This window comes from Populus nigra, chromosome 18 (genome assembly GCF_951802175.1).
Source record: "Populus nigra chromosome 18, ddPopNigr1.1, whole genome shotgun sequence".
In the NCBI taxonomy this organism is placed as follows: Eukaryota; Viridiplantae; Streptophyta; class Magnoliopsida; order Malpighiales; family Salicaceae; genus Populus; species Populus nigra.
In genome coordinates, this window is record NC_084869.1 from 4,879,708 (window position 1) to 4,951,796 (window position 72,089).

At 33.4% G+C, this 72,089-nt stretch overlaps 4 protein-coding genes across 5 annotated transcripts in view; 2 read left to right on the forward strand and 2 right to left on the reverse strand.

Moving 5' to 3' along the window:
- LOC133678938 (uncharacterized) overlaps nt 1-3,037 on the forward strand; it is a 4,020-nt gene extending 983 nt beyond the window's left edge. Inside the window, exons 3-6 of the mRNA XM_062101458.1 lie at nt 656-799; nt 1,226-1,411; nt 1,792-1,916; nt 2,433-3,037. Of these exons, the coding sequence (XP_061957442.1) occupies nt 656-799; nt 1,226-1,411; nt 1,792-1,916; nt 2,433-2,658 (681 nt within the window). The 3' untranslated portion in view covers nt 2,659-3,037. The remainder of the gene's footprint in view (nt 1-655; nt 800-1,225; nt 1,412-1,791; nt 1,917-2,432) is intronic.
- A 6,580-nt stretch (nt 3,038-9,617) lies between these two features.
- On the forward strand, nt 9,618-13,543 carry LOC133677830 (plant cysteine oxidase 3-like). The gene is made up of 5 exons (XM_062099962.1): nt 9,618-9,889; nt 10,335-10,486; nt 10,827-10,989; nt 12,910-13,110; nt 13,285-13,543. Exons 1-5 carry the CDS (start codon nt 9,766-9,768, stop codon nt 13,407-13,409), a joined length of 765 nt encoding a protein of 254 aa, XP_061955946.1. The 5' UTR covers nt 9,618-9,765; the 3' UTR covers nt 13,410-13,543.
- A 2,260-nt stretch (nt 13,544-15,803) lies between these two features.
- LOC133678700 (enolase 1, chloroplastic) lies at nt 15,804-19,224 on the reverse strand. Its single transcript, XM_062101151.1, has 7 exons — nt 18,638-19,224; nt 18,134-18,441; nt 17,632-17,786; nt 17,238-17,546; nt 16,915-17,067; nt 16,777-16,827; nt 15,804-16,182 (listed from the first exon to the last, which is right to left on the reverse strand). Exons 1-7 carry the CDS (start codon nt 19,042-19,044, stop codon nt 16,117-16,119), a joined length of 1,449 nt encoding a protein of 482 aa, XP_061957135.1. The 5' UTR covers nt 19,045-19,224; the 3' UTR covers nt 15,804-16,116.
- A 10,761-nt stretch (nt 19,225-29,985) lies between these two features.
- LOC133677773 (protein CHAPERONE-LIKE PROTEIN OF POR1, chloroplastic) lies at nt 29,986-34,061 on the reverse strand. Of its 2 annotated transcripts, none has more exons than XM_062099892.1 (5): nt 33,837-34,061; nt 33,603-33,718; nt 32,529-32,911; nt 30,829-30,905; nt 29,986-30,252 (listed from the first exon to the last, which is right to left on the reverse strand). In XM_062099892.1, exons 1-5 carry the CDS (start codon nt 33,911-33,913, stop codon nt 30,102-30,104), a joined length of 804 nt encoding a protein of 267 aa, XP_061955876.1. In that variant the 5' UTR covers nt 33,914-34,061; the 3' UTR covers nt 29,986-30,101. The 2 variants fall into 2 exon arrangements, with proteins under 2 accessions (XP_061955876.1, XP_061955875.1); XM_062099891.1 differs by having other exon boundaries at nt 33,603-33,721; nt 33,837-34,060.
- Nucleotides 34,062-72,089: the final 38,028 nt, after the last annotated feature.

The window sequence follows — 72,089 nt, forward strand, 5'->3', positions numbered from 1 at the left end:
TTTTCAGATTATTGTAGGTGGATTTCTCATAAAGTTGATGTTGCCTTTGTTATTAAGGCATCTGATTCTCATGGATGGACATGCTCTGACCTTGTGCTTCATGGTTGGGAAACTCTAGAGCTTTTGAGGGTAGAGCTTTCATTTGGTGTTAAGTCAGATTTTAAAGAAAATTGTACCCATGTTCCCGTCTTCCCTTCTGGATCTTGTTTGGAACTTCTTAATGTGTATGAGTTTTTATCTGTGTGTGCATCTCCTGCATGGCATATCCAATCAGGGCATATCCAATCAGGGCATAGAACTCTCTAGTCATGAAACTATCACTGCAGAATCACCTTCATCTTCATAGCTAGTAACCTATGCATAGAAGCAATTAACTCATTGTATAACAGAAAAATAGGAGCTTCTATGTAGTATGTAGTTTTGAAAATAATTTCTGTGCAAATGTTACATGGGTTGCACACATATTGCTTTGATGAATAGGAACTTCCAGCCACGAACCATTTTCCTAACACGAGGCCAAGATCCTTTAGTGTCATTTGATCAGATTGGGGTTGACTTTTATTTGTACTTCAGAATTAGTGACAAGGAAACTTATTTCAATTCTCTTCTTTTGTACCTTTTACTCAAACATTTTTATGTCCTTTTTTTTTTAAAGGCCACTCAAGAAGGATCTTGGAACCATGAAGCATATTTGTTATTTCCGGTTCACTTGGATGGAACCTTACTGGACAACTCTGCTGCTATGAAATCTAAAAAGGAATTTTTTTCTACCACAGATGTTCTTCAAATATTTCGGCAGGTGAATGGAAATAATATAATTTTTTCTTTTATATTCACTTTTTTTGTTACGCAATACATTCCTAGCACAAAGCAGGATTGGCTTCATAACATAATACCCCAGTGTAAGATATCTTTTTTATATTTGGCAATCATTTAAACTTACTGTTACTTGTATGTGGAAATCACTATTTAGTTTTCTACTCGAGTTGGGTCGAGTGTTCCTGCATTTGCTCTTTAATGTCCTAGAATTAATTCAGAGAATGTTTTGTAACTTTTGTCCCTTTTTTATTTACATCCATAGTGTCTTTTTGTATGCGTAGATATCATACTTTGATATCCATCTACTGTATTGTGTCCTATGCACACTTAAGAAATATTACGCTATACTTTGATATCCATCAACTGTATTGTGTCCTATGCACGCTTAAGAAAGATTATGCTGCAGCTTTGTGCAGGATTGAAAAATATGCACAATCTTGATCCTCCATATGCACACAATGATGTCAAACCTGGTAATGTTCTCCTGACACATAGGAAAGGACAATCACCTCTTGCTATATTGATGGATTTTGGGAGTGCTCGACCTGCAAGGAAGCAAATTCGATCTCGCTCAGAGGCACTACAGTTGCAGGTAATCATTTTCTATTCTCTTCCTTTTCCTTTCACTTTTTTTTGGATTATAATTTCTTACTCTTTTATATTAATTTGTCACCAATATTATTTTCAGCAGCCTTCTTAGCACATCCATGTCACTAATATGTATTTTAAGGGTTTCAGTTATGTACTTGTACAATCTTTAAAGCTTCATTCTATTTAATGTTTTGTCCAATTTCTTTCTGCATTTATTTTCATAAAAAAATTTAAAATGTATTTAAAGTATATTTGAGTATGAATCTATTACCACACAAGGAAACTGCCTTTACCTGTTTAGTTTAGTTTGTTTAGCATGTGGATTTCTGTAAGATTAGCATCTGCCACTATATCATGACTAGACTTGGCTGGCTAATGTAGGAATGGGCGTCCGAGCATTGTTCAGCACCCTTCAGAGCTCCTGAGTTGTGGGATTGCCCGAGCCATGCAGACATTGATGAGAGAACTGATATCTGGTCACTTGGATGCACACTATATGCAATAATGTGAGGATCATCTTCTTCAGTCATCATTTTTATTTAATTCTCAGAAACCATTTGTAGCTACTTGTGTTCTGTACTTCTAACTTTTTGCAGTTAACTTTTCAATTATTTTTATACTTGTTTTAAACCACTATTGAGGAACCCAGTGTCCATCTTATCATTTTGTATCATTTTAGGTTTACAATTTTGCTTAGAATTTTTTTTCTTTCAATTTTTATTTCAAACGTATTGAAATTAGTTTATATGGCATATATGATTAGATATTATTTGTGTGAGTGCAAGTGGATGCATGCTTTGTGCATTTGTTGTTGTTTTCGATGCAAGCATGTAAGCATCATATGTTTTCAGAAACTAGAAAGGATAACTTCACTTCCTTGAACTGTTTGCTTTTCCTCTTAATTATTGTTTGTAATTTCAAAATCTGTTGCCTTGCCCTTTTAAGGTGAAGCCAGATCTCATGTATCTCTCAAATGCTGCTACATTTTTTCTACTTCTACTTCTAACGGCTGATTTCTGCAGGTATGGAGTATCTCCATTTGAATATGCACTTGGAGAGTCTGGAGGAAGCCTTCAATTGGCCATTGTAAATGCACAGATAAAGTGGCCAGCTGGACCCAAACCTCCATATCCAGAAGCTCTTCATCAGTTCGTGACATGGATGCTTCAGCCTCAGGCAGCGGTCCGCCCTCGCATTGATGATATTATAATTCATGTTGACAAGCTGATCTCAAAGTTTTCAAATTGAGATAATAATATAGAACATAAAGAATATTACATTGGGAATGCAGCGGATGCTTGTGCAGCTCAGCAACTTCCAATACTCCTGTGATTGTGGATGTTTAAAATATTCAAGTGAAATGGCAGTGAAAACAAGCAGTGGCAGTTCCTTGTTCGAAGGGTTACAGAGATGATTCCTTTTTGGCAGTAGCTGTCAGTTTGTGCAGGGGCTTAATTTCAGTGTATCGTTATCTGTTTAATTGTACAATCTGTAATTTATGGAACTGGATAGTCTTTTGCACACAAATATTCAATTTTTTTTGTTGAAAGATAATAATTGGTGACAGGTACTAGCTTGATATTTGTGGGACGTGGCATTTTGGATGAAAGGGCAGATGTTTCTCCTACATTTTTGTCCCAAGTTCGTTTAAGGAATGATAGAGCATGGAATGAAGAAAATCATCCAAGTTTATCTGGTTTACAAGATCATCATCAGGTATACAAGCAAAGAGAGTTCCTCCCAGGATACAATTATAAATCAACAAAAAGAAATTCATGGGGATATAGGCTTGATAGATTTTTCTCAGGCAAAACAAGTAAGCAGCAGCCAGCAGGGCAGCTCGTTAGCAAAAAGGAGGTTCTGATAATAAACTTCTCATTGTAATAAGTACCTGTGTGCACTATTATCATGTATTCAAGAGTTCCCTTGAAACTGTTACGGATCAGCCTGTTATAACTTAATATCCACTTAGAAGTGCGAACTGGAGTTCCCTTGAAACTGTTACGGATCAGCCCATTATAATTTAAGATCCATTAAGTGCTGATTGGATTAATCACAAGATTAAATTCCAAGAAGTTAAAAGGAGGTGTTGAATGAGCTTGTGCAAGTAAAGATAAGTTTAGAAAAGGTAAATTTAGAGAGTGAAAAGAAGGTAAAGATAATGAGACAATTCTATGAGAGAGTTTGATCACAAATTGAGAAAATGAATATGTTGTAAGCTTTTAAAGCAAATAAGGATTGCAAGCGGGTTGTTTTCCAACCAGGTAATTATATTTGAGTGCATATGTATAAGGAAAGATTTTCTACCTATAGAAAATTAAAATTACAGCCTCGTGATGATGGTTCATTCTAAGTTGTAGAGAGGATTAATGACAATGCATACAAAATTAATCTCTTAAGTGAGTATGGTGTTAATGATGCATTTAATGTTGTTGAGCTTACTTTATTTGACCTAAGTATTGATTTGAGATCAAATCATTTCGAGGAGAGAGATAATGATATTGATCAGTCCACGAACATCAATAAGAACATATTACATGTTCCATATGGGTCATAAGGTTCAAAATGAAGGCATTGAAAGAAGTACTAAACGAACTAGTCTTGCAAATATCCGCCAAGGCAGAAATTAAAGATACTTTGAAGCATCAAGAGAAGGTCCTAATGCATTTAATTTATGTGCAATAGGGGACCAATTCAACCTTATTTGGGCCATGAATTTTCAGCAACAAGGCTGCCAATTTTGCACTAGTTTTGATTAATCTTATTTTTGTATTGTTTCCATATGCTTTGTGGATTCTATATTAACTATGAATTTTCTATTATGGGTGGAAAAATTAATCATTTCTTTTATATTTGAGGTTGTCTTATTTAATTTATTTTCATGTCAGGTGAGGAAAATATATAAAAAAAAGAAAAAAATCCAAGCTTGAAAGGGAAACAAGATGGCAACAAAGCTTCCTAGATTTGCAAGAAGAATATTCCAGCAATTTTAATTGTTTTTCCTAGTGATGGAAGGATAATTAATTGGTGGCAATAAGGAATAATAAAAACACCAGCTTTTTCTTCTAAAATAAGGATAAATAAAAGGTTACAATTAAAATCCTTTTCTATCTTGGAAAGTATAGGGTGAAAACTTCTCCCTTGATTTTTTTTTTGTGTGCATTATATGCTATAAATAAACCTTATATCAGACTTGTATTGTTTTCTTTTCTTTTTCTCTTATCATGACAATATAGAAAATTAACTTATAGGTTTTATTTTTATTATTACAGTTATAACATAAGGCTTGTTTGAGCTTAATTAATATTTAGTTTTTAGTTAAGATCCAAGGCTTCTTTTGAATCAATGTTTTAAGCTTCTTAGTATATGTTTTGGGTCTACTTTGTAAGTGGATCAATTTAGTCCACAATGATAGATCTATTAGGGTTATTTTCTAAAAAGTATTTAAACTTTTTGTAAGCTTAAATTTTGGTAGTCATTGAATAATATCATTTTAAATTTTCAGATTAGATATAAGAGTGATTCTTGCATTCTTTGGTTCTTGAAAGAATTAAACTGACTTATCAAAGATTAACTAATTTTGTGACGTTATTTAATTTAATTCCAATAGTGTTAGTGTCTTGTGACATGTTTTCATTATATTACACTCTTATTAGACCTTTTTTGGCTTTTCATAATCATATTTCAATCTTGATTGTGGATTGTGTAACCACATGATCACGAGATTCTCATCAACAACTTTTTTGATGGTCAGTCACTTCTTCTCTCCTCCCTTGTTTCCCGGTGACCCTCTCTCTCCTTTCTCAAACTTTAGGACTGAAACGTGAACCAAATATAGCTTTGAATCAAAATGTAAAAACCTTAAGAAAAAGGAACCAAAAATGAAAAAAAAAAACTTTGAAGATTAAAATAATAAAAAAGTGCTCCATGCACAATGAAAAAAAAATGAGACTAAATATTTGTTTCGGTTTCAAGTTCGGACCTTAAAATTTTATTTGTTTTGAATCAATAAAACTAAAATTTATTTTTTCAAATTAAACATTAACTCGACGTTGGAACTTATTCTTGACATCACGAGAACCCTATATTAAGCCAACCAAAACAAATCATTAAGACCAATATCAAATTAACTCAATATGAAAATAATCAAATTGGGAAAAAAGAGTCAAGTGACAAAAAAGAATTAAAGGAAAAAAAAATATATTTTGGGTAATTATCGCAACCATCATTGGATTGTGTATTGATTCTATGTTGTATTTCCATAATTGTTTTAATATTTATTTCATCTTGCATTGTCTCCCCTTGTTCATGATTTCAAATATTATTACATGGTTTATTGAATGTTAATTTTATGAAACGAAACTTAATTGTAGCTACAAATAACAATAAAAAAAATAAGGACTAGGTTTGACATTAAAAAAAATAACAACCCAATTTGCTATCTTGGAAGAGAATCAAGCATATAAATCGAGGAGAGGAGAGAGAAAAGAATAGGAAAGGAAAAGATAGAAGGTCATCTCACAAGTCACCCAGCAAAGAAGTCCCCGTTAAGACAATTCCAACAGTACTAAGGAAGTTCATCTTTGGATCTCGTGTATCGCCGGAGATATGTTCATGCCTAATAAATTAATTGTTTTTTTTATATTTTTGGATCATTTTAATTTGTTCATGTCAAAGATAAAATTTTAAAAAAATAAAAAATATTATTTAATGTATTTCCAAGTAAAAAATATTTTAAAAAACAATTACTCTTGTAATATCAAACACTAGCTTACTATAAAATAAAACCAAGAATCTTTTTAATTTTTTTTAATAATTTCATAAAAAGGGAAAAACAAACACGAAGGAGTTCCACATCATTGTTTTTTTCTTTTTAAAAAAAGAAAGAAAATAATAATAATAACAATAATAATAATTTTTATTATTTTTAAAAAATTATTTATAATATTAGCGTATTAAAATAATTTAAAACTATAAAAGAAATTTTAATTTAAAATAAAAATAAAAATTTTAATTTTAATTTTTAAAACATAAAATCAAATAAAATTACAGTTTCTGCGATACAGTCTCAACATCTATGTTAAAGACAACTTCTACAATTTCCTTTCCAGTTAAAAGCTTCTGACGTGATGGGATATTACTACCGTGAAATCAATTAAATAGTAAAAAAATTATTAAATGTCATGGAAGGAGTATTTGATATTGTGATAGCTTTTATAGTTGTGATTTGAAAAAATTATTTTATAAAAAGTATTTTTAGTTGAGATTAGTTTGATATTTATATATGTTTGATTAAAACTATGGTTGAAATTGAGGTTAACAAAAAAAATAGTTTAATATGTTTGATTAAAAATATTTTTCAAATTGAGATTATAAAATAATTTCAAAAAATTTATATTTATATTGATGGTTTTTAATTTAAATATTGTAGATTTAACTACTGCTATTACATTATGAAATAAATAATATTTTATACAAAATATTTTTTATTGTTCCATTAAACTATCTACAACTCCATCACGTATCAAATACATCCGACAAGGATTACAGTTTTATTAGTTTTTTAAACGGACAACAACATCAGGTAAAATATCATCAGGAATAAAATTGAAATTGCGATCAAATTCTGCAAATACTATGTCATTAAGCGATCTTCGTCTAATTTATATAGTGTCATTGAATAATATTAAACACTAATTTTTTGAATAAAACACAATTAAAAGCATTTTTTTTACTGGGCTGGACCTGGTTTAATGTATTTAGCTTTAAATCGGACCTGATCCAGCCAGAACAGTGAAGAGTGACTGAACTGTTTACTTAAATGAATAATAGAGAGTGATTCACTCTCCATAAAAACAGCTCGTTGCTACTTTGTCTTGCCCTGCGTTACAAACACATATTTCTATGGGCCTTATGAACAATAAATTTTTTTTTTCATTACCAAATATATTGCTCCTGTAATTTGCTTCAAACAATGTAACTTTTTAAACTTAATGTGTGTGGTTAATTGATAAAAAAAAAGAGAGTAGGTACACAAAAAAGTACATGTGAGTTACCATCAATAAATGTTCCATGTACTTGAGAATTAACCATGCATCTAAAATATTGTATATGAGCATGTAGGGCATTAAGATATTCATCCGCACTTTCTAATGGTTTGAACTTATATATATATATATATGAAGAGTTTTTTTAATAGCATTATTAAATTTAATCAAGTGAATTAATTTTAAAAACTTTTGATTCAATTCTTTACCTAACTTAACTTTTTAATTAAACCGTATAAAAGTTAATTTGAGTTAAATCAATTGATTTTATATATTCAAATATAATTTTGATAATCAATAAAAACATGATTTAGTTTTTAAAAAACTTTCAAAATGATAATTTTTTTTAAAAATTATTGAGACAATGACAAATTGGATTGACTCCCCCCACGACCTGGGTCATGGACTTCATCAAGTTTAATAACTTTTTTATAATTTTTTTTATTTAATTATAAGATAAAAACATATGCTCATAAAATTGAGCACCTACCTAAAAATAGACACTTTATTATAGACAATTATCCCTAGAAAGCAAACAAAAATTAATAATGCAGTCCATTTTCCAACCATTCAATATTAAATGATGAAATTGAAAAAGAATAAATTAAAAACAATTAAAAAACCAAAAAAAAAAAAACATATCCTATCGGTAGGTAAATTCGTCAAGTATATGAATCAGGTAAGCTGGGCTAGTACACCAAATATTTGAACCGGGTTATGGACTTCATTGTGATTATAATTTGTTTTTTTATCTATATTTTATTTAACTATATAATAACAAAAATAGATGATTGTGAAATCAAATACCAACTCAATACTGAGATGTGTTTTTAGATAAAAAAAAAGTTTTATATTTAATCATAAAATTAAATTCCCAATTAATCCAGTATCCAAGGATTAAAAAAAATTAATTTAGAAGATTAAACTTGTTAGACCAGCAAACCAAGTCAATTAGCAAAACCTGTGAATAGGTCCATTGACTTTATAAAGTTTAGTATCATAATTTTTTTATGAAATTATCTTTTTTAATTATACGAGAAAAAAATAGACGATAAAAAAGTCAAGTTCAATTAGAAAAAACACTCCACTAAACTCATAAATCATGGCAACCTGGGTTACTCTGACAAATCTTTAAACCACACCAACCTTATAAAAAGGTAAAATAAAAGGAAACAAATTATGAAACTAAATTCTCAACCATCCCAATATTAAAAAGATAAAATCGATAAAAAAAATTGAAAAAAAAAATCATAACAAAAATTAAAAAACATAAAGAAAAAGGAAAGAAAACAAAGCATTGTGGATTACTATTGTCATTTACAATGTAATGTGAATAGTAGTTTCTTCACACCCTTTAATTTTTATTACTTTATAAAGTTTAATAACATGACTTTTCTCTAAAATTAATTTTTTTTAACTATACGAGAAAAAAATAGACTATAAAAAAATTAAGTTGAATTAAAAAAAATCCACAAAACTTGTAAATTATGGCAACATGAGTTACCTTGATGAACCCGTTAACCACAATAAAATCATATAAAAGCAAAATAAAAAGAAGTAAATTACAAAGATAAATTTTCAATAATATCAATTTTAAAAGATAAAATCGACAAAAATAGATTTGAAAAAAAATTATAAAAAAATTTAAAAGAAAAAAAAAAAAAAGCAAAACATTGTTGGATTACCATTATAATCCATAGTGCAATGAGTTTTGGGTAAACAATAGTTTTCCCATATTCTTCATTTTTTGTTACTTTTTAAAATTTAATAATATGATTTTTTTCTAAAACTATTTTATTAATAATATAAAAAAAAATAAACTATAGAAAAGCTAATTTCAATTAAAAAAATCAACCAAATTTATAAATGGGAGCAAACTAGCTTACTTTGAAAAATCCACAACCATTTTAATTTCATAAAAAAAAATTATAAAGTTGAATTCTGGTTATCTCTATATTAAAAAAATAAAATTGACAAATTTTGTTTTGAAAAAAATTATAAAAAAACAAAATGAAAAAGAAAAGAAAAACTATATATTGAGGAAATAAAAACAATATAAAGAAATACTAAGAAATACTGTAGTAATCTAGAAAAAATAGAAGGATTATACTGCTTTCCCCGCGTGTTTTAGTTTTTCTTATAATTTTCACGATCAAAATGTTCTCAAAATTCCAAAACGCGACTAAAAGAGCAGCAAAAAACGCAACGAATAATAACAAATAGTTACTATCTTGATAAGGCAAGAAAGGTTACTAATAAGAGCCCGCAAAAACTGCATACCGTTTTCACTGTTAGCAACCACATAAACATGGTAGAGCAGCAGAATTCATCTTCCAAAGTTCAAGCTTTATATGAACTCTGCAAAAAGACCTTTACACCCTCCGGGGTACCCCCTTCCTCTCGTTCCATCCAGAAACTCTGCTCTCTTTTGGGTATTTCATTTTTTCATTTGCTCTTATTATATTTATAATTTTCTTCTTATGTTGTTTACTTTAATTCTCAAGTGGGTTTTGTGAATTATGTAGAATTTGATTTGGGTTTTCCTTTGTTTTGAAGCTGAACTTGAAAAGGTGAAACCTTCTAAGAATAATTGGAATTTGTACAGTGTGTGTGTGTGTATTGGTTATCCCTTCAGTTTTCGTTGGAATTAGAAAACTTTAGCAGAGTTCTCATGATATAACTTAAGGATGAAAGTATGAAATGACATACAGTTGCAATAATATTGGAAGACCCAACGCATTATTGCTGCATCAATATATTGATTCTCAAATTTCTCTTATAGTTATGGAATGAGTGACAGTTCGTTATGTGCTTCATTATTTAGCTTGCTAGTACTCTAAGCTACAAATTTCCGTGCACTGCTCCGCTGTTGTACAGACACGGTTGGCCCTGCTGATGTAGGGCTTAGAGAGGAAAATCCAGATGATGATAGAGGGCATGGCTTTCTTGGACCTAATCGGTTGACCAGGGTTGTTCGATGGGCTCAATCCATAACATACGTAGATATTTTTGAATGTGATAGTTTTACGGTGAGCGTTACCATCTTCTTTCTGAAAAATGATTTTGTTCATGTTGGGGTAGCTATTGTGTTTCATTTCAGTTATATATATATATATATATATATATCTATCAATTTGTTGGTAGATTTTGGTAATGATAGTTAGAATTAATTTAGTACCATTTCACTTCTTAAATTTTCTTCTTTGCTGGTGTTTGTGCTTCTCGACTAACAAAATATTTGTGCTGAAGTTCTCCTTGATTTTGTTTGAGCAGTTTTTTATTTGAATAATATATTCTGATTTTGAGAAGTAGGCTGGAAGTGCAGATTGATGTTTAAAGTTGTTTGATATGACGATTCTCTTTATGCAGATGTGTATATTTTGCTTTCCAACTTCTTCCGTTATTCCACTTCATGACCATCCTAGTATGACAGTTTTCAGCAAAGTTCTATATGGCTCTTTGCATGTGAAAGCTTATGATTGGGTTGAGCCTTCCCGTTACCAAAAAAGCAAGGGGCCTGGTTATCCAGCAGGTTTGCCTTTTGAGAGCCTTTTCAACATCCACCCTGTCAGTTTTAGAACTTTCACTATCTTTTTTATTTTATTATTTTTTGTTACCATCAAGAATTGGAATAGTTTGTGTGCTCATTTGGGGTTTTAATTCTAAATCATCTACAGTTATTTGAGTATTTCTCTTCTATACACTCCTAATTTGGGTCCAGCTTTAATCAATGATTCACCTTTTTCGAAAGCAAGATCAAGTTGAAATGAAAATCCATGGATTCAAATGCTTTTTGTCAGTTGTCTCTGCAATCTAAGGAACGGATATCTTACTGCATTTTCTTCTTACTAGATAAAATCAAGGCTCCATGATGCACCACCCAAGCAAGCTCAGATATGTTGATGGTTGCTGGTTAACATTTTTCTTTTTAATCAAAAACTGAGCAGACTAGTAATGAAATTATTGGCCTAATATAGATAATTTTCACTTGTTCCATGCCCCATGATAGAGATGGTTTTTATTCAGAACCATTATATTGTTCAGACCCGACATCCCATATTATATTGGTATTTGTATGTGTTCAGATAAGTAAATATGTATAAATCTTTGTGTACATGAGTCAATGAGTGTATGTATCTATGTGCATGGGTATGTAATGAGAATTTCTTGGTATTAATTAGTTAAAGTAACTGACTGATGATGTCACTTTTCAAATAGTTGGCCCGTTGGCAAGAATACTTTAATTTTCCCTATAAAGTAGTGTTGTCAAAAGACATTGAGGCATTCCAGGCCAAGCCAGGCGAGGCCTCATCACCTATATTAGCCACAGGCGATGGATTTTAATGAAGCGTTGCTTACGCGAGCGCCTTGTGAGTGGGTGCAAGGAGTTAAAGCTAGCACCTGCTCGAAGTTTTTCTTTTTATGTTGGATTTTTTTTTAACTCATTTATATTTTGACTTATTTGTCCATTTTTTAATTTAACACAAGAAACAACTTAGGGGTATTTAAAAAAAAAAATCAATAAAGTGGAAGACAAACATACATTTAGAAGAGAAACACTAGCCACACTTTCTTTTTTCAACCATGGGAGTCGGGGAACAACACATCTCTACAGGTAATACTTTAATTTTTTTTCTTTATTACTCTATATTTTATTATTGTCATCTTTTTGTTTTTTTCTCAATTAATTTCTTTATTCTTCAAGCATCTGCTCTCTCTCCCCCATGTTATTTGTTCTCTCTCTTCACATGTCAATTTTAATGGTGTTATGCTACCAAAATTTTAACTTTTTGTTTTGATTTGTTTTTGCTTTTTAATCTATTTGGTTACTTACCACTTTAAATTATCTTATTTTGTTTTAGGGTGAAAAATATAACTTTATATGACTATGTTATGGTATTTTATATTTTCTTTTGAATTTTTAATGATCAAATCTTAATTGAGATGATATATATTTTAGATTTATATAATATAAAATAATATTACATATATATTTTTTAATTTATAGCATATTGCCTTGGTTCTTTTGGTCGAGCACCTTGGGCATTTTACAGGCTTCGCACCTTTTAGTGCCTTTTGCCTTTGACAACACTACTGTAAAGCTAAGTTGTCTGGCATCATTTAGCGGTGTTTGGAATTGAAGTTGGTCTGTTGAATTATAGTTTCAAATTCACAGCTATGAACTTCCACCAAATACAGGCGCCATTAAAAACTGCGTGATATGATATCAGAATATGAGACTGACTGAAACTAACATTGTGGACTTCTGTCCCCTGTAGGCATTCACTAAAATCTGTCAGTAAGTTTGCTGTATGTTTGGATCATGTTTTGCTTTAGTTTGGGTTACAAAGAGTAAAATAGGTGTCACTGGCTATAGTCACTATCTTATGTGTTTTAGTGTTCGAGTTTCGAGTATAAAGAGGTGCGGGCTAATGATGCCCATCTTTGGCAGTAAGTTTGGCGAAGTTGACAGTTGATAAAGTCTTGACAGCTCCCTGTGGGACGTCAGTATTGTTCCCAAAAAGTGGTGGGAATCTGCATTGTTTCACTGCAGTTACCCCTTGTGCTGTGCTTGACATTCTTACACCTCCTTATAGAGAAGATGCAGGCAGAAAATGTACTTATTACCATGACTATCCTTATTCTACCTCCTGTAAGTAACCTCTATTTTCATTCATTATTATAATTTCAATCACCGTTTCCCCCCCTTTCCTTGCTGTTCTGCTATTCTTGCTGCATATAGGAGTCGAAGCATGTGAAATTCATATTGGATTCTTGTTTAACCATGCAACAAAGCTGAATAGCTTTTTAACATATCACCCTGCAGCTATAGGAAATGGAGCTGAGTTAAGTGATGAAAAAATAGATGACCATGCATGGCTTGCTGAGGTAGAAACACCTGATCTCTATATGGGCCAAGGAGCATACACAGGACCAACTGTCAAGGTTTAACTCTCATCTGTTTGATCAATACATTACCTGTAATTCTCTTCCCAGTTTTGTTTACTCAGGATCATGTTATTGTTAACTCTAACTGCAACTGGAATGTTGAATTTTGAACTCAGTGGATGATTTCTCTTTGATTACATAGCTGAGGATATCTTTTTGCTCTCTTTTTTCTTCAGTAGGATAAAATGACTTGAAATGCAGAAAATCCTCATAAATCTGTAGTTCTAAGTAAGCTGTAAGAGTCATCTCTACCTTCAGCGAATTGTATGGTTATAGAAGCCTGTTATTTATTCTTTTGTCACCATGTAATGCTGGGGTCTCAGATTGTTGCAGTTTTGTTGATGCTCAGTGTATATGATAGGGTACTTTTGATCATTATGCTCGAGACTTTGCCCCAGACCTGCAACTTGCACCAAAATGTAGCTTATTATGCTCAGCAGCTGAAAGAGTTTTGCTTTGTTAATTATTTTGTTTGATAAATGATCCACTGGAGTCTTGTAGAACCTAGCTGGTATGTAAAGCAGTATCTTCCAAACATATGATTAAAGGAAGCCCTGAAATGGATATGATCAGCTGGTAGAAGGCATTTTCTAGCGCGACTCGCCGCAAAACTGCCGCTTTTGAGCTGATTATTGGTCAGCTTATCTGCATCCTACTGGTTGCATCTACAAACATTCTATCTATTGTCTGTTAATGGACGTACTGAGAAATATTATATAAACAACACAGAACGTATTACAAGCCATTTTCGCATTAAATTAAATTAAAAAAAAAACTCAGTCGTTATTGTGACCTCCTAGAGATTACTGTAGATTACAACAATAATCTATCGTGATTTTTTTTTCTTTAATCATATTTCTTTTTCCCAGTTGATGTTTAGTTTGGCAAGATAAATTTAATTATATTGATTAAAAAAAAATTAAGGCTTAAATAACTACATTTGAAACCAAGACAAATGAGGGACTACACTGAGCGTGCAAGGGAAGGGAAGATTCAAGATTGGTTGTACCAACAACACGTGTCAGTGTACTAGAGAAGTTGGAAGCGAGTTTTTCCATTTGGGGCAGCGTCCACGGTGCGACTTTGGGGGCATTTTCTTTCTTCTCCTCACCTTTTTTTTTCTTTTTTCTTCTTGGTTTTCTTGTTGAACTCTCCGAGATAGGAAGCTGTTTAATTTTTTATGTCAAATTTAATTTTTAATTTTTTTTGATTGTTTTCTTTTTTAAGAATAACTTTTTTTTTTAATTTATTATTTAATATTCAGTAAATTAAAAATTAAAAATTAGACTTTTATAATTTTTTATTTGCTACTAAAAAATAATCTTCATGTCAATAGTTGGATCACGAGTTTAAAAGAATAGGTTGGTTGACATTGTTTTTTTAGGTTTTTTTTAATTATTATTTTTTTAATTTTATTATTCAACATTAGAGTTGAGTGTATTTTAAGTTTTTTTTGGATTGTATATTTTTTAATTTCATCTTTAAATATTAAATTGATTTAAAAATTAAATTTCATAATTTTTTTTGATTTTTTCTATTGAGTTGTTCTATCTACATGATTAGGTTTGGAGGTTTGGTGAGCTACCCAACTTTACTTATATCTTTCCAGTTCAAATCTAATTAGAAATGTAGTTTTGATATTTTTTTATTAAATTTTTATTTTATTATCAATAAATTATATAGATATCTTTCCTTTATCTTTTAGAATATTGAAAAGTTTTTCTTTTTTTTTTTATAGGTGAACATGACACCTGCCAGTTGATTTCCTTACTTACTCTGGAGAACATAGCGCCATCTGTCTCCAGATGACACAGGAACGTACTTGGTCGTTGGGAATGGGCTTCCACCAAACAGTTTGAGATGAGACGGACAAGCACAGGAGTTTCAAGAGATGAGTTGTCATTACTGGGAACTTATGCATCATCATCATCGTTTTTTTCAAACTGTTGTTGCTTTTAATTAATTAATTTATTTTTATAGTATTGCTTTTTTATTTGTCATGCAGTTGAATAAAGTTTCAATCCTGTCCTTTAATGGCTGGCACCGGTAGCATCAGCTGCATACAGAACGACGAGAAAGAACTACATAGTCTGGACAGCTCCACATACAGCTATGGATCTTAGCTTCAGATGGATTTATAGCACCTGCTGTTTGATATTCCGATCTCAGTCAACCTCCACAGACTAGCACAGGTCATTTTTTGTGCTTAACAGCGCACTCGAGAGACCCAGAGATGCTGGACCTCCAAAGAGGCTACTGTCGTTATTTCAAGCATGAAAACTTAATGCGTAGATTAGTGATGGAGAGCTTCGAAAGTAGTGCAAAAGTTCAGCTACCTAGCATGTAGCAGCACAATGATATCAAAAGGAGAAAATCTAGTCATTTGAATTTAATGAGTTTAGATAGCAAAGAAACTTCTTATTATATAAGACAACATAGAAACAGCAATGGTACAGATCTGGAACCAACTCACAATGTCACATCTAACCGAGTTCAGCTTTCTAACACATACCAGCTAAACTTTCTTATTCCGAGGCACAATTGTTCCCATCAACATTTAGAAGTTAAAATGCCAAGCTGATCAGGAAATTGGCATACATGCTGACTGGTTAGGTCAAAAATCTCACTAGACTTTCCAGGTCCACTTAACTTGTAGCTCTGGAATTTCATGACGCTAAATTTGATCCAATTCCTTTTCCACAAAATATCCTTAAAGGGATCTGAAAGCTTCACCAGCATATCGCACATTTCCAAGTTCCTCTTCAATGCGCAGAAGCTGCAAGTGAATTGAAATTCACCAGTAAAGTGATGAACGTAGATTTGAACAAGTGAAATAAACAGAACCATTTTCTGCAGCTAAGAGAACATAGGCAAGATTATTGAACAAAGAAAGGCTTTAGATAAGCACAAGATTCTTGGGAGATGGATGATAAAATCTTTAGCTTATGAGATAAGCAGAAGGACACCAATTCCTCTTTGTTGTATCAAAATCTCAGTCTGTCGAGAATGTTTTAGAAAGGTTGTATCAGATCACCCAATTAAGCCAAATCTCCTAAAATGGGCTCTAATTGTTATCAACTTGATCTAACTAGACATACAGGAAGCTTCCACATTGTGAATATGCTACAATAATGCAATACTGCACTGATATCAGAATTGTTGCTAGCTGCATTTTCAGCCCTCTCCATGTCCGTTTGTGAGAGAGAGGTCTAGGAGTTGCCTAGAGGTGGAAAAAGCTTCATACTTGAAAATAAGAATGCTGAAAGTAAACGATTGGGGGGGGGGGGGGGTGAAAGGAATAAGAGAGACAGACAGCTGCATCTGCAGCAATATTTGAAAGGGCAAAGAGCAGGTAAACTACAAGTTTTACCTGATTATACTTGGCCAACCGCTCACTTCTGCAAGGAGCTCCAGTCTTGATCTATACAACACAGCAAGTACAGTCAAATCCATAACAAAAGAATTGTGCAGTTTATCTGGCATAGTATAACGAGTTTAGATAATAAACCTGTCCACTGGCCAAGCCAACAGAAAGATCAGCTATGAAGTTATCCTCAGTTTCACCACTACGATGGCTGACCATCACACCCCAACCTGCAGCTTTGGAGTCAAGTGCTGCTCTAATGGATTCAGTCACTGTACCTATCTGGTTAACCTGCAAGTCAATGGATCAAGATGAACCAATTTAATTGCACCATCAGTGTGGAAAAAAATTTACTTGCAAATTCCATTTTCTGAGAGCAGAAATGGATAAATAAATAAATAAAGGCTGTAACTTCTGTATAAGGAATAAGAAAAGGAGAACATGATAGATTTGATGCTCGCCTTTAGTAGCAAGCCATTGCAAGCCTTTTTCTGAATTGCCTCAGCGATTCTCTTTGGATTTGTGACCAACAAGTCATCTCCAACAATCTGGATATCAACTGAAGATTGTAGTGAAGCCCATGAATTCCAATCATCCTGATCAAAGGGATCTTCAATAGACACAATAGGGAATTCCTTGACAAAATCCTTGTAGAGGTCACCAAGGCTTTGGGCTGAGAGCACATGAGCTCCATCATTTGGTTGGTTTTTAAAGTTCAAATCATATTTTCCATCTTTGAGAAACTCTGAAGCAGCAACGTCCATTCCTATCTTGATCTGCGTCATTATTTTGTGTTCAAATTAAGTATAAGCAAAATTTTACCTGCAGCATAAACAGAAAAAGAAACTGACTGCTGTCTACCTTTCCTGTGTATCCAGCCTTTTCAATCGCATCCATGAGCAAAACTAGTCCTTCCCTGTTATCCTGAACATTGGGAGCAAATCCCCCCTCGTCTCCAACATTGCAAGCATCTTGTCCATATTTTTTCTCAATAATTTTCTTCAGTGTATGATACACTGTCACGTTAAGAAATAAAACAGTTATCAGTCGTTGTCATAACAGATGGGGACTTGAAGTAAAGGGCAACACTAAAGAACATCTCTATCCATGGTAATCATAAGAAAAGATCTTAACTTCAGAAACCACATAATTAAAAACTGCAGGTGGAACTACTGCATAAGGTTTACAACAATATTAAATCCACATCCATTTCAGCTTTGATTCATGATGCTAAACTAACTGTAGTTTAATTCTTTTTTTTCTCCCCGTTTTAGGTGGTGGAAAATATCAAATAACCAACGAACATTTATAATTAAAAGACAGTAAAATGTACGGCTAGAACAGATAGAAATAATTAGCTAACCTTCACTGCCCATTCGGAGTGCTTCGGCGAAATTGGTCGCACCTACAGGCAGAATCATAAATTCTTGCATGGCCAGATTATTTCCAGCATGACTGCCTCCATTAATGACATTAAAAGCTGGAACAGGCATAACAAGCTCCTTGGTTCCTGATATTTCCTGGATGTGTTTATACAGTGGAACTCCCTTGGCCCCTGCACCAGCCCGGCACACACTCAGGGATACTCCAAGAATAGCATTAGCACCCAATTTTGCCTTATTTGGAGTTCCATCAATATCCAGCATTATAGCATCCACATCAGCTTGATTTCTAGTCAAATGTCAAGAAAGATTATGCAGCTCAGAAATTCATTCCACTTTCTTAAAAATCATATCTATATACATCTCATAAACACAGCAATCATATTTACATTTTCCAAAAGAAAACGAGACCAAGAAACATATAGGAACAGTAAGTGAAATTAAAAAAAAAATCTACTTTTATACCAGTAACATATTTAATTTACCTGACATCAACACCAAGAAGCTTAGGACCCAAAAAGTTATTAACATTTTGAACAGCACTAAGCACACCCTTGCCACCATAAACACTTTTATCTCCATCTCTAAGTTCCAAAGCCTCATAGATCCCAGTAGAAGCCCCACTTGGTACAGCCGATCGGTAAAGCTGATCATCAGTGACGAGATCAACCTCAACGGTAGGATTCCCTCTGCTATCAATGATCTGCCTCGCCTTCACTGACTTCACTTTGCATTCTTTAGCAATCCTGACCGTTGATGGTGGTGCCACAGTCGCGGAGTTTCTGATAACTAAAGACCGTGTTGATATTTTGGGTTGTTTTGTAGAGAAGCTATTGAGTAAAGGGTTCTTTTTGTTGAAGAAGTTGGTGGCTGGTTGTGTTGCCAAGGCCATTTTGGTGGCGGTGTTTTTGGGGTTCTGAAGAAGTATTTTTTGGTAGGGGAAGGGGGTTGGTGGCTTTGCTTAAATAAATAATGCGGGGGAGAGGATGGGACGTGGAAATGTCCGCCAGAGACGATGAAAGCAAAGGGGTGACGGGTAGAGAAGTGTTGTTTCAAACTAGCTTGCACTCCTTTGGGAACGCCATTTCTCAAAATATATATATATATATATATATATATATATATATGTTAAAAAAATTTTAAAAAATTAATTTTAATGTAATTTTTTAAAAGAATTTTTTTAAAAAAAATATATTTTCGAGTAAATATTAACCTTAAAAAACAACCATAAAAATACCTCTCATAGCATATTTTATAATGTTGTGTAAAAGTAATTTTTATTTTAAAAATATATTAAAATAATAATATTTATTTATTTATATATCAATTAAAAAATATTAATTTAATTTTGTTTTCTAAAAATAATTCATTTTAAAAAAAATACAATGTATTATCATGGTTGTTGGCTATTATTCACTTGGAAGCTCAAGGGCAAAGAGCAAGACGTGGTTGTTTAAAATGTGTCAACCATCAAATTATTATTTTAATATTTTTAAATAATTTTAATATGTTAACATTAAAAATAAAAATAATTAAAATTTGAATAAAAATTATTTATTTTTAAAAAAATTAATCCCAAACAAAAGCATGAGACTAACCAGAAGTCAACCACAGTTAAAAAAAAAAAGAAGAGGTTAGGTGGGTGCCTGTGCTTTTTTTTATTAAGAAATACCGGGTCCCACCCAACCAGCATGCGTGAATTATTTGTCATTTTGGATATGGGCTGTCCTTCCAATGTACTATGTTTTGATTTGGGGGGCTCGTTTTTATATGGGCAGGTAATTACTTAAATGGGCCGGGCCGGGCCGGGCCGGGATGGGCCGGGTCGGGCCGAGTTTTTATTTTCCTCCTAAAAATCATTTGGGATTACTAGTTAATGTATGAGAGTAGGATTGAGGATAATCTTTAATAATTAATACAGAGAAGAAAATACCGGCTTGGTAGATGTGGTTTCTGGTATAAAAATATTTGTTAACTGAGGAATGAAAAAAATAATGTATGTGTTTATTATAATTAATTAAAAATATATTAATTGATAAATCAGAAGAGAAAAAAAAGTGTGAAAGTTAATTAAAAAACTAAAATGAAAAGTTGACTTTCAAAGCAAAAGCTAAGAATTATAAAAATACAAATATTTTATGAACCTTTTATTTTATATATTTTTCATGTATTTATCTTAAAGGTTTAGTTTGGTTGCTAAGTAGAAATGATTATATTTCATATAAATGCAGAATGCATATAAAACTAATTTATCTAAAATTTAAAAAGGAAAAAAAAATTAAAGATAAATTACTATAATCTCTTTGAGGTGTTATAAAATTATAAAAACCTTTTAAAAGACTAATTAACATGTAGATGGTATTCAAATTAAACAATTAAAAAAACATGAGAAAGAAGATATTAATATAAAATTAAATTAAAATAACAAATCAAAATTAAAGATAAATGCCAGGAGTTGCTAAGCTTAGAAGGCTAGGCTAGTATGCTTGGCTTAAAAGAAAAAAAAGCCCTAGCGTGCCCATGTTTGAAAGGGCATGTCCATGAGTTTAGTTCTTTCTCTCTCTCTCTTTTTTTTTTTTAAAAAACACAAAACGACAGACAATACCGAATATTTTTTCTTTAAATAGTATGCATGACACGTCGTCTATCTATGCAAATAACGTGTTGTCCGCTATTACAATTTTAACTTGGACAACAGAATCCTAGCTTTTAACTTGATTTTACTTAAAAACACCCCCAAAAGCATCCTTAGGATCTTAATAAACTAATTTTAAACCTTAAAATATCATTTGATTACTCTAAAAAATAAAAATCAAATCAAATAAAAAAAACTTTACAATCCCTCATTTACTTTTTCTGACATTATTAAAAGGCAACACCACCTCCATTGAAATTTGTGTTTTTGGGTTTTGTTTAAATGTTCATTGGTGTTCTTCGTATTCTTTATTTTTTATGGGTTTTGATTTGTTTTGACAAATAATTTTTGAGTTTCTGTATTTTTTTCAAGTTTGATTCGTTTTGGTTTCTTGTTTAAGTTTTGGTTTATTTTTCGAGTCAAACCAGTAGTCTTTGGTTTGGTTTATGGTCAAATCAAAGATTTCAGGTTAAACCATGATTTTCGATTTAGTTCAAGGTTGAACTAGTGTTTTCAAGTCAACTCGATTAATTTTGTTTTGAGTCAGGTACCTAGGCTTTGTTTGGTTAGTTACTTTTTTGTTGAGGGATTTTTGGCCTAAGGGGTTGTTTTACCAAAACTAAAAGGCATTCCAAAGGAAAAGAAATGATAGGAAAAAAAAAGTTCAAAGATATGAGAAACTATTTGCATATTATGGTTTCTAGTTATGTACATATAACTCTCTTAGTTTGGTCTCTAATAGTCCTCTTAATTTTTTTGAAAAATGACTGCATCAGCTTCACTTTGTACAAGGAAAGTAGAAATTGTGGTGATATATACTTTAATGCCAGAAGTGACTTTTCTCTTAATTTTTTCATTAGAGTGGAAGATCTTCTCAACTTCACCAGCTAAGTTAGGAATGTAATGGTTTGGTGAAAGATCTTATCTTGCCTATTATGTCATCAACATATTACCTAGTTACTCTTGAAGGCTCAAAAGTAGTAGTAGCTCTAGAAGTACACAAATTACTCTTTATATGGTTAAGGATTGGTGGAGGTAATGTTATAGATCAATGAATAAGTTGTTAATGTGGCAAACTTGATGAAGGATGAGAGTTTTTTATCCTAACAACTAAAATATTGTAGTGATTTGGGCTAGCAACATAAACAACACTCATTTCTGGTCCAATATCCATATCAAATTCATTCTCTAAGTCCTGTTGACCAAGCTGGAACAAAGAACAATAAAAAAAAGGGTTAATACAATAAGTAACATCAATTAAAGAACAAATAAAGTGTCTAACCAATTCATCAATATTATTTGGCATGATTGTTGCATTAATGACCCCGTCAAATTAAAGTTGTAAAACCAGCATTTTAAAACCCGGATCGGCCCGGCGGGTCAACCTAGGACCCGACCGACCCGGGCCTGGGACCGGTCCGGGTGGAGGTAAAAACCTACTCGGGAATTGGCCAGGAAAAACCCGGTCGACCCGGGACCTGGTCCACCGGGTCAAACCCGGGTGAGACCCGGTCAATTTTTTTTTATTTCGAGTGTCATTAAACGACGTCGTTTTTGGCTTTCTAAAATGCCAAAACGCTGAAGACTGAAGAGTGAAGAAGAATGAAGCAAAATTAGTAACCTAATTAACTCTTTGAAACCCAGCTGAGGAGCAGGGGACGTTTGACCATTGATCGATGTTGTTTTTCTGCGAAAAAGGTTTGAATCTCCTTCTTTCACTCTTTGTTTTCTTTATTCTTGGCCGTTTTCTCATTTCTGACATCAATTTCAATTTCAGAACTCTCAACTGATCTGCTGCCATCGAGCCCAATCGTTGCCATCAATTCCTTGCTTGTTGATTCATTGCAGCCCAGTTACCTCATGTATGTTTCTCTAGCTCGATTTCTATCTTTTCTTCTGCCAGTCAACTCAATTTCTCTAGCCCGATTTCAACTTCTGCAAAAAAAATAAAAACTCTGTTGTTTGCATGATGAACTCTAGAATGCTGTTATTGATTTTGTTGTTACTGAACTCTCTAGCCCGATTCATTGTTCATTGATTCTTTTGATGCTGTTGTTGTGTTACCATGATTCGGCAGTGAAAACACGTTGTGTGGAGGTGTCTAAAGATTGTAAAGTTTAGCTTATAATTTGAAAATATATCTAAAGATTATGATGTTTAATGTTTATGACTGTTTTATAAACAAGATTATAACAGTGTATTGTGTGGAATTGGATTGTTAGTTTGTAACAATTGTGTTGAATTACACGCCAAAAAAGGCTGCTGGTTTGTTACAAAGGAAGTTTAATGAATAACAGAGGTTAAGATTGATAGAAAAGAGTCTGAGGCCATCAATCGGCACTTGCGAAAACATATTCGACATTGTAGCTGTGATCATATAGGTATAGTGTGAGTGTTTGTAACTATATTTGTAGCATTTCAAGCACCTGCTTTGGTTTATGAACAAGCATCCCTAACATTTGCTTTTAAAGTTTAGTGATTATTGATGGTTTGAGCTCTGCAGTGCTTGATCTTTCTTTTCATGAGCCGTAAATAACCCTGTGTTCCATTGACAATCTTGCTTTCTGGTTAAGGTACCAGATATAATTGACATATGCATATGTTAGGGATGCTTGACCTTCACATGTTTGCTAAAGGTAGTAAAAACAAGCAAGAAATGTCTGTTTGTGGTGTAAGAAAGATAGTCCCCCATGTAAGTAAATGCCCAGCCTGCTTCGTCTTTGATTGCATTTGCCATCTCCCTCATATATAGGCAGTCCTCTCTTTTTCTGCTTTGTATTGTTCGGATGATTGAACATCCAATTGTACTGTCGTTTTGATTTTAACATCCAATAGTTCCATTTACTGATTTTCCCAGTATGCTGCTCCATTCTTGGGCATGTATGCATGTCCTTTCACTCAGACACTGAAAGCTGAGGATGGTCGAGTTAAGTGAGTTGTTTTCAAGTATATCAGAGTTGGATTGTATATATTTGCGAATACAGTTAGGCTTCCTTTTAAGTGTGATTCTGCATGAACTTGTTTTCCAGATGCATCATTGATCTAGCTATTTGGAACACCTTAACTTTAAAAGCAAATATTTTTTTTAATATGTTTTTTTTGGGTTGACCCGGGTCAACCCATCTGACTCGTGACCCGATCACTTGACCGAATCGATGACCGGGTCGGGTTTCAAAACTATGTGTAAAACTTCTTGATGCGAACCACCACGACCATAAAGTTTACAAGAAGTCTCACATGATTAAGAAGTTAAATGCTTAATGCTTTTGGAAAACCATTTCTTAATGAATTGACCAATAATAGGTCCATATGCATGAAGGCTTGTTCAACAATACTTATAATTAATTGCTAAGAATGTTTTAGAGAAAGAAGAAGAATTCCTGAAAGTCACAATTTAAAAAAATGCATATTTAAAAGAAGGGATAGAGAACAAGATTACAAGTCCAATGATGTTTATAAATCCTAAAAAAAAATGAGAACTCACCTTGATCAAGAGCCAAAGAAAAGTGGTGCTCTAGCGTTGAAAAGAGATTAAAAATTGTCAAAATCGATGGTTCATAAAAAATAGTAACCATTGAGAAATAGTTCTTCAAGTTCTACAATTGTTAAGAAACAACTTATCAATTGTTGAGTAATGATTCACCAAAAGTCATAACAGTTGAGAAACGGTTCATACGCCAAACTCCAAAAGCCCCAACCATTGAGTAACGATTCGCCAAAACTCCAAACCATTGAGAAAGGGTTCAAGCACCAAGTCTCGTGAAATATTACAATTGGAGAATTCAAACCACTAAGCAACTCATGTAGAACCTTGAGTCAAGCGGTTAACCTATATTCAAGTTCAAAGAATGTAAAAAAAAAAATATATAGTTACAATCCAACACAACACAAGTATTTACTAGTATATTGGCTCACGCTCCGCAGCGGGTCATTATCAATTTTTTTTAAAAAAATATTAAGAGTATGAAGAATATTTTAATAGTGTTATTAAACCTAACCAAGTGAGTTAATTTTTAAACCTCCACTTAATTTTTTGCCAGACCCAAACACCTCAGGTCTGATAGCTATGCCAGACTTAAGCGCTCTGGCTCAGAACCAAGGTGTACCCAAGCGCCTAGGTCTAACGTCCATGCCAGACCCACACGCTTGGGTCTCATAACCATGCCAGGCCCATGCACCTTTTTGAAAATATAGGAATTCACTTATAATTGTTCTAAAAACATATTTATTTTGTATTTTCATCTTTGTCTTTTTAACTAAATATGTTTTTATCTTTTCTATATTTCTTTCTTCTATTTTGGGACATTAACCACACGCATCCCTAAAATTCACTCATTTTTTTTTATTAATCTCTAATTGTAGTGAAGAAATCATCTACAAAATTACACAAATTAAGATAGTCAAAAGAACAATAATTCTTTTACATATACCATATTTTATTTTTCTACAACATAATGTATCAATTCAAAAGTTCAGAAGTTTTCCCTTATGATTATATATTTCAAATTTGCTTATATACTAATAGTTATAATGTAGAATAAACTTTCAAATTAGATCATGCAACAATATCTCAAATTTAAAAAAGCATGAACCCTTTAAAAAACTATCCAACACTTGGATGAAAACATAAAATTAATATTTTCATCTACAATGCATACAAAAAAGAAAAGTTTTTTCTTAAAGACTTGAAATAAATCACTTAAAACTCAACATTTTTTTTTCATTATTTCCTCTTTGAATATAACAAATTTATAAAATAGTTGCACAGATAAAAAAGAGTTTGCAATTAAGTTTTACTACATATGAATGAAAAATCTTGCTTGTTAGGCAGTGTTTGTTTTTGCAGTCCAATCATGCTTTTGAAAAATTTTAATTTTTTTGACCCAAGCGCTTAGGTCTGACATGGTTGCTAGACCCAAGCGCGGGTCTACTTGGGTGTGGTAAACGTACTAATTTGACAAACAATAAACAAAGAGGATAATTTTGCACTTTAGTTGTCAAGAGAGAAAAAAGAAAGAGAAAACATAAACAATCGATCACCGGTAGCAATCCAACTATTATCTTTCTACATACGCCATACCATGTGAAATCCGAAGATTTATTGTGTTCTTGCAACCAAGAAAAGAGCTTAGTCTTGCATAACTATTGAACAACTACTTCTAAAGAATGAAAAGAGCATGATTTTTTGGGTTTGTAGATGAGAGAATTTGTGTTTATTCTCTGCTGGCTGCTGCCTCCTTCTACTCTCCCTCTTTTCTGCTGGCTGCTGCCCTTTCTCTTTTTCTTTTTATATGCTAAGAAACCCTAGTCTCTATTTTACAAAATAGTCCTTCCTTAAGTTGACAGTTTACATTTAAGTACTTCAATAACTATTTTTCCTAAAAAGGAGAAATAGCCTTGCATGAAATCTTCAAACTCTGACTTAGAGGAGTTAAATTGTTGATATAAAAACTTGGATGTCGGTTTAGATGCTTCGGAATGTAATTTGGACTCGTTTCTTCACGAAACCTGTTTGCTGGCAGAATTCAGTTGTCATCTTTGGAAAATCATATCTCCATCATATGACATCATTTTTGGCTGAAATTTGGAGCGTGGATAGGTATTTGAATTACAAATCCAAGACAATTGAGTTTGCATCAATTGGACTTCTATAGCTCCAGATATTAAATTTTGAATGGACAAAGGTCAACACTGGCAGAATGCGAGATTTGACTTTGCAGGATGTGATTTCCATGATCTTTCTCTTTTTATTTTTCTTGCATTACATTTCCAGAAAGGTATGGATGTTAGCTTTTTAGTGCCACTAGAATCACTTCATTTCGATCTCTAGAACTCACGCTCTGCACAAAACATCGACTGAACGTCAAATCTGCCAATTACCTCTAATTTACTCCTTTTTGCATCTTTCATTCAAAAATTCCTTCAAAACATAAAACAAAGAATATCAAGACATTTTATATATAAAACATGGACAAAACATTAGGTAGATGTGGGTGAAATTATTGAATAATATGGTTACATCACCACACCATGTGGAAGAGGGCATGGCTGCCCATCTAGTAAGACAACGGTTGGCCATATTTGGCCACTGGAAAACATCACACGCGCCTCCATGATGACGTGGACGCCACCCATTCTCCGGAAAAGAAAAAGAAAGACAAAGAAACATCTCGTGAAAAGATAAAAAAGTAAAAATAAAACTATTATTATAATTCATAGTAAAAGATTTCTTGATCTACCGTGATTTTTCTATACCATTTAACTTTTATTATAATATTTCCGTGGAAATAATCCAATAATATAAAATTGTTGTTACTGATAATTATAAAATTGTGGTGTTTGGAATTCATAGATGTATTGGCCTATTTGCTTTACATTACTAACATAAACAAGTCACGAAATTGCTCTACAAGGGTTTCAGGAAAAAAGAATATTTACAGAAGAGAATAAAATTTCAGAATACTCAACAAAGAAGAAAATCTCATTCTATCCCTAATTCCAGAATATATACTCGAGTTTAGTCGTGTTGCTACTGAAAATTTATAAAATCAGAACGCCGGCCTCATTGATGTGTGTTTATTAACGCAAACAAAGCCGAAAGCAATGAACAAGCACGGTCGTGTTGAAGTCACTGAACTTGCCAATTTCACCGCAAAAGAAGATGGCAACCCGTCACTAATTGGATATAAACTTATTGAGGAATGGCTTCTGCGTGGCAAGCGTTAATCAACTGGATGAGAAACTGAGGGGGGAAAAAACTCAAGAAAAAATAGTTACTGTTAAGAGGAACATTTTATGTCCAATTACTTGTGGAAGTTAATCCAAGAAAGAGGAAATGGTTGCATTGGGGAGTCAAATTTTCTTTCCTGTTCACAGTATAATGACAGTAAAGGCAAAAGGGAACAATTCCTATTTGATGAGGCTAAGGTCAGCTTACCTACACTAATATTCTTTCCTCTTTTAACGTCCCATGGAAGCATGGGAACTAGGAGAATAGAGGAGAACTGTGGTTGTTGATAATGAGGAGCCAGCCAAAGTAAGAAGCAAACGCCTGTGTTATGAAAGGGCAAAATAACAAGGAAAGATTGTTTCAACTTTCGAAATCATGGTGCCTAGAAGGAGTTCAAGCACCGTCCTTGCTTACAAAGAACTTGAAGCTTGATAAACATGCTGCCATAACTTGTCCTGCAGAATGTCTCAACTTGCCAGGAAGATATATCCACTTCGTTCCCAAGTGCAAGGCTGCTGTCTGCAATTATAACTCTGAATAGGGGTGCATTGGTGAGTTGTCCATGCAGTTACCTAGAGCACAAAATCTGTCGGGAACATCAATGATTCCTGGAGGACAGGAGAATCTTGGACGAATCCATTGAATGATTTTTGCAAAGAAATGAGAGGAACACTTCATAGAAATGCATCAATTGACGGATTAGTTTGGATTTTGTTATGAATCTAGGGATTCAAATTTTTCCTCTTGATGTAACTAGAAAAGCTGCCACGCTAATCTTGCCTCCCTAAATAAGCTTCAAAATTAGATTCCCTACTGGTTTGAGCCAGTAAAATGAGAAGAGGGAAGGGAGAGTGAGGATAGGATTGCTGCTGCTCTACTGCGGTAAAACTTCAGAACATGGTTCCTTTTTTTTCCTTTTCTTCTGAAGTACCCTCTTCGTGAATATCAGCATGTAGGCCTTGATTGGCTTGCTTCCGTGTATGAGAAAAGGTTCTAGGTGATGCAACGGGAACTGGAAAGACAATAATGGCTATGGCTTTGCTAGCACACCTGGCATGTGGAAAGGGAATATGGGGTCCTCGTCTCATTGTGGTTCCTACAATTGTCAAGCTTGACTGGGAGACAGAGTTTCTTAAATGGTGTCCTGCCTTCAAGATTGTAAATGCAAGAGGTAAGGTTGGCTGAAACCAAGCTCCTTCCATGTATGCATAACGACTTACAGGCTGGTTTTACAGGATTCAAAAGTCTTCAAGACGAAGAAATGAAGTTTTTGATATTGGATGAAACTCATCTGATAAAAAAAGTGGAAGTCTCAGAGATGGCGAAGTATCTCATTAACTGGTAAACCTCTGCAGAGTGATCTCGTGGAACTCTGGCCACTGATGTATCTCTTGATGCCCCACATCTTTCAAACTCACCAGGAATTCAAGGGCTGGTTTAGTAATTCAAGGTGAACGTTCTATGCTTTTTCACTTTCATGCCATTTTTTTATTAGGAAAGAGCTGAAGGATTATTCTTCGCATGAAAGCTGAACTACCAAGAGATGGCTTAATCATCAGGGAACCATGCCAGTTGTATGTATTCCTCAGTACTACTCATAAATGTTTGTCTGCCAATAATTAAAAAGAAAAAAAAATCAAAATAAAACACCTTCTTAACCATATTTTTCCGGATGCTTATTTTAATTCTAAGATAATATGTTTGGTATACTGAACAATATTGAATCAACATGACTGAATAAATAATTATTTTAATTTTTGTTTGGTGTGCTTTCGAATTAGACTAAACAATTTGGTATATTTTATGTTTACTAAATATTAAACAAAACTTAACCACTTCAAGATCTAAATTATTCTAAGTTTTTTTTTAAAAAAAAATAGTAAAATAATTAATCAGACCTAAACTAGTTAAAAACTCAGGTCAACTTATAACCCGATCAACCCGAGATAAAACAAAATCCATCTATTTTTTTTTGTCAAAGCAAGGTTGCTTTGATTTTTTTAATTTGGATTAACCCAAGTTAACCATCCCAAGTTATGACTCAACCCTTATCCCGGGTCGATCTTCAAGTTAAGTTTTAAAATTATAATAATAATCATTTTTATTTTACATAACTTTAGGTCAACCCAAGTTGACCATCTCTTCCCATAACCTAGACCTTGCTCAAGTCGATCTTTTAATTGAGTTTTAAAACTATGATAATAATTATTTTTATTTTTATATTAACTCGAGCTAATAATCAACCTGACCCATAACCTGAGTATAGCCTTGAGTCAACCTCAAGTAGGATTTTAAAACTATGAAAATAAACATTTTATCCTTATATTAATTTGGGTTAATTTTTAAATTAGATTTTAAAACTATGATAATAATTCACGTCCTTGCAAAACATATATCTTGACTTGTTTCACAAATAAATCAAGTTTACATATAAAGAATCAAATAATTATCTTTTTTTTTTAACAATATTTTAAATAAAAATTGTACCAAGTCTTATATTTAATAAAATTAAATAATTGTTCACATGCTTGTTTAATTTCAAGCGTGAAAATGATGTCTACAAGCACATTGTGCAACTGAGATCTCACTTGAGAAACGTACATCCAAGAAACAAGAAAAGATATGATACCAAAGATGTCATGAGTTCGAGCGTCCAGGTTGGGGGTATTATAACTGTTGGAATCATGGGGACACACACAGAACCACATACCCACCCAGCTGCAAGAGCTCCAAGCCTGCAATCATGATAAAAGAAACAAAAACAATAAATTAAATGAACAAAAATTAAAAATAGATGGGTTTTTTATTGAAAATTGGGAGATAAATAGGCGTGAGGGTAAGTGACAGGTTCTCGTTTTCCTCTCTCTCTCCCTTCTTTTTTCTCTTCGACGCATACACTTGATTGACATGTTTTCATCGTTGGAACTTGCTCTAACACCACCAATTTTTTTTTAGTTTAATATGGGTATCCAGACCAGCTTGCGATAGCATGCTAATTGAATCCATTATCTGATACAAATGTCACTTGTACTTAGGATTTGTGTAAAGCGGGTGTCAATATATCTAGCCTTAGATAGTTTCAAATACAGGCGAACTAGACCATTAACATGACAAAGCAAAAAACAGCATCAGGGGAAATGCCAATAAGGGAAGTAGATGTCCCAAGCGTGACCAAAAAGAACTCTTAGTAAGTGCAACAATCCAAACCACAAATCACCACCCTTTGAAGGGGCGTGCCCCCCATGACTAAGAAAAAGAATGAAAAGATTAAAAAGAAAAGTAATTTCCAATCTTTTCAGTATCTGACTCACCCAATAATGAAAGCTCTGCCCAAGCTCTTCGTCTTCTCATTGAGGAAATATATGCAAGCTGCCAAAGAGACTGCGACCTGCACAAGACTAAAGCACTTGATGCAGAGAAAAAAGGGGTGACTGCAATCTATTCTGCTTCCCAAAGGTCGCAGTCCAACACAAAATGCAAAAATCAGGTATGGTAAAAGCCAAGGCTCTACATCTAGAAATAGACACCTGGATATGAGAGTCTTATGCGTTAAGGGAAAATAAAGGAGATGGGCATCTCCTGAAAAGTAAGTTAAATAAAGTCTTGCAGTCTGCATGCATTGAAGCTTATTTCATAGAGAACTGAACCTTTGATCTCTCAACGAGACAGCAAAGAATAAATGTTATTGATATCCACGCATAATTAAAAACACATAAACTACTCCATTTATACCAGGGAAAAAAACCAAGGATCACATATGAAATGCTTCTGATGAAACGTTGATTTCCACCATGCTTCATGTCAGACATGAGAATCCAACCTCCTTTTCCACTCTTATTCACAATCTCACATGCCAATCATTGCAAATTTCTTTTTTTTTTTTTTAAATCATTATACAATATAACACTATGATGCATCTCATGAAGGAAACATAGACGGGATCATAATTCATTACTCAATTCTGGAACCTCCTTTTCCACTCATATCCGCATCTCACATGCCAGTTATTGCAGATTTCATTAAAAATAAATCATTAAAAAATATAACACTATGATGCATCTCGTGAAAGACATTGACAAGTAAATGAAAGAGCACAACTTGAAGACACGGGGTCAATGTGCACTAAAACTTCAGCATAAAAAACAAATTGACAAGGAAAGAAACTAAATAGCAATATTTATTAAAAAAAATATGACACCAAGTTCCTAAATAAGACTAGACATTTAGCCAAATTCAAAATGACCAAAATATCCTTGTTTCACAAGAAAATGCAGTTTCCTGCAGAAATTACAATTCTGCCCTGCTTACAGGATCAGCCAAGACTCAACACTTAGTCCCCAACCAAGAAACTTACTGTGGACATCAATTTCCGACCAAAAATGCTTTTTGATTGATAAAGAACCATTGCGATCTAGCCTGGGGTTTGTAAAGACAGTTCTCCCCAAGTATAACATTGCTAATTCAGAGCTATAGTCATTGAACAGGGGTTCAAAAAACAGGCCCAAAGAAAAAGTTGTTTTGCGACCCATATTAATGCTGTAATTAAATGACTACAAAGGCACTCTTAACAACAACTTATTCCTAATTACACAAACAATTCAAAAAAAATAAAATTGATAGGACAGCCTCCACCTCAAAGCCAAACACACATGGACATTTCCCTAAGGTTCAAGGACCAAAATCCTTGTCATCCACCCTCCTTGGGATTTCTAAAAGTGTAGCATTCAATACAATGAGAAAGGGGGACAGAGGAAGCAATCTTTTGAAAAACATTTTGTATTTAGGAGAAGCAGGTATCCTCCATCATTCCCCTAAATGCTGGAAACCCATCATTTTCAACACCACAACTAGCAACAGCACCTCAACATGATAGAATTGAAAAGGAGAAGCTTCAACACAATGCCAGCAACTCAAAGGCAATATGCCTAGGCTATTATCATAATTCTAAGCATCAACTTTCATCTAAGAGTTCAGGAGAAAATTATCAACTGAGAGAAAATTCCAAACCTACCTGGAAAGCAGGACCCCCTTCCGCAGAATTCATGATACTCCAGCCACCCATAAATGCAAAGAGGAACAATCTCCTAAAAATGACTTCCACTGGAGGAAGTTCCACAAAATCGAGTAAATTCTTAACCCAAGGAGGAGACTCCTCCACCTTCTTCTTTAGCCTGGTTTTCAAATTAATTTTTGTTTTTTTCCTCTCTCTAAAGCTAGTCATCAACAGTTTCTCAAAGGCAGCTTCTATTGATTCTTCACTTGTTTCATGTCCAGCATATTGTTGCAGGAGAAAATTGCGGGAACTCCAAATTTCCTCTTCAGATGCATAGGGACTGATACCAAGACGCTTATAAGGATCCCAAACATTCGTCCGAGGAAATTTTGGGATGTTACCTACAGAAAAAGTAAATGCACATGAGAAAATAATTTGAACAAACTAATAGTAAGACAGAATTAAGGGATCACAAACTGTATACATGAGCCACTAGGAACCCAGACTTCGTAAGCATAAACCATAAGCAGCAATCTGCTAACAATAGACAAAGTATGCGCTAAGCATCACTTGCAATCAATTTTATGGTCTTGGTCAAATCAAAGTTCAGTTCTTACTCATACAGAAAGTGAAAAGGGAGAAAACAAAAGGGTTTAAGAAGATCACCTATAGTACAAAAATCAAATAGGCAAACTCAAAATATCATTATTATTCTTTCAAAGTTCTCTGTGTGTTCATTAAATAGGCAGGGCATTTTACCTGAGCATTCATGGTCACTACAAGAATTTAAAGAAAAGATCCTATGCATCATCGACACGGATACTTGGAAAGTAGGACAAGTACCCACACTGCACATTGTTGAAAGAGATGCACACATTTTATCATAATAATATCAGAAACAAACTTGTTCACCTGACCCTCTACCCATTTTGTCTCTCTTTTTTGGATAAAATAGAAAAAAAAAATTTAATCCATAATTTGCATCCAAATATATATCAACAGAAGTATCAAAACAAAACAATTCAAGCGTCTAACAAATAACAACAACAACAACAACAACAATAATAATAACAATAATAATAAAGTTATTACCTTCATAAGGTGCATCCACAGCACATTTAATGCTGGCAAGGCCAATTCTAGGGCTTCTTGAAATTGGGGTGTGGGTGTAGAAATATATGCCTTTTTTTGTGTGTTCTTGTGTACATCTTCTGATAAGAAAATAAACAAAATCTTCGAAAATATAACCGAAATACCCAAATTAAAAAAAATATATATGTATATATAGAGAGGGAGAGGGAGAGACTGTGTGAATAAGAGACTTACAGTTTATGGGAAAGGACTAAAGGAGAGGAGATGGTTGTAGCAGTACTAGAACTTGAGAGAAACAGAGAACAAACCATTCTTTCTTTCTCTCTCTCCCTCTCTGTTTTTTAACGATTATCTCTCTCCCCCTCAGTCTGCGAAGCCTCCCAGGCTTGTTCTTTGGCTTTGGCTCTGGCTCTGGGGTAAGAGGCAAAGGGCAAAGGAAGGTCGGCTCTTTTCTATCATGATCTTGCTTTTTTCTATTTTTCTGTCTATTTTTTGTTTGTGACCTCAATTTGGTACAATACCTTCATTATCATTCTCAATTACATCCCAAACTTGTAAGTCTTACCAATTGGGTCTCCAATATTTCCTACACCTTTTTTCAATTTGGTACCTGCTAGTCCATTGTTCATGCTGTATGCCCTAACAATTTGATGGAAAAATTAATAAATATTTAACATTTTTTTTTGTCTAATATGCATGTTTATACACTATCAATTTGAAGGAAATTTGACAAAAATATTGATGCTAGTTAGCAAAAATACTTGATTAAGATTTTTTTTTAATTTGAAATATTTGAAATTGATAAAAATAAAAATAAAAATAAAATTATAGGTTTAATGAAAATATAGGTTGAGGACTGAAAAGTATCACAGATGTGTGCATCAATTTGCTAATTAAGAATATCTTGTTGGGATTTTGTTTAGAATCATGGTTAATAGAAAAATTTAAGGTAAAATTAAAAGTATGGTCTATTTATTTTTTTGGGTTAAAATTTTGTTGGAATATAATCTTTAATATAAGTCTTTTAACATGGAATATTAATATAATTTAAATAAATTATGGGTGAATGAAAAATTAATTTTAAAAAAATTTAGTTGGCATATTTTGTAAAAACCCAAAACTCTCTGAAAGCTTTTATCTCATATAAAAAATAAACAAACTTTCCTAATGGTTTATTTTATTGGAAATGAGAAAAGCAAAAATTGAATCCAAATAGCATACAAGCTTTTAGAAGAAAAATGACTTAAGTAAAATGAACTTAGAATTTAATCTGTGTGCACTTGACTCGAGTTGGACTTGAGCTTGGGTTTACTATAAAATAATTTTTTGAATTACAAAACATTTTTTCCCACTTAAATTTGGGATTTAGTTTGGTTTATAAAAAATCATTTTTTATAACCCAACTCACTGTTTTGTCTAGTACTTGAATGTAAAGAATTGATTACTTTTTTCACAACCTTAATTGTTTTTACAAAGTTATATGATTTAAATTAAAATAACATTCAAGTTTAATTCCTGTTTAGGATTCAGGGTAATAAAAGATGATGGTGGAGGAATTTTATCAGTTTTTTGGTTTCTAAAATCATCTATAAAAAAGTGCAAATGGATGAAAAATAACCTTTTTAAATGATAACATTGATGAAGAGGTTTACATGGACCAACTCAATGTGTTTGTTGTTAATGAACAATAAAAAAAAGTATGTAAACTTGTTAAATTATTATATGGTTTGAAATAAGCACCTAAACAAATGACATGAAAATTTTGACTAGGTTATGTTGTCAAATGAGTTCAAAATCAACGAAGTTGATAAATATATTTATATGAAAAACATAAATAAATGTATATTATTATTTGTCTCAATGTTGATGATATGCTTATTTTAGACAGTAATAATTACATGATCAAGTTTACTAAAAAAATGTTAACTAATAAACTTGATACGAAAATTTTAGATGATACAAATGTCATACTAAAAATAAAAATCTTTAGGACATTTCATGATTTAATATTGTCTCAATCTTATTATGTTGAGAGAATTCCTAACAAATTTTTTAAAAGTAGCAATAGCATTGTGAAAACACTAATGGATATGAGCGTCTACATGTCCAAAAATAAAGATAAATAAATAAATCAATTAAAATATTTCTAAATAATTGAGAGCTTAATTTATGTTATATATTGCACAAGACCCGATATTCCATACTCAATTAGAAAACCACGTAGATTTACCAATAATTCAAGTATGGATCATTGAAACACAATAAAGAGGGTATTCAAATATTTTGATGTATACCTTGGATTATGGGGTACTCTATATTAGTTACTCAGTGGTACTAGAATTGTATAATGATGCTAGTTTGATATCACACACTAAGAATTCAAAATTCATTAGGGACATGTCTTCACACTTGGTGGAATAGATGTCTCATAAAAATTCTCTAAGCAAACGTGTATCACAAAATCTATAATGGAATCAGAGTGTATTACTCTTAATAAAGCTAAAGAAGAAGCCAAGTGACTTTGTAATTTCTTAGAGGATGTCATAAATCATTTTTGGGTTTCCTCTCAAATTTACTCTTTTCTTTTTAAAAACAAAAAATTAAAATAATAATAATAATAATAACAAGAAGAGTGACAACTTGGCAAAAACAAATCGAGAAAGGTGTCAAATATATATGTAAGAATCAAGCTAGAGTTTTAGATAAATTTTGAAGCCTAATCATACCCCATTGTACCCAAAACTAAGAGACATTGCAGATTCAATGTCAAATTAAATGGTTATTGAACAATCTGCATGAAAATTAAGTCTAGGGATTTAATTAGACTTTTAACAGCCCAATTTGATTTAATCATGGACCAAATTAAAATTTTAATTATGTTTAAGAATTAATTTGGGTCAAATTAAAAGATTTAATTAGGTGCAAATACTTAATTGGTGAAAAATTAAGTTTGAAAGCCCAATTTAGGCTTAATTAAGAAAATTAGAATTTTAGAGGACCAAACTCTTTTACGAAGTCAATTGATTGAAATCAATGATAAAATTATAAGAAAATCAAAATTTAAAGTCAATAATGGATTAACTTGAAGAGATTCATAACCAATCACTTATTTTAAAAATGCGCTAAACTTCAAGGACTCAATTTAGTTGATAACATGGGTGAAATTGAAGCAAATTAAAAGTTAAATGGTTAATTGAGGATCAATTTGCATAAATTCAAAACCAATGAACAAAATAAAAATGTGTTAAACTTCAGGGTTGATATTTGAGTTTGACAAAGGTAAAATCATATAAAATTAAAAGTTTGAAGTCAATTAGGGATGCAATTAAAAGAAATCAAAAGATGAGTGACTAAATTGAATTTTAGTCAAATCCCTAATTAAATTTTTAAGGGTGTCAAAATAATACCATTTCATTTAAATGAAACGGTGTGTTTTGACTAAAACAGTTTGTTTTGGTACAAAACAACACCATTTTGACCAATACAAAAATAAAAAAGGGTGCTAGATAACTTATCGTTTGATCACTATTCATCATCTTTAACCTTTTGTACCTGAAAGGATGCTTGGGTAGCTACTTTTAAGGGCATTTAATGCCTTATCTTTTCACCTAACAGGACAAACAAGACACCACTCTAATGGCCCGACACTTTACTACACCTCATTGTAATTCAAGTCGACTGGTCACCTTTGACTCGATTAGCCTTCTGCAGCTAAATTTCACAGCTTATGATGATGAGTTTTGACCAACGGTTAGGATCTTTCCTGTTTAAATCAAAGGGCAAGATTTATTCCCAATAAAAACCATATGTCCCTCTTTCATTTCATATAAATAATGGTGAATTTTGTGCATTAAACAAGGAGAAAAAAAGTGGAAAGTGAGCCAAAAAACCAACTTTTACACATCATTTTTTAATTGCATTACCAGCCTTGTTTCATTTTCCAACTCCTCCTCACCTCATGACCTAGCCTCACTATGACAGCCTATCGAGCCATCACCATGGACAACAACCCCTCCCCTTCATAGTTTCCTTTTCTCGGGTCATCGTCAGCTCCCACAGTGTTAATGATAGTAGCCTCTTCTCCCTCTACATCATAGCCTCAACCAGCTCCAGCCACTGTCCATAATGTCTACCACACCAATAGCCTCCTTCCTTGACCAAACCACTCAAGATAGTCAGCTCATGTCCTTCACTTTATCCATGAACAGCAGCAACACTAGTTCCAATAACTTAAGCAGCACTTACTCTCAACAACGTGAGCAACAACTTTCCTATCGCCAACTCCTCCACCAATAACGATAGCAACCCATCATCACAACAACACATAACTCTTTTTAGCTAGGTAACCTTCTCTTCTTTTCTTTTCTTAGCTAAGTTTTGTTACATGTAGGACATGAATTAATTCACATCTTGTAACAACTAATTTTCTCTCTAAAAGGGAGAGGGGTTGGACACGGTTGGTTAGGGTTTAACCCATTTTTTTTTCAAAATAAGGAAATTATTGGGCCTTTAGTCGCCTTAACCCAACCAAACCAAATCAGGCTTTGACCTCAGACCCAACTAGCCTATTTTTTACACTAAGGGTGTGTTTGCCTTACATACCCTGATGTTTTTCTCTTAGTTTTTTAATCTATTTTTGTTATAATGTTTAGCCAAACAAGCCTAATAAAAAGCCAAAAAAATCTAAAAAATTTCAAAGACCATTTTGAAATTATTTTTCTAATATTAGGTCATAAACTTACACTGTAAGATATAAGCCCGATATTAAAAATATCTAATTTATCTCTGAAGTTTAAAAAAACTCCAAAAAAATCCCTCATTTTAAAAACAAAAAGAAGTTTTGTTTTCGTGCATACAACTAAATCCTAAAAGTTTTGCACATTTTTATCTAATGCATATTTTCTAAAAAGGATAAAATCACACTTTTATCATGTTTAAAAAATGAAAAATAAATATTATAACTAGTTTATGATTATCCATTAAAATTTGACCAAAATAACAAAAATCCCGCAACAACTAGTTTGTTATTCGGAGTGTTAGGATTTAGCTGTAAGGTTTAATATTTGGGAAGGGGGGGTACAAAATTACATTGTAAAGCTTAGCCTCAAGTATTGAAGATACAAAATATAAGAAATAAATGTGATTCTAAATTTAGGCCTTAGAACAGTTATGATTTATCTTGAACCTTAGATGAGACCAACATATAGAAACATAACCTAAAAAAATAATCAATCAATAATGTAGCTTATTATAGGTAGGGTATACTGGAAGGTGATGCATCTTTCCCTTGCATAACTAGTCCTCTTACCCAGACTCTCGTAGATCATTAGGTTTTCTAGTGACCATAATACTAGGTGATAACTCCTGAACCCTATAATCATAACTTTATGATTAAACCCAAAACCCTTTTTAATTTTAGGAGGCAACTCTGTTATTCGATAGGATAATAATGATTCCATTGGGAAATTGTTCGGTCGGACTAAACTTTGCTTGTTTAAGTGTTTGCCTATTTATTTTGTTAGTTTGTTTAATTTAATTTTAGCATTTTTTTTTACTGCTTTACCATGTATTTTTTATATACTGCTTGTGCAAAAGTTCATTAGGTATGGATTAATGCCTTTGTGCATTTTATTTTTTGAATAAATCTATTTATAGATTAGGTGTGGAGTAGGGGTCTGCCTCATGACTTTTAGTCGGGGTTCATATTCATGAAACATCCAACTATAAACAGAGCGTTTACTCGGTAATGGCAGTCATATTGTGCCCTAACCATTTCTTGCAAACACCTATACTGATTTCATGAAAGGTGGTCATTGGATAAATCATAGACCTTTTTGAGACCATGTAGTGAACCTAGTCCTCATATAATAACCTAAAACCTGCCTTTAGGGTATGAACTCCTTAATAATTTATTTTGCATTAGGGAAAACCTAATTAAAATCCTGAACTCTATTAGTTTTTTGAGCTAAGACCATGACTTTCATGATTTTTTTTAGTATGAGGAAAGATTCGAGATGATGCAATTAGCTGAAGGGAATTGCCGAAGGACTGGGGTAGGGGAACTACCGCATATAACCAAAGTACATTACTTCATGGATAATATAAAGAAGCTTGTGTCAATCTTAGGGTATATGGATGAGACTTTGTTTGAGACAAAGTATAAGAGAATTGTCCACCTAATAAGGATCCTAGTTCAGATTTCTATAGTCATGGCCTTAATGCATTTCTGGAATCCAGGTTATAGATATTTCACCTTTGAGGATATTGACATGACCCCATCATTGAAGACTATGCCCAGATTTTAAACTTCTCAAATGACCCTCACAAAGTATATTTCAGATAAAGAATTGAGAACATAGATGTCAAGGTCATAAAATTATTATATCTAAACCAAGTTGATCAGTACAGGATGTTTAATGAAAGATTTAAGTGGAAGTTGATTGAGAATAAATTGAAGACAGATATAGACAAAGGAAAGCTAGGAGAAGAGAAATACCAAGTGGCTATTTTTGTCATCTTTGGGTTAGTTTTGTTTCCTGCAGAAGTTGCTAGGATCATCAATATTAAAGTTGTCAATGTCTTCATTGAGGATGAACCGACAAATAATAACCTCGCCTCATCTATCTTGATCGAAACTCTCTTATCCCTAAACCATTGTAGACTGCATAGAAAAGATACGATGCGGTGTTGTGTTCCTCTACTATTTATTATTAAAAAACACTCAGAAGAAACTATAACAAACAATCTTGAATGAGTAGTCCCTTGTATATTCATCACATAACAACAAACTTATATAACCTTTTACAAAGAGATGCAAGAATCAAATAACAACCCATGATTTACATACCGTAAACATGGAACAAACTAAGAGGAATTGTTAAAAACATAAAAGAATTAGTCTCATAATAATAGGACTTATTAACAGAATGGTAAAATAAAAAACAAATCATCCGGGAAAGCAAAACTTGTTAAATAGATTGGAATAATAAACTGTTAACCTTTAAACAGTCTATCATTCCTTTCCTTAAACTGTATGTAGAATGTATTTAGTTTATATTAGAAACTTCACATACATTCAGCAAACTCCGAAGCTTCAAGAACACTTCTAACCTGAACGACTTTGTCATGATGTTAGCCACCTAATCTTGAGTATTACAATGACTTAAATTAACCACATTATCTCTTACCAATTCACGAAGAAAATGAAACCTGATATCAATGTGCTTGCTTCTACCGTGAAGAACAGGATTCTTGGAGAGTTTTATACTTGAATTGTTATCACACAAAATTGTAGTGCATTTCTCCTGCACACAACTAAGCTTTTCTAAAACTCTTTTTAACCAAACACATTGACAAGCATATGAGGTAACAACGATGTACTCAGCTTCAGTCGTGGATAAACTAACCACAGACTACTTTTTAGATGACCATGATACCGCTCCTAAACTAAGCATGAATACATAACCTGTAATACTCTTGTGATCATCTACATCTCCAGCAAATCACTATTTGAATAGGCTGTGAGTTGTTTACAACCTCTTTTCTTGTAGAAAATCCCCAAATCCGTCATTCCTTTAAGATATCTAAGTAATCTTTTCGCTGCCAACCAATGTTGCTCCATAGAACACGACATGAACCTGCTAATAAGACTTACACCATACATCAAATCAGGTTTGGTTGTAGTCAAATACATGAGACTTCCAACCACCTGCTTAAACATACTTGCATCAACCTTGGCTCCCTTCTCGTCCTTTGATAATTTACAACCTGAAACTATAAGGTTCTTCACCAAGTTGCTTCTGTCCATGCCAAATCTTTCTAAGATTTCATGAGTATACTTTCTTTGACACACATAAATCCCATCTGAATTTTGTAGCACTTCAATCCCCAAAAAGTATCTCATTTTTCCCAAGTTAGACATGTCAAAATCCAACATCATTAACTTCTTAAACTCTTCACACATGTTATTATCATTCCTAGTAAAAATTAAATTATCAACATAAAGACTGAAAATTAAAAGCTTACCTTCTTCTTTCAATTTTATAAATAGGGTGTGTTCACAATGACATTTTTTAAACCCTTATTTAGCAAAACAAGCCTCAATCTTGTTGTACTAAGCTCGTGGAGCTTGTTTGAGGCTATACAACGCCTTGTTCAGCTTATAAACCTTATGTTCTTCTCCTTTCTTCTCATATCCCTGAGGTTGTTGGACAAAAACTTCCTCATTAAGTTCACCATGTAAAAATATACTTTTTACATCAAGTTGAAAAATACTCCATCCTTTTTGAGCTGTTAAGGTAATTATTAAACGTATGGTATCTAATCTTGCTATTGGAGCATAGACCTCTGTGTAATCAATCCTATATTGTTATGCATATCTCTTTGCCACAAATCTAGCCTTGTATTTGTCTATCTTACCATTTTCATTGAGTTTTGTTTTAAAGACCCATTTGACTCTAATGCTCTTTACTCCTTCGGGTAGGATAGTTAGAACCCATGTTTTATTACGTTCAATAGCCTTAATCTCTGCATTCGCATCTCTCCATTTCTTACTCTTCACAGCTTCCTCAAAAGTAAGGGGATCAACTTATGTAAGAATAATCATGGCATTCAAGTCTTTCTTTTATGAAAAACTCTCTCATGTTTCGTAATCTTGCATCCAAAGTGGAACTCGTCTTGCCCTCCCTTCAATTAGACCCAAGAAATTCTCATCATGTGACATACTGGAATGTGAGCTAGTACCAGCTCCATCAGCTTCTTTATTCTCGTTAGCCTATATTACAAGTTCTTAACATTTGCTCTAGGTTTTCCTTCATTCTCTTCTTCATCATTTTCTTCTCCAGTAACACCCTATTCTAACACATTTGAAGTCATTTCTTCACTCAATCCTAGTAAAACACACTATATGCTTTTATCATCCAACTTGATTCTTTTATAGTCTAGTACATGCATATGAGCTAAGTACCTAAAAACTTTGAAATACTCTACTGTAGGTTTCATACCACTCCATGCTTCCTCTAGAGTTTTATTTTGGACAGCTAGAGTAGGGGTCATGTTAAGTACATGCACACACCATCTCATAACTTCTGGCCAGAAAGCATTTGGAACTTTTTGCTCCATGAGCATACAACACATTAAATTCATCACAGTCATAGTCCTTCTTTCAGTAACTCTATTTTGCTAAGGAGTATAGGCTGTGGTTAGTTGCCTGGTTATGTCATTAGCCTTATAGAACTCCTCAAACGTATTTGAGGTGAACTCACCACTTAGTCCTTAGATATTTAAGGTAAACATTCATTTCCTTTCAACGCAAGCCTTATATCTTCTAAACATGGTAAAAGCCTCTGATTTTTCATGCAAGTAAATCCAAGCCTTATGACTAAAATCATCAAAAAAGCTAAAAACATACCTCTTATTGTTGTTTGATGTCGACTTTATAGGGCCACATATATTGGCACATACCAACTCTAGTTTTTGTGATGCTTTTCATAAATTTTTTTTGGAATGATTCTCTATACTACTTTCCAACCAAGCATGTTGTACATAACTTTACAGAAGCTGTAACTGAAGGCAAACCACTGACCATCCTTTTGTATTGAAGGGTTCTCAACCCTTTAAAGCTTAAATGTCCAAATCTGTAGTGCCATAAATAACTCTCATCCTCTTTTACAAGTTGAAAAGAAGTAATAGCTTTAGGCATCATTGCTACGAGCACAACAAACATCCTATTCGTGCTAATCTTAAACTGAATAATTAGACCCTTAATAGGATGAAAAGCTTTGCACTCCCTATGTTCAATTAGAATTGACACACCCTTTTCTTGAAGTTGCCCTATACTTAATAGATTGCTTTTCAACTCATGAATGTAATAGACCTCAGAAATTACCTGAGTAATTCCATTCACTTGCATTCAAAGGTTTTTTTTTCCCTACAACTGTCATCTTTTAGTTGCTGCCTAGTTTCATAGTTTGCCTAAATTAAACATCCAAATTCAAGAACCATTCTTTATTCCCACTCATATGATTACTATATCCCGAATCAAAGAACCATACCTCTTTTCTCTTAGCATGGTTAAGCTCTACATAGGATATTAATAACAACTCTTCTCTTTCATTTATTTCTGCATAGTTGGCTCCATTCTCCCAACTAGGACACTCATATTGAAAGTGTCCTAATTTGTGACATTTAAAACATTTAATAGTAGCCTTGTTTAAAGGTTGTCTGTCACGACCTCTTTCTCTTTCTCTAAACACCTTTCGATCTCTTCCTCTACTAGTGTTATCTTTATGAGTGATCTTGAGAGCCTGCTCTTTTTCTTGATGGAGATTCATTCTATATTCATGGACCAGTAAACTGCTCTACAGCTCGTCAATGGTCAATGTGTTTAAATAACTGGATTCTTCAATCGAGCAAACCATATAATCAAATTTTAAAGTCATAGACCTCAAAACTTTTTCATTGATGATGGTTGGGCTCATTGTCTCACAATGAGTCTTCATTTTATTGGCTAGAGTAAGAGTGTGAGAAAATAAATTATCAATAGTTTCGTCCTTCTTCATGTGTTGAGTCTCAAAATCCCTCCAAAGTGCTTGTAACTGTGCTCTTTTCACCATGGTAGAGCCTTGGTATTTCTGTCTCATAGAGTCCCAAATACTATTTAATGTGTCTCTGTCGAGTATAGTCTCCATGATATTCCGATGTATAGCTTGAAAGAGATAATTCTTTACTTTTAAGTCCTTCAACTTTTGCCCCTCAATCAATTTACGTGCGTTGTGCTTTTACTTGGTCCTCGATTAATTTGTGATGTTCTTTTTTTACCACCACCAAAATCCCATTCTTTATAAGATCCTAATATTCTTTGGAGTAAAGAAATTTCTCCATCAACATCATCCAATGATTGTAATGTCCATCAAATTTAGGAATAGCAGGCTGCACAAAACCATTGCTATTGCTTTCTGCCATTCTGTTTGATTTCCTATTTCTGAAAAAGAAACTACAGTTTCTTTCCAGACACTCAAGCCTCCTATAAAGAGGCTTTAATACCAATTATTGAAAAACACTCAGAAGAAACTATAACAAACAATATTAAATAAGTAGTCCCTTGTATATTCATCACAGAACAACAAACTTATATAGCCTTTTACAAAGAGATGCAGGAATCAAATCACAACCCACAATTTACATACCTTAAACGTGGTAACAGACTAAGAGGAATTGTTAAAAACAAAAAACAACTAGTCCCATAATATTAGGACTTACTAACAAAATGGTAAAACAGAAAATAACTCATCCGCAAAAGCAGGACTTGTTAAACAGATTAGAATAATAAACTGTTAACCTCTAAACAGTTTATCATTTATATGGATAGTCAATCACTTAGAGATATCGAGAGAAGTTTTCAATAATTTCTGTTGGTTCAACATAAGATCTCTTTGGTTGATTTTAAATGAAGAATAGAACAACCCAGATAAGAAGGCATGGGTGAAAAAACATCAAACACTCCTTTAGAGTAATTTTTAGGGGTGAACAAAAAAACTGAAACCAATTAAACAAAAAAAAATAACCGAAAAAACCGAATCGTGAAAAAAAATCAATTAAAATTTTGAAATGATCAACTAGTTCGGTTTGATTTTGTTTTTAAGCCTGAAATCAAAAAAATCGAACCGAATCCAAACCGAAAAAAATAGAAAAAAATCGAGCCAAACCGGAAAAAAACCGAGCCAAAACAGAAATAACCGAGCCAAACCGGTTTGAACTGACTTTATTCTAAAAAAACCAAATCGAACTGAAAACGGTCGATTGGAACCGGTTTTGGTTTTTTTTTTTTAATTTTTTTTTGATTTGGTTACTTTTTTTTTTATAAAAATCGAACTGAACCGAAAATGATCACCCCTAGTAATTTTTGGTGCTTAACATTTAACTCGTTATGTACTGTTCCCGAATCATGAGATTGAAATAATATAATAAAAAGTAAACAAAACAAATTATAAAGTCTAATTCTCAATCAATCCAATATTAAAAAATAAAATTAATAAAAAAGTTAATTAATAAAAAAAGACTTGAGTTAATCATGTTAACACGCCAAACTCATAATTAATAACTTAATATAAAAACAAATGTAATATTAAAAAATAAAATAAAAATATTAATTAAAAAAATTAAAAAAAAAAATAATATTCAAATAGTGCTTGGTAAGGAACAAATGAGTAAAATTCCCTTCTCTTATTATTTATAATATAATTAGCCCATGCCACTTGGAAGCTATATAAGTACGTAGGCACGCTGCATTATTAGCCGGGCCACAAACACGGGTACAAGACGAAGCCACCTGGCAAGAAATCATTAACTAGGCGAAACGTGTCAGTCTTCGATTGTTAGAAAAAGTAAGGTTAAGAAAGTAACTTAACAAATCACACGCGATATTTATTATAAACACAAAAGTGGCTCGCTGCGTGTCTGTGTCTGGTTCATGAAGAATCATAAAAAAACAGAAGCAGAGAGAGAAAATAACGTACGGCAATGGTGACTTTTCCTTCCAGATTCCTGCTTCGATCAAAGGGAAGCCCCCTCCTCTCTCTCTCGCACAAATATATATATATATATTTTTTTTTCTTTTTTTTTTTTTGAGATTTCTCTCCTCCCAATCTATATAAAAAACAAAAACATACATGCATTGAATTTTGAATTTAATTTATAGATCTGTGGTAGCAGTTTTGTGGAAAAGAAAAGGAGAATAGAATGAAGAAAAGGAGAAAAAGAGAAAGGTTTTAGAGATTGCTAAATTTGTGGTGGTTGGGAAGACACTGGAGGCAGCGGTTCATCGATCTCTTCCTGGCCAATTTTTTGTTTAGCACGAAAAACATGAACCGATCGATAAACCTCTGCATCCAGCGCTTCCTTTATTCCCCTTCTTCTTCGTCGTCTTTTTTTTTAAAAAAAAAAATTATCTTTGTTTACGCTGCTGCTTGATTTGGTCCTTATGTTAGACTTTGCTGTTGTATATTTTTTTTTTTACCTTAGTGAAAAATACTGTATCCTTGTTTTTATTTAATTCGGCTCTTTTTTAGTATATGATATATTAATGAATATTACTTGGTTGAATAAATTTGACAAATGTGAGATGAACGAACTTTGATTTTTATGATATTTACCTATAATTTTTGTACCTGGTAATTTTAATGATGACGCGTTGATGATTTTGTTGTTTTACAAATTTATGGTGATAGAAAATCTTAGCTAGCTTCTAATTGCTTTTGAATTTAATTTTTGGCTTTATATAGCTGAGAAGAAATTATGATGGTTTACATATATACTTGATATTAATATTAAATCGTATGAAAGTCCATGATTGAAAACCATCTCTTCTGGACTTGATCATTGAGCGACCTGGCTGGTTAAAGCTTACTTATTTTGAGGTTGATGTTGCTGTCCATTTTAGTTTGTGGGTGTTCTTGCTCATATTCGATTTTTTTTAATCTCTCTTCTTTTTGTATGTCATGTTTCTACAATGATCTCCTGTAGTTCTTAGTGATGTGCATGAATATTTCCTCTCTAGCTTTCATTATTTTTGCTAAAGTTCTGGAAATTGTTAATTTTCTTTTTCATTTCGCGGTTGAGTTCCCTTCTGTTAAGGGTCTGGTTGTCTCACAAAATACTCTGTGCTCAGGAACTTCTATTTTTCATGAGGCATGGGAAATTTTATGAGATGGTTTGGACGATGGAAGCAAAAAACAGTGGGATTAAAAGTTGAGTACGTGGGGAGTTTAGTCACCATTTCTTGTCTGTAATTCTCCCTCCCTATCTCTTTTTCTTTTTCGTGGGGTGACTTGTGGTCCCATGGGTGCATTTAGGGTAAAATACACTGATCTATGGCTAAAACAGCAGTTTATTGCTGTCGCATAGATGTGGAAAGTGTTCATATCTCAAATCTTAGGCAGGAGCACCAATCACTATTGATTGGAGAGTTGATGACGGGCTGTTTTGTCCAGAAATTTGTTTGCTGTTCGTGTTTAGGTTTTTCAGATTGTAGAGATGGCAACTGATGTAAGAAGTCATGGGAATTACTTGGGTGCCGATCATGTGTCGTTTTCTCGAGGAGGTGGTCAAAATGTTCTAGCCTGTTCCTTTCCTTGGTAAAGGTAGAGAAGTGTATTCGAAATAAGTTTCCAAGCGGGAAGACATGCAATATCGTCATTGCTGCATGAAAGCAAGGGAAAAAAATTCAGTCATGGAGCATTAAGGTGGTAGAGAATCTGCTAAATTGAGAGTGTACTTGTGGAATTTGAATTTGGTATCAAATTCCTTGTACCAAACGGGATTGGAACTGAATTCTAGCTACGAATGATTCTATAGACTACAAGGTGGACCAGCCAAAATAGAAATCATGCGTCTCATCAACTAAAAGAGAGAGGAAAGAATCCAGGAAGGTGGAAGATTAAGCAAGCCGAGGATATTCTGTAGGTTTTTTAGCTTATTCTGATTTACTGGTCTAAAATTCAGGCTGAGTGGTCTTATTATTCTCTCGTTTCTTTAGTGGGGAAAAAAATCCGAAAGATATCTTCTCATTTTTTTTTTTTTTAATTCAAGCAATTCCATTTCCTTCACTGTCAATCCCGTTTCTAGTCACGGTCTGACTGGTAGATAAGGATTCTCATGCTCTTTTCATTGCCCTACAACAAGTATGCATCATCCAATTTTGTCAACCCAGTGACGAAACGATTCCTTCCCACAGTTTTTCTTCGAGTGCCCTTTGGAGTTTTACCCGTATCAATGTGTCATGGTAGGAGCTTTTGATTTTTTTTTTTTTGGAGAAGTGAGTTCAGATTTAATTGAGCTTGATACAGCATTATATGTACTTTTTTATTATTTTTTTAGGAACAGCCTATGAGCATCACTTCATTATTAGTAGCTCCAGAAAATGAACTAGTCAAAGTTTTATTAGTCCAAGCTTTGTTTTTCTTGGTGAGAATTACCTAATTACCCAAGCTACTTGGCTGTAGGATTTCAAGTTATTATTTAGTGATAGAAAGAATGTGCAGGTATTATTGAACACGTTTTCTTGCATCTTGAACTGTTTTATTTGATAATTAGAAAATTGATATATGTGTTTAAAAATGAAAATTATATAAAGTTATTATATAAACTAATAAATTATAAAAAGAGTTGTTAATTTTAATCAAAGACTAAAATGAAAAGCTCAAAGATAGAGCACATGAAGTTATTTGATGTGTGTTTGTGCCATGAGATGTTTTTAAAAAACTTTTAATTTAATTATATAGAAATAAAATGATTTATCCTCATAAATGATTTAAATTCTATAGAAAAATATAATTGTTATCTTTAGTTATGTTATCACTTGCATAGATATAGTAAGTAGTTAAAAGCAATATCCAAAAAAACTCATATGATTTGAAGTGTAAAAAGATATTTATTTGATCCATATCTCATATCTCTTTCTTTTATGAATGAGTTGTCATACTTATTAAGTACAACCCCATAACAATCAAGAAAAAATGAGTTTTTCTATCAAATTCTTAAACTATTAAGATGATAGATTTGGTGTGATGTGATTTTAATTGATATAGGGCATGTTTTCTCAGGTTGGCTAGCCACGACTATATGAGTTGGATCACTATTTTTTATTGGTCACATTCTTGTTCTTTCATTTTTAAAGGTAAAAAGACCTAACTTGTTGAATTATCACCACTTGACAACAATAACAAGAAAAAGAACTTAGAATGATAAATCTAAATGAGTTTGAGAGGGATTTTCATTATTGGCAAAGAAAGTTTTAGAAAACTCCTTAAAAGAATCATATGAAAAAGTAAGTGTAATGTCGAAATAGTTTCAAAATATTTTTCCTCCTAAGCTTCCTGATTTCTCACCTTTTACATTATCATAGTTTTTGTGTCCATGGTGTTACATTGCAAAGGCAAATCAACAAAATACTATAAAAAGATCTCAATATAAGAAAATCTAAGTCCTTGTGTAGTACCTACCTTCTTTAACCCTTATAAAAGATGATTGTTAGAGGATGTGTGTAGATATCAAGCTATTAATAGGATCGTTATTAAGTACCATATCTTAATTTATAGGTTGGATGACATGTTGAATATGACAACAGAAACTCAATTTTTCACCAATATTGTTTTAAAGAGTGGATATCATCATATGATGATTCGTTTTGGGATAATTTAAAAAACTGCATTTAAAAGTAAGAATGAGTGTATATGAGTAGTTGATCATGCCTTTTAACATACTTTTGTGAGAGTGATGATACAAGTGCTTAGGTTTTTTATGGGAAAATCTTTAATGGTATATTTTGATGACAACCTTAGTTATAGCAAAAACAAAGTCAAAAATTTAGATTATCTTATTCAAGTATACAAATTCCTAAGAAAGGAAAGTTTATTTATGAACATAAAAAGGTATTCCTTCACTAACCGAGTGATATTATTAGGGTTTATAGTATTTTATGAGAAAATCTCTACTAATCCCTAGAAAGTTTAGGACATTATAAACAAGCGCGAGCTTAATAATATTCATGAAGTCTATAGCTTTCATATGATTGCTACTTTCTATTACAGCTTCATTAAAGGATTAGTATTATAATGTCTTTTATCATGGATTGTTTGAAGTATGGTGAATTTAGATAAAGTAAGATATCAAGGCATTTAAAGAAGTAAGGGTTTAATGATATGATACCCTGACTTTAACTAAGGTGTTTGGAGTATAGTGTGATGCATCGGGTATTGGGATAACCAAAATACTTTTTTAGAAACATCATTCTACAAACTTATTTTAGTAAAAAATTTAATGAGGTCAAACAAAAGTTTTTAACCTATGATAAGGAGTTTTATGCGATAATTTAGGCTTTGTGCTACTAACATCGTTATTTATCACCATAAAAGTTTGTTATTTACTTAGACTATGAGGCCCTTTGTTATCTCAATTCTCAAAAGAAGCTCAACCATAGGTAAGGTTGTTAGGTTGAATATTTGTAAGCATATTCATTTGTCTTGAGACAAATCTGGAGTTGAGAACAAGATAATGGATGCTTCAAGTGCTTTGTGCTAATCACCATAAAAGTCTGTTCTTTACTTAGATTATGAGGCCCTTTGTTATCTCAATTCTCAAAAGAAGCTCAACCATAGGTAAGGTTGTTGGGTTGAATATTTGTAAGCATATTCATTTGTCTTGAGACAAGTCTGGAGTTGAGAACAAGATAATGGATGCTTCAGGTCACATAGTTAAATTGTTATCTATGATGAGTGTTCAAGGTATTAAGTTTGAGAAACTTAAAGAGTATGGATCATGTTCAGAGTTTGATAGGTATACATGGCTTTAAAAGATGGACATCTCCCTGTTATAAATGACTATTACCTCCAAGAAGGGCATTTGTTTTGGAATAACAAGCTTTGTATTCCATAAACATCATTGCATGATTTCTTGATTTAAGAGCTTCATATGGGACATCTTTTAGGATATTTTAGGAGAAATAAAACTATAGAAGAGATGGAATGACAATTTTTTGGGTCTAATTTAAAAAGGGACAACCAAATTAGTTAGTTAATGTCAAACATGTCAACTAGGCAAGTATAGAAAACAAAATATTAGTCATTACACCCCTCTTCATGCACTAATTATACTTGGCAAAATATAAGTATGAATTTTATGTTTGGGCTTCCACGTATCTAAAGAAGCATGATTCTATATTTATAGTGTTGACCATGTTTACAAGATTGTCCACTTCACTCCTTGTATCAAGACCACAAATGTCTCTAGAGTTGCTAAACTTTATTTTGATGAGATTTTTAAGTTGTGTGGCCTCTCTAAAACTATAGTATTGAATAGGGACGTGTGGTTTATGAGTTATTTTTAAAAGACCCTTTGGCATATGGTTAATACTAAGTTAAAATCTTCTAGTGCCTACCACTCCTAAATAGATGACCAAACTGAGGTGCTAAATCGAAGCTTAGAAAACCTTTTAAAATGTTTAATGTGTGACCATTTAAAGTTGTCTATGGTTATAAAACTAGAAAGATCTTTTTCCAATGTCTCTTTACCCTAGGGTATTTGAGTTAGTTGAGTCATTTGCATTCAGAGTTTGGGATTTGCATATTGAGATCATTAAATGGATTCAAGCAACTAAAGCATAATATAAACTTCAAGCTACTTGACATAGACGCCACAATGAATTTAATGTTGGAGATTATATCATGATACAAGTTAGACCTAAATGATATCCTTTTATAGTCATACAAGAATTATAGGCATGTAATGTTGGACCATTTAAAGTGTTATAAAGGGTTAGATCAAATGTTTATGCTATCGACCTACCACCTAACTTTGATAATCTACTTTTATTATCGAGGATCTAGTTGTTTATAAAAGGCATCAACCTATCCTATATGACCCTTATAAGACTCCACTTAGTTCCATTCTTGATAACTCTCTAGAGACCCTGTTTTATTTCCCTTATTATTGACACAAAAAAACAATTGATGCTATTTTGGATGAACAAGTTGTTTTTATTAAGAATTGTGAGGTTCAACAATTCTTTGTTCATTGGGCAAGATGACCTAATTCAAACTGCATTTGGATCATTAAAGTTACATTACAACAAATTGATCATAATATTTAGAAGTATTATAGGAGCAGCCTGAAACAACACTCGATAGGGTTGATTTACTCCAACCCCAAGAGAGTTGTTGGGACCCTAGACCCGTGCCATAAATTATACGTATATAGATATAAACAATAGAAAATAGGCTAACCCATTACTTTATCCAAATCTACTTAATAAAATTTTATCTAGTTTTATTATTAGGCTTCTTTTTATGTTATTTTGGATATCTTATTAATGAACTATAAGTATAATTATTAGGGTTTTACTGGGATTATTTATATATAAATAATTTTTTGGTTGAATTAATAAGAAACTTGTAAAAAAGTTTTTCCCCTCACCTTTCTATTTTTTTCTTCTTAGATTCTTTTCTACCTTATTTCTTTTTTTCCTTATTTTCTTCTCTTTAATTTTTATTGTTCCGAATCGAAACCCGATAATTTTACTAAACCTACATTCTTTTTTTGCTCTAAAAATAGTTTTAAGATAAGAGTATCATAGAAATATCAAAGTTGTAACTTGTTGATTTTTAATCTTAACATTGCATGCTTGATGAAGCATGTGGCATTTCACAAATGAGAGAACAAACACCATGAAAATACCCCGGCTACCTTTGATATAAAATATGATTGACATTGTTCATAATTTTTTTTCTATGCAAGGTATTTTAGCTACCATCAAGATCAATTTTACATCTATAAGGCAAAGGGAATGGTTAATATTGTAGATATGATACTCAAGATAATGCATAATTTCAAGGCTTAAATGCTTTTAATTCGCTTTTAATTCAAAGCATATAAGAACTCAAGATATATGACTCTTCAAATCCAGGCAATGCAACATGTATTCTTATTACATAGAAGTTAATGGTGACATCCTTCCCTTGTATAGGCATGTATGATATGCGATGTGTGGTAAGATAAAACCATCATTTATGGAGTTTTTCTTGAGAGTTCATGTAACATCCTCTGTGCCGAAACCAATGCATCAACCATAAAAAAAAACATGGTAAATTTGTTTTTTTTTTTATTGAACTCATACATAGTTTATTGAAATTTCTATCGAAATTTTAGCAGAGTTTTCTCATATGCCGTGAGATCTCAAGTTATCGACAAATCATTTGTACACATCCTGTATTCATTGTTCATACACAATCCAATCATTCCAAGTCTCAAACTGTAAACATTTAAGATACAATTCACACAATTATCAAGTTATAAAAATGAGAAGAATCCTTGGATTTAAGAGGTAACCATTAATTAACCATCGTAATTGCATTCATACGTTAGCATAATAAAGATTTTAAATTTCAATTTACTACTTACAGTTTTAACAAAAATAACACTACATAACTTTATACATACAATTTAGAAGTACTGTTATATACAACCCAAAAGGAAAATTCTTCCATCTTCCTATTAACTTAAGTAACTATACAGAGGGAACACCCAAGTATCAACTAAGGGTTATGCTGCTGAGATGAACCTGCATAGTAATTTACATAAACATAATTAAATTAATTAAGATGATCTAGTATAGTTTTCATTGCACTAACAATTTTCTTTTTAATTCATTTATCATCAATTTCTATAGTTTCCCACCTGTCAGCACACCAATCTTGTCCAATAATAACTAATTCTATTGATGGCCCTTTCACATGGTACCAGTTCCAAACCAAAACACTGGTCCAACCATCAGCCCATTCACAGGGCACCAGTTCTAATTTAGGACATTGATTCAACCATCAGCCCATTCACAGGGCACCAGTTCTAATTTAGGACACTGGTCCATTCATCAGCCCATTCACAGGGCACCAGTTTCAAAACAGGACACTGGTCCATTCATCATTCATACACTACATATAAATACGAAAATTTGAATTACATCTTATTAGGGACTAAGTTAAAGAATTGTACAAGACTTTAAATTAGAAATCTAAGTGTTAGACACCTACCTGAAAACTGTGCTCTGCTAGTCATCCTCTGCTCCTATCTATTTTCCATAATTTCACCTGTACCAATAGTTACACTAATTTAAATTTCAAGTCTTGACCATACATACACACATATACATACTACCTTCATATTCAAAATTTTATAATAAAAAACAATTCCAAACAGAATTATCAATTTAGAAGTTTTAAGTGGCTCCACATAATGGATTGTCCAACTGTTACTGTCTAGAAATTGAATTGTTATTGTCCGACCTCTCCTCATATTTTTAACTATATCTGGAGTTATAGAACTTCATTTCAAGCGAGATTGGTCTTGTTGGAAAGCGAAGACACGAGGCTACAAGTTTTATATAGAAAGGAAAACCTAGTTCTGCCCTCAAGATAATCAAAATTACTCATCAACGAACATTGAACTGCTACTGTCCAACTGTTACTGTCTAGAAATTGAATGATTACTATTCGACCTCTCCTCACATTTTTAACTATATCTAAAGTTATAGAACTCCGTTTCAAGCGAGATTTGTCTCGTTGGAAAGCTAAGACACGAGGATACAAGTTCTACATAGCAAGGAGAACACAGTTCTACCCCCAATACAGTCTAAATTGCTCATAAATAAACATTGGACTGTTACTCTCCAACTGTTACTGTCTAGAAATTGAAATATTACTGTCCGGCCTTTCCTCATATTTTTAACTATATCTAGAGTTATAGAACTCCATTTGAAGCAAGATTTATCTTGTTGGAAAGCTAAGACACGAGGCTACAAGTTCTATGTAGGAAGGAGAACCCAGTTCTGCCCCCAAGATAGTAAAAATCGCTCATCAACGAACACTGAATTGTTATTGTCAAACTGTTACTATCTAAACACTATTTAATATTTTGAGTATAACCGGAGCTATAGAGCTTGGTTTTATTCGTGGTTTGTTTCTTTGAAACACAACAACATGGGTCTACAACTTTCAGGAAGAAAAGTATCTCACATTTTGTCATCTTAGGGTCCAAATCTTAGTAGAGAAGTTGAGAGACAACTTGTGTAGATTTGATTTCTAAGTTCAACAAGTATAAATTTGTTTCCCATGCATTTTTTTTTTCACCATTTCCATCCACCTATCATTATTTAACAAACTTCTTAAACCTATACTAAGGTATTCTAAAATCTCAATTATTCAAGCAAAAAACAAACAAATTCAAATGACATAATAAGAGAGCTTGTTACCTTTTATTACAAAACAATGAGTCAAGAGATTGAGAACAACCCCTTTTTCCTCTTCTTTTTCCTTCCTTCTTCTAACCCTTCCCTTCCCACTAGTAAATTTTTCTAGGTTTTCTTCATAAATGTTGCTTGAAGTACTCTCAGTTCACATACCCTCACTTTCCTTTTGATTCAAAGGATGAATTTACAAGGTTTCCTCTCAATTTTTCTTTTCTCCTCTTTTGTCCTCTCCTTGGCCGGCCATTACTCTAGGAATTTCTAGAGATTTCTTGTTATTTATATTTATGTTCTTTCCTTATTTGCATCTTGCCCCCCACATTTACTTCTATTTTTCACATTGACCCCACCATTCCTTTTATCAATCCATTGATCCCCACTACTTCTCTTTCTCTTTACTAACTCCTTACTCCTTTATTATTGTTTTCAATTTCACCCCTCTCATTAAATAACTTCTCTTTTAATCCAATTAATTTGTTCAATTTAATTATTTCTCTATCCTTTGTATTTTGTTTTATTTTACTAAATCAAGATAAGATTATTATATTTGAGGGTTTACGTTCTCCCCTCCTAAAAAAATCTCATCCTCAAAATTAAAATTTTTATACCTGAGTTTAGAAAAGTCCAAGGTACTTCCTCCTTATCTCCGCCTCCTTTTTCCACGTTTCTTCTTTAATTTGAGAACTCCTCCATAAAACCTTGACTAAAGGAATTTTCTTATTTCGGAGCTCCTTTTCACTCTGATCCAAAATCTTCACAAGTTTCACTTCTAAAGTCAAATCTTCTTCAATCTCTTAAGGAACTTGTGGCAGCACTCGAGCCGGGTCTATCTCTACTTTCCGTAACATAGAAACATGAAACACATCATGGATCTTAGTCAAATGCGGGGGTAACACCAATTTATACGTCACAGGTCCAATTCTCTTTACCACTTTATAAGGCCTGATGTATCTTGGTGCTAACTTTCCCTTCATACCAAATCTTAACATGTGCTTTCATGGAGCGACTTTCAAGTATACTCGATCTCCTAGATTAAATTCAAGAGATCTCCTTCGTTTGTCAGCATAACTTTTCTGCTTATCTTGGGCTGTTTTCATACGATCCTTTATAACCTTAACCTTTTCCGTTGTCATCTAAACAATTTCAGCTCCAATTAAACTCTGGTCACCTACTTCTTCCCAACATATAGGAGTCCAACACCTTCTACCGTACAAAGCTTCATATGGGGCCATTCCTATAGTGGCTTGATAACTATTATTATAAGTGAACTCCATTAGGGGTAGATGATCCTCCCAATTACCACCAAACTCCAATACGCAAGCTCTTAATAAATCTTTTAGGATTTGAATTGTTCTCTCAGTTTGCCCATCAGTCTGAGGATGAAAAACTGTGCTCATATTCAAACTCGTTCCCCAAGCATGTTGTATGTTTGGCCACAACCAAGAAGTAAATTGAGGATCCCGGTCTAAAACTATCGACATGGGTACTCCATGCAACTTTACCACTTTATTTATATACAATCGGGCCAATTTATCAACCGAGGCAGTCATTTTTATAGGTAAAAGATATAAGACTTGGTCAATCTGGCTATTATCACCCATATTGCATCATTTCCCTTCTTCCTTTTAGGTAAACCAGATATAAAATTCATAGTAATGTCCTCCTATTTCCACTGAGGTATCAACAAAGACTGCAAAGGCCTTGCTAATTGGCAGATAGCACAACTAATCACATAGTTAGCTATCTGTTTTTTCATATTTAGCCACCAATACAACTCTTTCAAATCTTTATACATCTTAGTATTTCCAAGATGCATGTTAAGTTTGGTCTCACGCGCCTCTTTCAACAATTCATCTTTCAAAGCCATGTCTTCTGGTACATACATTTTTTTCCCATTACCACCATTTCATCATCTAAGATTTGAAAAGGAGTTTCAACCCCAAATTCAATCTTATGTTTTATCTTACTAACTTCGATATCATTTTGTTGAGCCCCTAATATTTTGTTTTTCTGAAATACCTATCTCACTTTCAATTGAGCTAATAAAGAACCCCCAGGTCCAATCTCTATCTTGACATTAATTTTCCTTAACTCTAACAATTCTTTTTCATCATGATTAGTACTTAAAAGTGCATTTTTATCAAGGTTTTATATCATCATTTTGCACTTGAAGTATCAATAACTCCTTAACTAAAGCATGTTTTATAATAACATATCTAATTATATAAGATACCTTTAATTTATGGTAAATGTTCATCTTAAATGCAGGCCTATCACATAAATGAAAGAATTGATTGATGAGTTGAAGTACTGAAATTGAAAGGACAAAAAGATGGCCAAAGAGATTGGAACACAGTTCGGTAATTGGGTCATATCTGGAGCTGTAGATCTTGGATTAAGGTCCATTTTATATGGATGGAAAGATAAGATATAGGCCTACAACTTTCATGTGGAGCCCAAGATTTAACAAGGCCGTTTTCAAGTCCAAATTGTAGCAACAAAGAAGAAGTCTGAATCTGTCCTGCAGCCCAGACACTGTTCAGTGTTCAGCCCATATCTCGAGTTCTAGAAGTTCAAATGATCTCAAAGTTTACCCTGGAAAGATGAGACAATTCCCTAGAACTTTCATGATTTAAGTTTGTTCAAATTATGACGTCATCAATGACGTTTTTGGCAGACAAGAAGATAAGAATTGTCACCAAGTCAAGATGTGGCCACCCACTCATCAATTAGTCAACAAATCAATAGTTCCGAATTTTGGCCTATAAAAGGAGGCATTTGCCATGTATTTAGGCATCTTGGTTTTCAGATCAAGATCATGCTCTTGCTCTCTCTTTATATTTTGTAATGCTTAAGTTTTGCTTATATTAATTTCTTGCTTATGCTTTTCATTTCCTTTCCTTGTTTATTTATGTCTCTTTCTTTCATTATGTTTAACTAAGTTAATTATGTCAAGGTGAAAAGGGTACACTAATGGTGTAAGAATAAGTATAATATAAACTTAACATGGACCTTAATGTTGGATACTAACATGCTTTATATTTGTTATCTTGTTCACTTTTAATACTTTGCTTGTTAAATGGTTAATCTAGATTTATGTTGTATAACACTTGGTACAACAAATACTTGGCACTTTCATAGCCCATACTGTATGGTATAACCGACACCTGAGCTATGAAAGGAACTTGATTTGTTGTTAACATAAGTTATAATCATGAATGCCTGACAACATTTACAAGTATTAGCATTATTCGAATAAGATAGCTAATGTAATCATGTTAACAATTTATAATCTGATTGGAACCTCCTTGTGTGTGGTTTCCAATTGAACAATAAGAGTTTATATTATACTTGTTTGAAGTACCATTATTGGATCCTCTAACCTTGACATTTGTTGTTATCATTGTTTAATCCTTACGTTAATCTTTCATCTCAAAGTTCTCATCAACTTCTTCCTCTTCTTCTTCACTATTAGTATTATCACTATTATTATTGTTGTTGTTGTTGTTATTGCTACTTTTATGTTATTATCTATAATTTATACAATTAACCTCCCTGTGGTTCGACCCCGGTCTTGCCGGGTTATTTATTACTTCGACACTCCTGCACTTGGGAGAAGACATCAATCTTTTGGTCGTGTCAAGTTTTTGGCGCCGTTGCCGGGGAGGTAAATTCTTGTACAAATTATAGTATTTATTTTATTTTCTCTTTTCTCTTTTCTCTTTTCTTGTATCTAACTTTGTTTCTTTTGTTTTGTTTCTCTTTCTTTTGTTTTCTTCTTCCTTTTATTCTCTTCTTACACGTGCATGAGAGTGTGGTCACGTACATTAAGTGGTAGACTTTGTAGGGTATCCTCATCATTTTCAGAAAATATGGCCGAAGAAGATAACCAATCACTTCATAATGAAAATAATGAGAATATTCGGGTTAGAACACTTAGAGACCACATGAATCCCACAAGAACAAGTGCACCCTCATGCATAGTTTTTCCTCCTAATGCATCTCATTTTAATTTTAAGACAGGCATTATTCAACTTTTACCGTCTTTTCATGGCTTAGATTTAGAAAATCCATACTTGCATTTAAGGGAATTTGAGGAGATTTGCAACACGTATAATGACTCAAATTGTAGCATGAACACCATTAGATTGAAGTTTTTTCCTTTTTCATTAAAAGATAAAGCTAAAACATGGCTACAAAATCTGAGACCTGGATCCATTCGTGCTTGGGATGAAATGCAACAACAATTTTTAAAGAAGTTTTTTCCATCCCACAGAACAAACTCTTTCAAAAGACAAATCATTACTTTCTCTCAAAAACCAGGAGAAACATTTTATCAATGTTGGGATAGGTATTGAGACTTACTTAATACTTGCCCCCATCATGGTTTTGAAACATGGAGATTAGTTTCACATTTTTATGAAGGGTTAACTCCTAGAGATAGGCAAATGGTTGAATTGATGTGCAATGGTACTTTTGAGGATAAAGACCCTAATGAAGCAATGGAATACCTAGACTTGCTAGCTGAAAATGCGCAAAATTGGGACACCACAGGTACTTATGAGGCACCAAGTAAAACCCAACCTCATACATCTAGTGGAGGTATGTACAACTTTAGGGAAGATCATGACCTCCAAGCCAAGTTTGCATCTTTAGCTAGAAAGGTTGAGGCACTAGAATTAAAAAAGAGTGGTCAACTAAAATCTGTTCAAGACATTGCATGTCAAATCTGTGAAACCAACGAACATTCAACCAATGACTGTCCAACCTTGCCTTGTTTTAAAGAATGTCTCCATGAACAAGCCCATGCATTAAACAATTTTCAAAGGCCCAATCATAACCCATATTCACAAATATACAACCCTGGTTGGAGAAACCACCCAAATTTTAGTTAGAAGAGTGAGAACAATAATGCTCAAACTTCACAGCCACCGTTTCAAGCACACCCTAATTTCCAAAATTCTCATGGATATGCACCTCCTTATGCTCCCCCTCCTAAAAGAAATCTTGAGGAAACATTGCATGCATTTATGGAAAAGCAAGAGGCAAGTAACACTCAACTTGCTCAAAGCATGACAGATTTTAAAGATACTCTTGCAAAATTGACATCTGCTCTCAGTTTCCAAGAGAAAGGTAAGTTTCCATCTCAATCACAACAAAATCCAAAGGGGCAATACAATGTGAATGCAAGTAGTTCGGGAAGCCAACACATGGATCATGTAAAATCAGTCATCACTCTTCGCAGTGGTAAGGTTATTGAAAAACCCATTCTTGAACCTTGTGAGAATGATGATGAGTCAATCTCTGAGGGTAAGGAAGGGGTTGAATATGATCATTGCAAAGAAAAGACTGATTCTCCGCCAACACTTCCATTTCCTCATGCCATGACCAAACAAAGGAAAGTCAATCACAACTCTGAAATCTTTGAAACTTTCAAACAGGTAAGGATCAATATACCTTTGCTGGATGCTATCAAACAGGTTCCTTCTTATGCTAAATTTTTGAAAGATCTGTGCACTGTGAAGAGAAAACTGAATGTGAAAAAGAAAGTCTTTTTAGCCGAACAGGTAAGTGCCATTCTTCAAAACAATAATGCATTGAAATATAAAGACCCTGGTTGTCCTACAATTTCATGCTTTATTGGAGAACATAAAATTGAAAGAGCTTTACTTGATCTTGGAGCTAGTGTGAATTTACTTCCATATTCAGTTTTTCAAAGTCTCAATCTAGGTGAGTTAAAACCAACTTCTGTGACTCTTTTACTTGCCGATAGATCTGTAAAAGTGCCTAGAGGAATAGTTGAAGATGTGTTAGTACAAGTCGATAAATTCATTTATCCTGTGGATTTTATTGTCTTGGATACACAACCTGTTAAAGCATGTAATTCATTTCCTGTTATTTTAGGACGTCCATTTCTTGCAACTTCTAATGCATTGATTAATTGTAGGAATGGACTGATGAAGCTATCTTTTGGAAACATGACATTGAAGATGAATATTTTCAACATTTACAAGCAACTTGGGGATGATAATGATTTACAGGAAGTGGACTTTACTGAAAAATTAGTTCATGATTAATTTCAAACCACTTCCAATGAAATTGAGATTGATGAATCTGATAATTTACAAATGGTTTATTTTCAGGAAGAATCAAAGGCAAGTAATTGGAAACCACAAATTGAGGAATTGTCGCCATGATCAATTGAGCCAATACCTTCAAGTGTTCAACCACCAAAACCTGATTTGAAGTCGTTACCCCTCAATCTCAAATACTCATTTTTGGGAGAAAATGAAACTTTTCCGGTAATAATCTCTTCCAAACTTAATGCACAGCAAGAAGGTAAGTTATTACAAACTCTGAAAATGCTTAAAAATGCATTAGGATGGACCATAGCTGACATAAAAGGAATTAGTCCTTTGATTTGCACTCACAGGATTTATTTGGAGGAAAATGCTAAACCCTCTAGAGAAATGCAATGAAGGCTTAATCCTAATATGAAAGAAGTAGTGAAAAATGAAGTCATTAAGCTTCTAGATAATGGAATCATTTATCCTATTTCTGACAGCAAATGGGTAAGTCCTACTCAAATGGTAGCTAAGAAGTCTGGAGTCACTGTGATAACAAATGAAAAAAATGAGTTAATTCCAACTAGGACTATTACTGGTTGGCGCATGTGCATTGATTATAGGAAACTTAATTCAATGACTAGAAAAGATCATTTTCCCTTACCTTTCATGGATCAAATCCTAGAAAGAGTTGCAGGTCATGAATTTTATTGTTTCCTAGATGGCTTTCAGGTTATAACCAAATTGAAATTGCATTGGAAGATCAAGAGAAAACTACTTTCACATGTCCATTTGGCACTTTTGCATATCGAAGGATGCCTTTTGGATTATGTAATGCACCAGCCACGTTTCAAAGATGCATGCTTAGTATATTCAGTGATATGGTTGAACGTTTTCTTGAGATTTTTATGGATGACTTTTCTGTTTTTGGTGATTCATTCGATGATTGTTTGACTAACTTAGAAAAGGTTTTGAGCAGGTGTGAAGAGAAGAATCTTGTATTGAATTGGGAAAAATGTAACTTTATGGTAACAGATGGCATTGTACTTGGTCACATTGTTTCATCAAAAGGAATTGAGGTTGACAAATCTAAAATCGAGTTAATTGCTAACTTGCCAACACCAAAATCTATTAAAGATGTTAGATCATTCTTAGGACATGCTGGTTTTTATAGAAGGTTCATCAAAGATTTTAGCGTAATATCTAAGCCCTTGAGTAACCTTCTAACAAAGGATAATATCTTTGAATGGACTGAACATTGTGAAGAAGCCTTTGTTAAACTTAAAAACTTGCTTACTTCTGCTCCAGTCATTCAACCTCCTGATTGGTCTTTACCTTTTGAAATAATGTGTGACGCTAGTGATTATGCCGTGGGTGCTGTCTTGGGACAAAGAAAAGATAAGAAACCCTATGTGATTTACTATGCAAGTAAAACTTTGAATAGTGCTCAAATGAATTACACCACCACTGAAAAAGAATTACTTGCAGAAGTATTTGCATATGAAAAATTCAGGTCTTATCTTGTTGGCTCACCTGTTGTTGTTTTTAGTGATCATGCAGCATTGAAATATCTTCTTTCTAAGAAAGATTCTAAGGCTAGATTGGTGCGGTGGATTTTGTTACTTCAAGAATTTGATATCACAATCAAAGACAAGAAAGGCACCGAAAATGTTGTCGCAGATCACTTGTCAAGATTGACAACAGAATCGAGATCTGACATCACACCAATCGATGACTACTTTCCTGACGAATCTTTATTTTCCATCTCTACAATGCCTTGGTATGCTAATATTGTTAATTTTCTTGTTTCAGGACAATTGCAAGCTCATTGGAGTACCCAAGACAAAAGAAAGTTCTTGAACGAAGTAAAGAACTTTTATTGGGATGACCCTTATTTATTCAAATATTGTCCTGATCAAATATTTCGAAGATGCATTCCTGACAATGAGGTAAGTAATGTCATTAAATTTTGTCATTCTGAGGCATGTGGGGGCCATTTCTCATCAAGAAAGACAACTGTAAAAATCTTACAATGCGGATTTTACTGGCCCACCATGTTCAAGGACTCACATGCATTCTGTAAGATTTGTGAAAATTGTCAAAAGCTGGGATCTATTTCAAAACGTCACATGATGCCTTAAAATCCTATTCTTATCATTGAGATCTTTGACTGTTGGGGTATAGATTTCATGGGTCCATTTCCTTCATCATTTGGTTTTGTGTACATATTAGTCGCAGTAGATTATGTTTCAAAATGGATAGAGGCAATTCCAAGTCGAAACAATGATCACAAAACAGTGATAAAATTTTTGAAAGAAAATATTTTGAGTCGATTTGGAATCCCTCGAGCCATGATAAGTGATGGTGGAACACATTTCTGCAACAAGCCATTTGAGTCTTTAATAAAAAAATATGGAATCACACACAAAGTTGCCACCCCTTATCACCCCCTATCACCCCCAGACTAGTGGACAGGTAGAGCTCGCTAATAGGGAGATCAAACAAATCTTGGAAAAAACAGTGAACCCTAATAGGAAAGACTGGTCTTTAAGACTTAATGATGCACTTTGGGCTTATTGAACTGCTTATAAAACATCATTAGGTATGTCACCTTATAGACTAGTCTATGGAAAACCTTGTCACTTGCCTGTGGAACTTGAACATAAAGCTTATTGGGCTATTAAAGCTTTCAATTCAAACCTTGATGATGCTAGTCAGCTGCGTAAGTTACAAATAAATGAGATTGAGGAAATAAGAAATGATGCATATGAAAATTCAAGAATTCATAAAGCAAGAATCAAAGAGTTTCATGACAAGAAAATATTGAGAAAAACATTCAATGTTGGTCAAAAAGTCTTGCTTTATAATTCTCGACTCCATTTATTTCTTGGAAAACTAAGATCAAGATGGAGTGGTCCTTTCATTGTGAAACATGTGTATCCATATGGGGCCTGTGATATCGAGAATCCAAAGAATGACAATGTTTTCAAGGTAAATGGACATCGTTTGAAAGTCTACTTTGACAATTTTTCAGTTGAAAATGACTCTATTGAATTGAGTGATCCTGTATATAAAGATTGATTCGTTTTCTCACATTGTTTTGTGTTTTGTTTTGCTAGTTTCTCTCACCCCGGTCAAAAGGCGGATAACGGTACTCCGTGACTTCAGTCGGTTCTTTCAGTTTCCTATAATAACTGATATTTGTATATATTTGTGCAATACTTTGCTTTTTCTCCCTTCTTGGACTCTCTTCTCCAATTCTCATTTGAAAATGGACACCACTCTTGAAAAATTGAAAAAGTACTTTCCCGCTCTGCCTCAGAATGCGATTACAAAAATTTACCGTGCTAGGTGTGCAAGATTGAAGGTGTTAATGAATCATGGAATTCCTGAAGATATTCACTGGCTGATTGAAGCAAAGGTCCGATTATCAGGTGAGTCCTCCAATTCTTTCATTTCACACATGCCTGGAACAGGTAAAAGCACTTTTGCAAAGAAACGTCGTGCAAAACGACTGAAAGTCCGTCACAAATGTGCCAGATGGACATGTAATACAACATGTCGTTCTTTAGGAATGGTATCTATAAACCGTGAAGATAAAATACAATTCATTAAGGATGGCCTGAGTAAGGGGTCTTTAGATAATCTTCTATTAACCCTTGAGACGCATCCTAGTGGAGATGTGCATCGTGCTATTCATAATTTATGACCCCATTTTCATAAAGAACATGATAGATTTAGTCTTGGGAATCTGACTAAAAAAGACCCTATTTGCCAGTTTTTAAGAAAACTGGATGGGAAGCCTATCCCCGACCCATAGAGGGCGTTTAAGCCGTTCTTGGACGTAAAACCAAGGGAAGATGTGAGCCACAATCACAACTACATGTACATACACATGCTTTTTCAAAATAAATAATTAAATAAAGAGAGAGAGAGAGAGAGAAAGAGTGTGTGAAACTCCAGCTGGTCTACATATAGGGGTATGATTGCATCTTCAATTTCTCATCTATAAAATCTTCTCTTCCTTCCCCTTATTTCTACTCAACCCTTACATTAGACAGATATAGAAGTGTGTAGAAATGGCAGGTCCCTCAAGTTATCATATCAAAAATATTTGTGTTTTCGGTGGATCCAGTCCTGGGAAGGAAATAGCATTTTTAGAAGCAGCAAATCATCTTGGTCAGGTCTTAGCTGAGAGAAAGATTCATTTAGTGTATGGGGGAGGCAGCCTTGGGTTAATGGGGGGTGTGGCAATAGCTGCATTTTTAGGAGGTAGTCAAGTTTTGGGGGTCGTCCCCGAAGCTTTAACAAAAGGGGACATCATTGGAAGAACAATTGGAGAGGAACTACAGGTCTCCACAATGTTTGATCGAATGAATACAATGTTTAACCATGTTAATGCCTTCATTGCCTTACCAGGTGGTCTGGGCACATTGGAAAAGATCTTTCATATTTCCTCTTGGGCCCAACTTCACATTCACCATAAACCTATAGCTTTGCTCAATGTTAATGGTTTTTATGATACTTTGTTGTCTTTTCTTGATCAAGCTGTGGAACAGGAATTTCTAACATCTTCGGCACGACAAATCATAATCTCTGCTGCTACTGCTGAACAATTGATCGACAAACTACAATCTTTCACCCCTGTAATTGATCCTTCCATGAGTCGCATCAATTGGTCAACTACAGAAAGCCGTAAAAAGCTTAGATTGGATTTGAGCCTTCGTTTGTGAATCCTTGTGTCTTTTGGTTTTATTTCTAACATAGTATTTTGTTCTGTTATTTCTTATATTTGTTTAAGTGTGTTTCAGGTTTGTCAGTGTTCGTTGTTTCAGGTGATGTCTTCTATACTCTATCTTTCTACCTTAGGACAGTGAGGACAATGTCTCATTTTGGTTGGGGGGAGAGGATAGTAGTAATTAAAAAAAAACTAACCAACTAACTGTTTTTGTTTTTAAAAACCATTTGTCAAAACTGCTATTACTAGGATGGCAGAGTAAGGGGGAATGACTCTTGAGACGCGTCTTAGTAAACATTTTCTAATGGTTATTTGCAATATTCATAACAAGGCCTATTAGAATACTTCTTGAAATATTCAGGTTTACAAACTCTCGCATTGTTATCACTTGGTTCTGCTCATATACTCATTTAAGAAATATTCTCAAACCTTCATTTTCACACACACACTTTAACATATGATTGTGGGTTGCACATTGGATTATTACATTATTTATGTTCTTTTGTTAAAGGTAACAACTAAGGGATAGGGATAGTTTATAATTTGCAAAAAAAAAAAAGCAGAAAAAAAAGAGAAAAAAAAAGAAAAAAAATGATGATAATAAAAACGTAGATAAGTTTGGTTTCGTAGCCTCCCTAACCTAAGCAATTAAGCCCGAAGGGGTGTTTTAACACCTAATACCCTAAAGTCAACTGACTTGGGAGCTATTGGCCCAAAGCTTGTTAGATGGGTTAAGGAGAAAAGCTTAAGGGAATCAAACATTGCACTATCTACGTATCAGTATCTGCAACCCGAGTTACTAAGCTCGTAGGGGTGTCTCAACACCTAATGCCCTAAGATCAAGTGGTCTGGGAGTTATTAGCCGAAAGCTCGTTACATGGGTTAAAGATGCATTGTGTTTTAAGTTATATGTATAGATATTTTTTTTAAAAAAAGAGTAAAATAAAATAAAACAATCCCAACCCAAGGAAGTTAACCTTAAACATTAGAACAAAATATTGTTTTCTTCCAATAAAAGCCCCATCATCTATGTTTCATACATTGAGCACATAACAAGGAAGGTTTATTAATATTTTGTTTAAGAGGTATTGAGCAAATATATAAAATTTAATGAGAGTTTGTTTATCTGGATAGATTAATGGAAGTTGAATGATGAATGCCTTGCTTTGTGGAATTTGCAAATTGTTTTTCTATTTTAACACTTTAATTACTAGGGACTAGTAATAAGCTGGTTGGGGGGTGTGATTAGTACTTAAAAGTGCATTTTTATCAAGGTTTTATATCATCATTTTGCACTTGAAGTATCAATAACTCCTTAACTAAAGCATGTTTTATAATAACATATCTAATTATATAAGATACCTTTAATTTATGGTAAATGTTCATCTTAAATGCAGGCCTATCATATAAATGAAAGAATTGATTGATGAGTTGAAGTACTGAAATTGAAAGGACAAAAAGATGGCCAAAGAGATTGGAACACAGTTCGGTAATTGGGTCATATCTGGAGCTGTAGATCTTGGATTAAGGTCCATTTTATATGGATGGAAAGATAAGATATAGGCCTACAACTTTCATGTGGAGCCCAAGATTTAACAAGGCCGTTTTCAAGTCCAAATTGTAGCAACAAAGAAGAAGTCTGAATCTGTCCTGCAGCCCAGACACTGTTCAGTGTTCAGCCCATATCTCGAGTTCTAGAAGTTCAAATGATCTCAAAGTTTTACCCTGGAAAGATGAGACAATTCCCTAGAACTTTCATGATTTAAGTTTGTTCAAATTATGACGTCATCAATGACGTTTTTGGCAGACAAGAAGATAAGAATTGTCACCAAGTCAAGATGTGGCCACCCACTCATCAATTAGTCAACAAATCAATAGTTCCGAATTTTGGCCTATAAACGGAGGTATTTGCCATGTATTTAGGCATCTTGGTTTTCAGATCAAGATCATGCTCTTGCTCTCTCTTTATATTTTGTAATGCTTAAGTTTTGCTTATATTAATTTCTTGCTTATGCTTTTCATTTCCTTTCCTTGTTTATTTATGTCTCTTTCTTTCATTATGTTTAACTAAGTTAATTATGTCAAGGTGAAAAGGGTACACTAATGGTGTAAGAATAAGTATAATATAAACTTAACATGGACCTTAATGTTGGATACTAACATGCTTTATATTTGTTATCTTGTTCACTTTTAATACTTTGCTTGTTAAATGGTTAATCTAGATTTATGTTGTATAACACTTGGTACAACAAATACTTGGCACTTTCATAGCCCATACTGTATGGTATAACCGACACCTGAGCTATGAAAGGAACTTGATTTGTTGTTAACATAAGTTATAATCATGAATGCCTGACAACATTTACAAGTATTAGCATTATTCGAATAAGATAGCTAATGTAATCATGTTAACAATTTATAATCTGATTGGAACCTCCTTGTGTGTGGTTTCCAATTGAACAATAAGAGTTTATATTATACTTGTTTGAAGTACCATTAGTGGATCCTCTAACCTTGACATTTGTTGTTATCATTGTTTAATCCTTACGTTAATCTTTCATCTCAAAGTTCTCATCAACTTCTTTCTCTTCTTCTTCACTATTATTATTATCACTATTATTATTGTTGTTGTTGTTGTTATTGCTACTTTTGTGTTATTATCTATAATTTATACAATTAACCTCCCTGTGGTTCGACCCCGGTCTTGCCGGGTTATTTATTACTTCGACACTCCTGCACTTGGGAGAAGACATCAATCTTTTGGTCGTGTCACATCACAATCATCTAATTCCAAAGTTGATACCCTATTTTACAACTAAGATCATCTACCACAACATTTGCTCTTCCCGGGTGATAATTTATCATACAATCATAATCTTTAATCAATTCAACCCATCGTCTCTGCCGCATATTTAACTCCTTTTGAGTCATTAAATATTTTAAACTTTTATGATCGGTAAAAATTTAAACTCGAGACCCATATAAGTAGTGTCTCCATACTCGTAAAGCAAATACTATAACGACCAATTCTAAATCATGAACTGGATAGTTGATCTCATGAGGCTTCAACTATCTAGAGGCATAAGCAATCACCCTCTCATATTGCATCAATGCGCACCCTAAACCCTTTTTGAATGTGTCACTATATACCATAAACCTTCTGTCCCTGAGGGTAAAGCTAACATTGGTGCATTGATAAGCCTCTTTTTTAGTTCTTGAAAACTCTTTTCACTTTCGGGTGTCCATTCCCACTTTGTTTCCTTTCGAGTCAATCGGGTCATCGGGGTTGCTATAATAGAAAATCCCTCAATAAATATTCTATAATAACCAGCCAAACCTATGAATTTCAGTCACATACGTGGGCCTCTCCCATTATAACACCGCCTCTACTTTTCTTGGATCAACAAATATCTCATCAACTGATATAACATGCCTTAAGAAAGTCACCTTCTTTAACCAAAATTCATATTTACTCAACTTGACATACATCCAATGTTCTCTCAAAGTTTGCAAAACCTCCGTCAAATGTTGTTCATGTTCCAAATATGTATTGGAATACACCAGTATGTCATCTATAAAAACCACCACAAACTTATCCAAGTAAGGTCGAAATACTCGATTCATCAAATCCATAAATACTGCAGGAGCATTTGTCAACCCAAAAGGCATCACAAAAAACTCATAATGTCCATAACGGGTTTTGAAAGCGATCTTTGCTACATCCTGTTCTTTTATTCCTAATTGGTAATACCCCGATCTCAAATATATCTTTGAAAATACTCTAGCTCCCTTAAGTTGATCAAATAAGTCATCTATTCATGGAAGTGAATATTTATTTTTTACTGTCACCTTATTTAACTGTCTGTAATCAATACAGAGTCGAAAAGTTCCATCCTTCTTTTTTACAAATAACACAGGGGCTCCCCAAGGTGAATTACTTGGACGTATGAAACCCTTTTCTAATAATTCCCGCAACTGTATTTTTAGTTCAGCTAGCTCCGTCGGTACCATTCTATATGGCACTTGGGCTATAGGGGATATGCCCGGTAGTGTATCAATTGAAACTTCTACTTCTCTCTCTGGGGTAATCCTGGTAGTTCTTCTGGAAACATATCTAAGAACTCTCTAACTACGGGGATGCTGGCCAAGTCACCTTTTCTTCTATGGACTCCACCACTAAGGCGAGGTAAACCTCGCATCCTTTCTTCATCATTTTTTATGTTTTCATAACAGAAATAAGAAAATTAGGCATGACATTTCTTTCTCCTCGAAATACTACTCTCTCACCCATAGATCCAGAAAATGTTACTGTTTTTGCAAAGCAGTCCATTTAGGCCCTATACTTACCCAACCAATCCATTCCTAGTATAATATCAAAATTATGTATCCCCAAGGGAATCAAATCTACATGCATCTCACACCCTATGATTTCAAGTTTAATACCCATATATATTATATCAATGTCTATATGTTTTCCTAAAAGAGTACTAATGATAAACCCTTTTCCGAACTCTACTTGGACTCTTTAATTTTCCTACTGCCTTATGTGTAACAAATGAATGGGTAGCTCCAGAACCAAATAACACATAGATAGGCAGATGATTTAACAGCAAGATACCTGTAACCACATCAGGGGTAACCCGAGCCTCCTTTTGCATCATGTTGAACACCCTACCCTGGGTCCAATCCCCTTATACCCTGACACGGCCTCTATTACCATTGGCCTCAAACTGAGTTTGTCTAACCGGTCGATCCACTATAACCGATTGTTGCTGGCTCTGTATCTGTCGCTGTGTCTGAATAAACTATAACTTCCGAGGGCAATCCTTTCTAACATATCAATGTCTGTGGCAGTAATAACATCTCTTACCCAAATATGGACATTTCATCCATCTATGCTCTCCTCGACATACATAACACCGCCCTAGTATGGTGGAACAGTCTTTACGATGCTTCTGTCCACACTAGATACATAGAGGATAAACAATTGGCCTCTGCTTTGACATCCCTCTAACCGATCCGGATCCATTTTTACTGCCATACTGTCCTCTAGTAGGTCCAAAACTAGAACTTTGAACAATCCCAACTGCTATCCCTTCTTTTCTCCTAAATTGACTAAACTGAGGCTTCCCCTTTTTAAAATAAGGAGGTCTACCTGAGGAAACATCAACATCCTTCCTCTTACCCAATATTGTTTGGCCTTAGTGGCCCTCTGTTATACATGCTTCTAAAGTCTGAGTTGCCTCTATAAGCTCCCTAGTAGACTTAAACCGTAAAGCAATTAATTCATGTCTTAACTCCTGACGTAATTCATCACGTAGTCTATCAATCATATGTTGTTCAGTAGCGATGAATTGTGAAGCAAACAAGGAGAGATCATGGAACCTCCTCTCATACTCTAGTACTGACATGTCCCCTTGTTTCAACGCCAGGAACTCCTGCTTTTTGATCCTACACTGATAAGAAGAGAAAAATTACATCTCAAACTGTCTCTTGAACTCACCCACTTAGACTGTATCACTTCCCACTACGACTGGGCTCTATCCATCAGCAACTGTGTAGCACAATTCACCCGTCAATCCTCGGGTACTTTCATTTGAGTCATAGTGTTCTCTACTCTTCGCATCCATCTACCTGCAATCTTTGTATCCTGTTAGCCTAAAAAAGGCTCATATCCCAACTCCATCATACTCTTTACAGTCCGTACTATAACAATTACACTGTTAGAATAGTAGCAGTAGGGATAGCCAGAGTTGTCAGTGGTATTGAAATTGTTGGCACTACTGGGGCTATTGGAGCTACTGTATTAGGCATAGACTCGATCACAGCTCTAACTATCTAGGCAATTAAAACGGGGTCCATAATAGGAGTAGGGGTTATTGTCGGTGCTGCTC

What these genes read in the sequence shown, in the direction of transcription:
- LOC133677830 (XM_062099962.1), top strand. Translation starts at nt 9,766, where the DNA reads ATGGTAGAGCAGCAGAATTCATCTTCCAAAGTTCAAGCTTTATATGAA. An exon ending in TTGAATGTGATAGTTTTACG is followed by an intron (nt 10,487 to 10,826) that starts GTGAGCGTTACC and finishes CTCTTTATGCAG; the next exon opens with ATGTGTATATTTTGCTTTCC. An exon ending in GGGGCCTGGTTATCCAGCAG is followed by an intron (nt 10,990 to 12,909) that starts GTTTGCCTTTTG and finishes CATCTTTGGCAG; the next exon opens with TAAGTTTGGCGAAGTTGACA.
- LOC133678700 (XM_062101151.1), bottom strand. Translation starts at nt 19,044, where the DNA reads ATGGCCTTGGCAACACAACCAGCCACCAACTTCTTCAACAAAAAGAAC. An exon ending in CTTCTTGGTGTTGATGTCAG is followed by an intron (nt 18,442 to 18,637) that starts GTAAATTAAATA and finishes ACATTTGACTAG; the next exon opens with AAATCAAGCTGATGTGGATG. An exon ending in AGGCTTGCAATGGCTTGCTA is followed by an intron (nt 17,068 to 17,237) that starts CTAAAGGCGAGC and finishes TGATCCATTGAC; the next exon opens with TTGCAGGTTAACCAGATAGG.
- LOC133677773 (XM_062099891.1), bottom strand. Translation starts at nt 33,913, where the DNA reads ATGGTTTGTTCTCTGTTTCTCTCAAGTTCTAGTACTGCTACAACCATC. An exon ending in TTAGTCCTTTCCCATAAACT is followed by an intron (nt 33,722 to 33,836) that starts GTAAGTCTCTTA and finishes TTTTCTTATCAG; the next exon opens with AAGATGTACACAAGAACACA. An exon ending in GGCAGAGCTTTCATTATTGG is followed by an intron (nt 30,253 to 30,828) that starts GTGAGTCAGATA and finishes TCATGATTGCAG; the next exon opens with GCTTGGAGCTCTTGCAGCTG.